We start from the raw sequence: 72,089 nt of genomic DNA, 5'->3' as shown, positions 1-72,089 counted from the left end.
ATTTTTCAGGAATTTGAGGAACAGATTTACCAATCAATGCGGAGACATTTCTGCCCATGCTAATCCATTCACTTCCTTTAAGCTTCCGCTTATTAGTGCACAGCTCCTTCAAGAATTTGGCATATCTTGGAATTTGCTTTATTGCATCCAACAGAGGTATGTTTACCTCTACTTTTCTAAACGTGTCCAAGATCTCTTTCTCTGCCTCTTCCATTTTTTTGTTGGAAACTGCTCTTGGAGGGAATGGAAGAGGGGGAATGTGCTGCTTCTGCAAATCAGAATTACCTGTGGAAGAAGATTCACCTGCACAGAAATTGTTAGGTAAATTTTTGTCATCACCTTTTTTTGGAGTAGAGTGAAGTTTGGCAGGTTCATTTGCAGATGAGGAAGGTGCTACGGGTTGAGGTCCTTGACACTGCTTTCCCGACCTCAATGAAATGGCACTGACATTTTTGGGATTTTGGACAGCTTGAGAAGGCAACTTGTCAGAATTTTGGGACTGTTGTTGATTCAATTGGGTAGCCAATTGTCCCATCTGATTGGTTAAGCTCTGAATGGAGGCTCTGGTCTCTTGCTGAAACTGCATGTTCTGCATAGTCATTTGCCTCACAAGTTCTTCGAGGGAAGGTTGTGGAGGGGCCTCAACTGTTGGCTATTTCTGGGGTTGTTGCTGTTGTTGGATTGGTGGAGGAATGTATGGTCTGCTTGGGCCTGCAGCATTTTGGAAGGAAGGAGCAGGCTGCTGTTGTTGTTGCTGAGGGCTGGACCATCTGAGGTTAGGGTGATTCCTCCATCCAGGGTTGTATCTGTTGCTGGAGAGGTCATAATTGTTCTATTGTGGTTGATTTTGCTGCTGAGGTTGAGGAGGTCTATTGTAAATATTTGCAGCATAAGCTTCAGGTTGCTCGATTGCTCCAGGTTGCTGCATAGAAGGGCAAAGGTCTGTATGGTGGTCAGCAGAGGAGCACAAACCACAAACCCTTGCAACAGGTACAGATTTCTGATTCAAGGCCAGCTGGGTTACCAAGTTAACCAATGCATCCAGTTTGCCTTCAAGCTTCTTAGTCTCAGATGATGCAGCTGAGTTTGTAGCTACCTCATGCACTCCTCTAATGACTATGGCATCATTTCTGGCGCTAAACTGTTGAGAGTTGGAAGCCATCTTCTCAATTAAATTTCTGGCTTCAGCAGGAGTCATGTCTCCAAGGGCTCCACCACTGGCAGCATCTATCATACTTCTCTCCATATTACTGAGTCCTTCATAAAAATATTGGAGAAGAAGCTGCTCCGAAATCTGATGGTGAAGGCAATTGGCACATAGTTTTTTAAATCGCTCCCAGTACTCATACAGGCTCTCTCCACTGAGTTGTCTAATACCTGAGATATCTTTCTTGATGGCTGTGGTCCTGGAAGTAGGGAAAATTTTTTCTAAGAATACTCTCTTAAGGTCATCCCAGCTCGTGATGGACCTTGGAGCAAGGTAATACAACCAGTCCTTTGCCACTCCCTCCAGAGAATGAGCAAAAGCCTTCAGAAATATGTGATCCTCTTGGACATCTGGGGGTTTCATGGTGGAGAAGACAATATGAAATTCCTTCAAATGTTTGTGCGGGTCTTCACCTGCAAGGCCATGAAACTTTGGAAGCAAATGAATTAGTCCAGTTTTAAGAACATATGGGACATCCTCATCAGGGTATTGGATGCACAAGCTTTCGTAGGTGAAATCAGGTGCAGCCATTTCCCTTAGAGTCCTCTCACGGGGTGGAGGTTGTGCCATGTTCTCAGAATGTGCAAAATCAGAATGCTCAGAATCAGAATGCTCAAAATTATAATGCTCCAAATCAGGATGTTCAAAATCACCAATAACAGAATGCACAGATTCACCAGTAATGGAATGCTCAGGATGATCAAAAGGTATAAAATGATGCCTAACTAATCTATGAAATGTCCTATCTATCTCAGGGTCAAAGGGTTGTAAGTCAGATGGATTGCCTTTAGTCATACACTACATTCAGCATGCACAACTAGTTGCCTTGTCATGTAAATAAAGGTGCAAGTTTGAACTACAGCTACCCTCAAATGATATCCAAATGACTTGAAATTTTGTGAGCAACCTTATAAAATGATGAGAAGATAGCACAAAAAATTTCAGACAAAAATTCAAAGTCTAACTATGAAAGCTAAAATTGGTGGGTTAAGAAAAATAAGTGAATAAAACTTGAAAAATAAAAAACTTTTGACAGAATCATTTTTTTTGGACGATGGAGACCTCAGTCGGCCTATGGCCAGCTACCATGGCGTAGGAAATTTTTTTCTACCCCAAATGCATATATAATAATTGCGATTCTGATAACCGGAGCAAAAGTTATGGCCGTTTGAAGTTTTGACAAACACAAAATTTGCTAGTTTTTTGGAACTTTCAAATCTGACCAAACTAAAGGCTCTAGTTATTTTTCCCACAAAATATGGATTAAAAGAAGTTACCACAAAAACATTCAGCCAAAAATAACAACCCTAGCTACTAAAACAAAAAATCACAAATAATTCAGCATGGGTGGTCGCTAAAATCCGTCTCTAACTACTACTACTCTGTTTTGCCGCAAGCAAAAGTGGTCGCTAAGTCCGTCGCAAAACACTATTCACAACAAAACACCCAAGACTGAAACAGGGGAAACGCTTAATGGGAAAACTGAAACAGAACACACACTAAACAAAATACCAGGACACTAAACAACACTAACACACATACTAACACAATACTAACAATTAAACATAAAACACGAAAGGATTAAACACACAACACTAGCTAGCTATTATGAACCTTTGGACACTGCTCCCCGGCAAAGGCGCCAAATTTGATCGAGGCCGTACCCGAATCAAATAAACATGAAAATGCAGTAACTAGGAAGTGATCCAAGGTCGTTTCCCAACGAGCAGTGACAAACCAAATGTTCATAATATACTTGCAGTAACGATTGGGGGGGGGGGTTTGTTTGTTTTGTGATTAAAGAGCAGAACAAGTAAACTGGAATACGAAACTACTAATGTTAAAAACGGGTTGTTTCCTCTGAGTCAGAAGCCATTCTCTTATCCTGGGTTATGGAGAATTCGTCCCTAACAGTCAACCACTTAATCCAACCCTATTTCAATTTACTAAGCGAAAATCAACTTAGGGTTTTCAATACGTGATTAGGCACCACATACACCAGTTATCCCTTCGTCCATTAAGCATGAACGCAAGTTAGGCTCAGAGGCAATTAATTGAACACGAAGCGTGCACTGATTAATATTCACGAATTTGGGATAACTGGTGAAGGGAAAATAGTCAGGAAACAACATTACAAGTGAAACCTCAAAGAGAGTTGGGCTTCATCCTCAAAAGGAAACAACACCAGAAAATCTAACCTTCCATGGATTCAAACAGAAAACACAAATGAAACATGAAGCAGAAACGTAAATGAGCAGAAACGTAAATGAACAGAAACGTAAATGAAAGTAGAAGAAGAAGCAAGAATGAACTCGTAATTAGAAGCAGAAAACGGAAATTTGCATTAAGAACGAAAACCGCAACAAGGGAACAGAAAAACGTGAAAACCTAAAACCAAAGCTCTGAATAGTGAAAATAGCATAACAGAATGCCCTGCACGAATCCCAAGGCAGCTATTTAAAAAGAGTCACTCAAAGTCACTGGGCCCTATTACAATACTTGGCCCAAAACGAAATAAACACTGAACAACATAAAATAAAATTGCGAAATTTCCTAATTAGAAATTAACTAAGGTAAGCGCTGCTTTATTTGCCCTCTTCAAGTCCACAACCAAAATCTAGATTAAGCCCAATGTTTCATTAATTCCTGAAATTAGATTAAAAACATCAAATTAGCTAAATGAGCCCAAATAATAAAACTGCCTAATTAATTGACAATTAAGACCAATCAATAATTAAAATGGTGCAAAAAGGGTTTAGAAAATAGAAGAAAATGATGGCACATCAATGACCATAATTTGTCTCTGCGCGTTTATCACTCGACTCGCTGCTCCTGAATGACAAAGGGCACAAAATGACCATAATTTGTCTCTGCGCGTTTATCACTCGTCAAGTCTTACAGATAGCTAAAGCGTGCGGATGACCATAATTTGTCTCCGCATGTCTTCGGGCTTGCCGCCTCTAGATGACAAAAGGCGCAGAATGACCATAATTTGTCTCTGCGTGCCATCGGACACGATTGTGTCTGAATGGTGAAAAAGGGGAGCGGAATGACCATAATTTGTCTCCGCATGTCATCGGGCTCGCTGCCTCTGGATGACAAAAGGCGCAGAATGACCATAATTTGTCTCTGCGTGCCATCGGACACGATTGTGTCTGAATGGCAAAAAAGGGGAGCGGAATGACCATAATTTGTCTCCGCATGTCATCGGGCTCGCCGCCTCTGGATGACAAAAGGCGCAGAATGACCATAATTTGTCTCTGCGTGCCATCGGACATGATTGTGTCTGAATGGCGAAAAGGTGAGCGGAATGACCATAATTTGTCTCCGCATGTCATCGGGCCCGCTGCCTCTGGATGACAAAAGGCGCAGAATGACCATAATTTGTCTCTACGTGCCATCGGACATGATTGTGTCTGAATGACGAAAAGGTGAGCGGAATGACCATAATTTGTCTCCGCATGTCACATGACCTCAGGGTCAGTATGACAGAGATTATGGGGCGGCCGACAAAAGCGAGACTCTTGCTCCTATGTATCCTCAATGAGGAACTCAGACCTATGTAGTTCTGGATAACTTGTGAGACTAAAATAGTCTCGGTGTTTTCTTCACTAAAATGCGAACATGCTTTAGTAAAGAGACAAAACTTCCAACTGACCAGAGCAACATATGCTTTTTTGGATGAAAAGCAATGTGTCTACCAGGGAAGGAGAGTATGCTGATGAAATCTTTTCATAACCATAAATGAGATTTTGGATGTTAGCATTTCGCTTCTAAATGACCATTTAGAGGAAACACTGGGTTCAACAAAAATAGAAGAAAATCACTCAAAGTGCATCGATCTCACACAGGTAAGTGTTTCATCCTAATTCCGAACCATAAATATGTCATGACTTGGTTTTGCAAATCATTTCCTATCAAATCAAGGATTACATGCGTGATCATGGATCAATAGGACTTTTTCATGGATCAATTGGCCTTTTCTGTTTTTATTTAATGCGAGGTGAACAAGCCACCGACGCATAGGATTTTGGTTGGCAATCAAAGGGAGAGGACCACTTTAGGTCGTGGTTCCCTTTCTTTTCTTGTTTACTTGGTGACAATTCTGTATTGTTCAGATATTGTCTGGTCCAAAGACCTTTATGCATATTTCTTCTGTTTTCTTCCGATCCTTGATCGAGAATTTTCTTTCTTCTGTTTGCTTTCTCCCACTCTTTGATTGGGAATTTTCCTTTTTTTCTTCTTCTTCTTCTTCCGATTCTTTGATCGGGAACTTTCTCCTTTTTGTTTTCTTTTTTAGGGTAAGGTTTATGGTGAGTTGGGACTTTGGCTCAAGGCTTGTAGAACGGATGGACATGATATATGTCAGGGTGTTGGTCTGGCCAGTGGTTCAGGGATAAAGGGGATGTCCCACATTATTTCCATGACACACATGCAACAATGATGATTAGGAAATTTTATGCAAAACTGGTCATGCATGCATCTATGGGGACACTCAAGCATCAAGTTTTTACGGTCATGTGATACTAAGGCTCAGGATTCATTTTCTCTATTTTAGTCAACCCAGTGCTTTCAAAACATGTTCATTTATCAATTCATGCATTCATCCGAGTCCATTTTGGGCGTTCGGGAAAATTTTCATAGCATTCACCCTTCAGGTATATACACATTTTCTTTCAAAAACTGGTTATGATCAGTGAATTTTTTTCAAAGAAAAGCTGGAAGTTATCTCTTCTCAAAAGCATGTTGGCTTTTCAGCTGAAAGATATACTTTTTGTTCTTGTTTGTTTTTGTTTTTGTTTTTTTTTCATGAGGTATTTTGCTACCTAAACATGTGTATATTTTTGTGAGGTATTTTTGCTATGCATATCCAAGGTATCTTGCTACCTAAACATACATACATACATACATACATATATATATATATACATATATATATATATATATATATATATATATATATATATATATATATATATATATATTGTGAGGTATCTTTTTGCTACATACATGCATATCTAAGGTATTTTCATACCTAAACACACATACATATATTTTGTGAGGTATGACTACCTTTCGAGCTTGTGCTTGTTTTATTTAAATTCCTAGGATCATGAGCAACTAGGTGCATCCTACTATAAAAAGTGATCAAATAACAAGCATAGATCCAAAAGGTACTAGGTTGCCTCCTAGTAGTGCTTCTTTAACGTCTTGAGCTGGACGCATGATGACTTGTCGGTCACGGACCTAGTACTTTGCTTACCTTTGGATTTGGACTTGGTCGGCCATGTGTCGTAGGCAATACTCTAACCTTTTTGTGGATGAGCTGAGGGGCTCTGGAGGTGGCAGTGGTGCATTTGTTGCCTGTTGCTGGCCATCCCCAGGCTGTTGTGGTGTCTCGCCCTCTGCCTGCCTGGGGGCACAATACTTCTTGATGAAAGCTCGGTTAGTAGGAGGCCTGATGACCTTGCTGGGGGTGACGGACACTCCGTAGAACTGACAGAGGCCCGTAATCAGAGCTGGAAACCCCAGGACCCTATTGGACTTCTTTGGGTCCACTGGGTGTCCTGCGGGCGCGATCCCTGCAAACAATAGATGACATAAGAAATTAGTTTGAACCATATGCATACTTACCTATGTCGCGATGGCATGACCTTGTCGGGGGTACGGGCACCTAGTAGGACCGATAGAGGCCCGTAACCAAAGCTGGAAACCCCAGGGCCCTAATGGACTTCTCCGGGTCCACTGGGTGTCTTGTGGGCGCGACCCCAACTGATACTTCCGCAGGGGGAGATCGGCATTACAGTCGCTGGGCAGAATGTTGCTAAGCAGCAATGTTATACATATCTGTGTAAGAGTGGTTATGTTGGTGCGCACGATCCGCACTTGTCTCTTTGCAGTGGCACGGGTGAAATCTTGCCCCGGTATGCATAGTAGCTGCGTGATAGCCTCCCTCTCTGGTTGTATTCGCACAGTTGGCGCCCTCCAATATCAGGGGGTGGCCCAGGAACTGAAAAAAGGAAACTACTGGCCCCTTAACCGGGAGTGCAAGTCTCGGTTAAGCATTTAAAGGCAGAGGACCTTAAATTCTCTTAAGGTGCAGATGTGGAGCCCTCTGAAAGCGAGGATGCGTAGCCCTCTAAAGGCGAGGGAGTGTGCAGCCCTCCGAAGGTGAGGACGTGTCGCCCTCTAAAGGCGAGGGCATGTAGCCCTCTGAAAAGGGGGACATGTAGTCTTATGAAGGCGAGGGTGTGTAGCCCTCTGAAGGCAAGGACGTGTAGTCCTCTCAGGGGGAGGACGTATAGTCCTCTGAAGATGAGGGTGTGTAGCCCTCTGAAGGTGAGGACGTGAAGTCCTTTGAAGGCGAGGACGCGTAGTACTTTGATGGCGAGGACGTGTAGTCCTATAAAGGATAGGGCGTGTAGCCCACTAAAGGTGAGGGTGTGTAGCCCTCCGACAGTGAGGACGTGTAGTTCTCTGAAGGTGAGGGCGTGTAGCCCTACAAAGGTGAAGGTGTGTAGCCCTTTGAAGGGGAGGATATATAGTCCTCTGAAGGCGAGGACATGTAGTCCTCTGGAGGCGAGGACGTGTATTCCTCTGAAGGTGAAGGTACAAGCCCCTCTAAAGGCGAGGACGTGTAGTCCTCTGAAGGTGAGGGCGTGTAGCCCTACAAAGGCGAGGGCGTGTAGCCCTCTGAAGGTGAGGACGTGCAGCCCTCTGAAGATGAGGACGTGAAGTCCTACAAAGGCGAGGGCGTGTAGCCCTCTGAAGGTGAGGGCGTGCAACCCTCTGAAGGTGAGGACGTGAAGTCCTCTGAAGGCGAGGACAGGAGTCCTCTGGAGGCGAGGAGGTGCAGTCCTCTAAAGGCGAGGGCGTGCACCCCTCTGAAGGTGAGGACGTGTAGCCCTCTGAAGGCGAGGAAGTGTAGTCCTCTGAAGGTGAGGACAGGAGTCCTCTGAAGGTGAGGACGCGTGGCCCTCCGAAGGTGAGGACGTGCAATCCTCTGAAGGTGAGGACGTGCAGTCCTCTAAAGGCGAGGACGTGGAGTCCTCTGATGGCGAGGACGTGTAGTCCTCTAAAGGCGAGGACACGTAGTCCTCTGGAGGCAAGGACGTGTAGTCCTCTGAAGGTGAAGGTACATGACCCTCTGAAGGCGAGGACGTGTAGTCCTCTGAAGGTGAGGGTGTGCAGCCCTCTGATGGCGAGGACGTGTAGTCCTCTGAAGGCGAGGGCGTGTAGCCCTCTGAAGGTGAGGACGTGTAGCCCTCTAAAGGCGAGGACGTGTAGTCCTCTAAAGGCGAGTACAAGAGTCCTCTGAAGGTGAGGACATGTGGCCCTCTGAAGGCGAGGACGTGTAGTCCTCTGAAGGCAAGGACATGTAGTCCTCTGGAGGCGAGGACGTGAAGTCCTCTGAAGGGGATAGGTACTAGTACCCAAGGGTCCACCCTTATGATAAAGCAAGAGATCGACTCATCGAGAGGGCCGGTCATCCTAAATTCAAAAGATTGGACATTAGATGTAGGAAATCTATGCAGTTAACATGATTTTTAGGGATGCAAATGCATGCAACCTTTGTCGTGAAATTTGGTAAATGTAGACTTCATATGAAATAAATGCAATGCAACGGAAAGTTGTACAATGTTCATGAAATTCTTTTCCTATTTTGTGATTTTGATTTTGATTTAATTTTTTTGGCAAACACAGATTGACTGTCCTTTTGAAAGAGGTGATAATTCATGCAACCTTATCCTATCTTTTACAAATCTCTCCGGGAACTCCCTCAGAGTGTATGTTCTGTTTGATTTAGTCACTTGACCATTTTGGAGTGACGACAATGGAGCTTTGACGTTTAATCAATCCATTGAAATTCCAGGGTTTGTCCCCCTCCCCCATTTTTTTGTTTAAAAAACATCGACGGGTGAGAGCTTTTGATCTGCCCCTATGTTCACTTGAGGCTCATGCACGATGCCCCTCATTGCCCCAGTGTAAGGCTTTGAGGTACCAATCGTCTTCTTTCGTCATGACCTTGTAGCAGTGAACCTATTGGGTGAGAACTTCTAATCTGCCCCTAGGTTCACTTAAGGTTTATGCATGGTGCCTTTCATTGCCCCAGTGTAGGGCTTTGAGGTATCCATTTTTGTTTTCACAACCTTGTAGCAAGGAATAATGAAAAAGGCGGTTTGATTCTTGCAAAAAGAATTTTCCAAGGATGAGAAATAGTTGAAGGATTTTTTCAATCGACGGATTAAGTCAAATGACTCCTATTCTTGATAACTCACTTCTCTCTAAAAAGGAAAAATTTCTGGAATGATAAAATGAGGTCACATGAATGTCTATATTTTTACTTGAAAACACAGTCAATCAAATGCTTTTTTTTAACTTTTCTGCTTTACTCGTTGTTTACGGCACCCCACCAACATGCAGGACGAGTAATCTCTGATTGAACGGTCTTGGAAGTCAACACTCAGGAGTGCAGGTCGCTTTGAGCAAACAAACCAATGGCTTACACTCACATTCCGGTGGAAGTTGAATAAGCAAAGAAGTGTTTGTGAGAGGATGAGAGAGACAAGGATGTCAAGTTCATCCATTTTAGCATTGTAACTGTGGTTTATAATAATGGCATAAACTTGAAAATCCCGATGAGTCATTAGAGACATCTAACAGCAACTTTCAAAATTGCCCCATGTGTGGTGTCGTTTGTCAATGTTAGGATTCACAAGCGATTCTCCTCAAATTTCAGCCAGCCCCCATCAATTAGACTTTGCACTTTATGCTTCAGGGTCATACAATGCTCAATGGAATGCCTCGGGGCTCCTCCATGATAAGCGCACATTGCGTTCGAGTTGTATCCTCGGAAAAATGGAGGTTGAGGAAACCTAGCAGGGGTTATGGATACCATTGCAGTATCAAGTAGATAATGGGGCAAGTTAGCATAGGACACCAGAATTGGGGTGAATTCTACAGGCTTTTTGCTGCAAAATTCCTTCCTTGGTTGGTGTTTTGGTTCATGCTAAGGGTGGTGTTTAGCATTGGTTGTGTGGAAGGTGGGTTTTGTGATTGATTTAGGGATGACCTTTGTGAATAACTGGGTGGTAGGTAAGGAGAAGGGTTGTTATTAGCTAAGTAATGACATTTTTGGGTTGGTGGGAAACTTGGCCGTATAGGAATGGCAGTCACAGCATGGGTTTCTCCATCATTCTCACCCTCTTCATTTGCCCCAGTTTTCTCATTCGTCCAAGCAGGATGATTAAATTTGCCTCTTTTCAGATCTGCTTCGACCCTTTCCCCGGCGAAGACCAAATCCGCAAAGCTTGAAGGTGCGTACCCCACCATTTTTCATAGTAAAACACTAGTAATGTGTCTACTATTATTATGATCATCTCTTTCTCCGTCATTGTAGGTGCCACTTGAGCGTATTCTTTGAAAGATCCGTGCCCCCTTTTTGCACATGTTCTGTAGTTGCATCCTATCCAGAGCCATATCAGAATTGTACTGACACTGTCTAACGAAGGCAACCATTAGGTCCTTCCAAGAATGAACTCGGGAAGGTTCCAAGTTAGTGTACCAGGTAACAGTTACCCCAGTAAGACTTTCTTGGAAGAAATGTATCAGCAGTTCTTCATCTTTTGTGTATGCCCCCATCTTCCGACAATACAACTTTGGATGGTTCTTGGGGCAAGTAGTCCCCTTATACTTGTCAAAGTTTGACGCCTTGAACTTGGGAGGGGTGATGATATTAGGTACTAGGAACAACTCTTCTAGGTTAGCAAAGGCATAATCTTGGCCTCCTTCAATGGCCTTGAGCCTTTCCTCTAGATGATCCAACTTTCCCATTTCTGCCATAGCATGAGGGTTTTTACCCGTTGTGGAATGCAAGAGGTGTGGTTTGTGGGTGATACCGAGGGCCCTTCAAAGTGTTTTGCAGGGGTATACCACCAACTGCTTGCCCTTCAGTGGCATATCCAAGGCAAGGCTCGAAGTCGGCTAGATTGTGGTGGGGAATTTCATGTGTCTCCCCCATGGTTTGAGAGACATGTGCCTGATCAGATTGAGGTTATTTGTTCTCAATGAGTATCGGAACGGAGTTATTGACATCCTCATTGGGAGTGTATGCCACATTAGGTGGTGTATAGTTGGGAGGCAAGCCATATGGTGGGAAGGCATGCTTGTTTTGAATTTGCGCATAATGGGGGCCGCCCGTGCTTCCCAAATCTTTGCCTACCATAGCTGAGGTTGGATGATTCATTTGGTTGAGGCCAGACGGGGGCATCGGGTTCACCTTAGCAACAACGTTGGTAGCGGCAACTGCAACCGCATTGGCTTCCATTATCTTCTTCATGCTTATCATGACCTCCATCATTGTGGCCATTTGCTCTTTCATGGCCTCCATGTCGGCCTTCATCTGCTCTTGCACCTCCTCTACTTCACCCATTACTCTAGCTCTAGCACAGGTTCGGTAAGGGCACCGTAAAAAGTGTTCTTTTCTTTTGATAACAATGATTAAGTTCATTTTTTTCAAGGAAAGAATGCAATGAGCAATGCAACCAATGAAAAGCATGGATGTATGCGAATGATGCACAGTTGAAGTATTGCGAATTTTTACGCAGGACATGGGGTTGAATCAATTTAGATTTTCAACATGGTCCATGACATCTTTGTCAAGGTGAAACTGGAAGTAACAGGGACATCAACAATCCTAAATGTGTTGGGCAGTAGACGAAGCAGTGATGTAACTCGATCCATCTTTTGTCCCAATTTTTGCAAGATGGTTACTTCCATATTTCAACTTGACTTGATGAACCTTTTCGTAAAAACATGAGCTTGGTTCAACCCTATAATCCAAGGAATGGAAATTCTGATCACCAATACTTCAACAACAGTTCATAGGGATGAATGACTCGGGCATACTTTAAGCTATGCACAGAAAATGTAATCATGAAATTGAGATCCCTGAAGAAACATCATTTCCTAGTTAACCATGCATTAGGCACCATGTTCAATCATTTTGTTTTTAAGTGAAACGGGTTTATGATCCCAACATGGTTGGCTCATGGTACCGAATATATGCAACTAAGAATGCATCATGAATTTTCATGCTTCCCTTTTTTGTTTTTGTTTTGCAGAGGAAAATGCAAGGATCATGCATGAGCGAACATGAAAAAAAAGGTATGCAGTTTGTAGAACAAAAAGTATGTTGAACGCATATGCATGATGATGCAATGACTCATGCAAATTGTGATGCTGGAATATGATAACGGACAAATGCAGCAACGATATGTTCATTATGATGCCATGAAGAGATGCTTTATGCGATGCATGATATGAATGCATGCTAGAGATAAAATGCGGGAGTGATTTGATTCGCACTGATCTTTGGAGTAAAAATGCGGGATAAACTCATTTTATTCAGAAAGTTTATAACTAGTCAAGATCTGAGTGACAATACAAACTTCCTAGCAGTTTCTAATTATATGGGCCATTAAGTCTATCATATGCTGACAATAGCTGAGAAGTCTGTGGATCTCCCTGGGGGCGGAGTAGGTGTCCGCCATTGCTTTGGCCTTGGCTAGCAATCGGGGAAGTTCTTGACTCCCGTTCAAAGTAAGAGCAAATCGGTCCATCCACATTGTTGCCTCTTGATGTAACGAGTCGATCACCCTTCCTCTAGCCTCCTTTTCCGCGTACACTTGGGCATACTCGTCCGCCACTTTATGCTCGTGGGTTGTGGCTAGTTTTAATTCTTCTTGGTACTTGCTGACGATGGCTAACATGTTGGTCTCTGTCTTGCATAAACGCTGAGACAGGCTTCTCTTGGACCTTGAGCAAGCAGCTAACTCCTTTTTTAAGACCATGCTATGCACTCGTGATTGGTCTCTCTCTCCCATTCGAAGCTCGAGCTCATTGTTGCTGCCCCACAAAGCTCCATGGAATTTATCTCGGCCATGCTCTTCCTTGCGAGCCCTCTTGGTTTCTTGTTCAAGGGCTCTTGCGGTAGCTGCATTTTCTTTTCGTAACCCGACACACTCTTTCCAGACGTCTGTAGCGACCAACTTGAATTTTTCTTTGGCAAGTCTTGCTTTTCCTAGTTCGGTTTTTAGAGCTCAGACTTCTTCATCCTCTTCAGAAGCTTCGAAGTTGTCTTCATCGATAATCTTTAACTTGGAGAGCCAATCTAACCCTCGCGTACGAACCTTCGGTCATTCATGATAACCACCGATGATGCCATTACGAATCCCCCTAAGTTCTTTATCTTTCCTTAACGGGCTTTCCCACGTCTTATGGACTCTTTGTATAATCTTGAAACTTTGCACACCGAAATCTCTCACAAGGAAAGGAGAGAGGCTTTCTTCCGTCGGTGCTCCCCTCATGGGGTACCCTAACTGTCTTATAGCAAGTGCGGGATTGTAGTTAATGCAACCCCTCGTTCCCATCAACGGAATGTTTGGGTACTCCCCACATGAGAAAAGAACTCCCTCCTTTCCTTCCTTCCATCGAGGAAACCAGTTGATTGTTCTGCCTCCTATCCCAGCCAAGTGTTGGTCCCAATCTACTCTTCTCTTTTTGACACATGAGCGATGGCTTCAGAGCGGACATGGATGCCTTATGAATAGGTGCGAAACCAACCATACACAAAGAGCGGGTAAACAACAGATGATTCGTGCGCTACTCTTCTCGCACCTTCGGTCAAATGTATCAAATAAGTCCACCAAGATCGCTACTACCGGGCCCTCTTTGCTATGGTGATATGCAAGGAAATCATCAATTGCGGCTAGGTCCACCAAACCATCCATGTTTGGAAAGAGGACAACCCCAAAGATTAGCAATGCTAATACACCCATAAACGGGAGCCACTCCTCTTGATTCGCCATATCCCTTGTCTTGCCTTCTAAGTACTTCCGTGGTAGGCCCACTATGTCGTTTCGAGTTTGCTTTACATGATCCAACTCTCTTGCCGAATCCCTGACCACAACTGTGATCTTGCTCAAGGAGGGAAGAAACCCGGAGAAAAAGATACGGTTTCCTTCCCCCAAGAGGACATCCTAGAATCTCCTCAAATTCTTCGACAGTCGGTACTAATTGGAAGTCTCCAAACGTGAAGCATCTCAAAGGCTGGTCATAGTATTGGGTGAGTGATACAACGGTTTCCATGGATATCTCTACTATGGTCAAATCTAAAATCTTTCCGTACGCCTTGTGGAAGGCATGCATTTGGAGAGGTCCCATCAACCGCCCCAACTCCTTAAGGCTGGTGATATCTAGGCCCTTAATTTTGACTTGATAGAATCTTTTTTTCAGTTTGATTTGTTCCCATGTTTTACTAAAGTGAAACAAAACCCAGTGTGAATCAAAACTCCGACATCTATCATGGGTGGAATGGATGAATGCATGAAGAAATGCATATGACACAGATGCAATTTATGAATACGGGAGCCCGGGAAATTGTCTCTTCTTAGATACAACGTCTTGGGGTAGCACGGTGCCCGACGTATGTATTTAGGAAGGTGACGCGGACCTTCCGTTGTTTTGCCAAAGAGAGGGGATCAAGATGAATCATGTGCATGATAAGGCACAACATGGGAATGTACATAATACGACACTATCCACAAACAAATATAATCATAGGGGTACATGACATTTTGACTACATGCATGGCAGTGTGAAAAAAATGGCACGCAGCGTGCTTGCTCCATGCCCCTATTTTAGGGACCTATATGGGGGAGAGCTAAAAGGTCTTTTAACAATAATTCCCAAGGTGGTCATATCTCTCTTGATGGTCTCTAGAGGTATCATCCCCTTTGAAGAACATATTGCAGCAGTAGGGACTACTAGCAACAATATGTTGTCAAAGAGAAAAACTCTAGATGAGGGTTCACTGTAATCAAGCATGTCGAAGACCTAGCATGATCACAGATTCACCTCCACTCCTTAAGTTCCCACGAACCCGGGTATAGGGCCCTTTTTCAACTCACCGTGTGTGCAAATAGTGTTGGTGTTTGTGTGCATCAAATGAATAAATATTTACCTCTTGCATACATTTTAAAACACACTAAAAGCATCAAAAGAGTTTATATACACAAGAACATAAGAAAGAAAAAAGAAAAGACAAAGAACAAGAACAAAAGGGAAGTCATAGTAAAGAAAGCACACTGATTAATTGGCCTAACTCTCTAAAAAACAGTTTTCAGTGGAGTCGCCAACTATCGCAACCTATCCTTCGGCGGGAGGGCGATGCGAGACTCACGGGTGCGTCTTCCAAGAAAGGAATACGCGCGGAGTCGCCACTAACGTTTATTTGAGGAAAACGTCGGAAAAACCAGAAAAGACGTGGTCTACGAACTTTAAGTGAAAGGTTCGGGAGTTGTATTTACGCACGGGGAAGGTATTAGCACCCCACGCGTCTGTCACAAGGGACGGCAGCCTTTAATCAAATGTGCAAACATGAATTCAATTTGTTTTATGTTCCCTTTTACGTCTTTATGTCTTTTTGTACCTTTCATATTTTTTATCTTTTTGTGGTCGACAAGGGTGTTTCCCTTGCTCCTACGTATTCCTCAATTGTGGTAAGGAAATCAGACCTACGTAGTTCTTCAAGAACTAAACGTTGGTTAAGTTGTTTTTTTTTATCTTTTTTGCAAGATATATTTTGACTGAACAAATGTCATTTAAAGCATTGGACCATTAAACGATCTTTTGTTTTTGAAAGGAGAGAAACGTTAAGGCGTTGGACCATTAACAATCTCTTAGTTTTGAAAGGAGAGAAACGTTAAGGCGTTGGACCATTAACGATCTCTTGGGGTGGTTGACAAAAGCGGTAAAGCTACATGTTGATTTTATGCTTTTGAACGATCCATGTTAACCGATAAAAGCAAAGATGACCGTTTAAGGCATTGGACCTTAAAACAGGTTTAAGTGACTTTTGCGGACAAAGCTTGATTTATGAGTTGATTTTAGCCTTAGTTTCACTTTGGTTATTAGTCAATTGATTCAAGGAAACTTCCAAAGAAAAACGTCTGATTGATTTTTTATTATTATTTTATTCAAAGATATTTTGATTATTTTATTATTAATTTTCAAGATATTTTGATTATTTTATTATTATTTTGCTTTTTTTTTTGTTTAACTGAGGTTACAGAGTGAACGATCGGTTAGATTTTGTTATAAAAGTGATTAAAAGATATTACAACACAAATGATCGGTTGAAATTCATTTTATCATTTATTAGGTGAGAAAACGGCTTAAATAAACGGTAAAAGCGCGTTAAAGACGGAAGAAAAGAAAATCGAAAATGAACGAAATAAAGATGAAAGCAAAAAAAAATAAGAAATGAATTGAAAGTTTTGGATTCGAAAACTTACCCGTTGAAGAACGAAGAACGAACGAAGAACGGATGAAGAACGGTGAAGAACGACGGAAAACCTTCACGGATTCGCTCACGGAAACATCTCGGAAGCGTTACGGAAGCACCTAGGCTTGGATTTTCTTTACGGAAACAATTTTTTCCACCAAAAACAGCTGAAATACATAGCCAGGGGGCTGAGGGATCCTTGGAATAGTCCCCTTCAGCCTATTTATAAGAAAAAGGGGGAGGAGGTTGCCGCCCAGCTCGCCAAGGCGATCTGGGTTGCTGCCTCCAGAAGCAATCTAGCTTCGAAAAATACTCTAGAAAGCCCAATTCAAAATTTCAAAATTGCTATTTGCACCCCTCATTTTGATAAGTTCACCCCCTTCTTTCCTAATTTACGGAAAAGTTACGGAAGCCTTACGAAAGGCTATAGGACTTGATTTTCTACTTTTTTTCTCTTCCTTCTGACTCATATTAAGTGAAATATTCATATTTAGGGTTATGGGAATTTTACGGAAGCATTACGGGTGTCCCGAAAGCCCCGAAAGCCCATTTTATAACAAAATGGGGGAGGTGGTGGCCGCCAAGCTCGCCCAGGCAAGCTAGGTTGCTTCCACCTTAAGCAAGAAAATGCCCAGAAACCTCTAGAAGGGCCCAGATTTGAAAATTACTATTTGCACCCCCCATTTTACTAAATACACCCCCTTTACCCCTTTTTTGCTGATTCTTTTTCCGTAACGTTACGGAACCTCACGAATTACGTAACGATACTTGTTTTCTTTCCGTAATGTCACGAAACCTTACGGATTACGCAATCATCCCTTCTTTGGCTTCCGGAATGTTACGAAACTTCATGGATTGTGCAACAATGCTTCCTTTTGACTTCCGGCATGTCACAGAACTTCATGGATTGCCTAACGATGGGTGTCAAGTACCTCAAAGTGGTCAAACGAGGGTCGCATCTCAACAAACGGATGGTCCCCAGACGAAATTAGGGTATGACACTCACTATAACAAAAAATTGGACTTGCACGTGAAACTGTTCTGTCCATGGATTAATTAATTAAGCTCCCACTTCATTTGGCCTTAAGGAGAGGGTTCTTGTTTTGGTATATATGATACCTCATGCATAGCTTCTGCAAGGTTCCAATTGAATGTTGCATCGAATTCAACTTTATATCCATTAACATACTCTACAAAAACAACAATGAAATCACTACTACAAAAAGTAGATTTAACATTGGTTTTTAACAAAACCGATGTTAAGATAAACGTTGTGGCATAATTGTAAATAATGTGTATTCCTTAACATCGTTTTTTTGAAAAACCGATGTTAATGTACTGACATTAACATCAGTTCTTGGAAAACCGATGTTAACATTAATTCGTTAACATTGATTTTTGAAGAAACGATGTTAACGTCTGTTAATTAACATCGGGTTTTCCGAAAACCGATGTTAACGTATGATAAGTTAACATCAGTTTTTGCCAGAAAATCGATGTTAAAGTTAACATCATTTGGTTAACATCGGTTTTGTATTGAAAACCGATGTTGGATTTACATTTAAAATATCAGAACGCGAGCCCTATTTTGCTCGCACTCTGTTCTTGTCCATCTAAGCTTCTTCTTCGTGACCGTATCTGTTTGTATCTGCAACCTTATCAAGACCGTGACACCTCGCCACCTTACCTAGGTACACATTTCACGACTCTTTCTTCTCTTTAACATGTTGTATTGAATACCATGGGTGAGTTTGGGGAACTCGTGCTCACTGCAAGGATTTGGTTTGTGGAAGTCGTGCTCACTGCAAAGTCTATTTGGGGTGCTCACTTTGCAGTCCGTTTGGGGTGCTCACAGGGTCTCATTTTGAATGAGGTAATTCAGATTGCTAGGTGTCCTTTGAATTCTTAATGGCTAGCTAGGTAGGTGTCTGTTGTAATGTGTATAGCACCATGGCAAATGCAACAATGTTCTGGTTTTTCTTTTATTGTTGTGTGTTTTGAGCTTTGAGGAGTCACTGTCTCACACCATTTTTTAAAAGAAGTTAATAGAAATTAGAATAGTACCCATATTATTATTTATTCATGCTGAATTATTCAGTTCTGATTTGTCATCTTCTAGTTGTTCCAATTTCAAATGGACCTCATATTTCTTAGTAGCAATCAACAAAGTAATATATCTTCCACTCACGTAATTTGAACACAAATTCATAAGTGTTTCCCTAAAGGGAATGTTGCCACACTGATCCTGTGTAGTCTCAGTTATCCATATAAAAGTTAGCTTTAGTTTAGCTACATTACTATTGAAGATAAGGTTGGTGTTTTTGTACTTGTTAATCGCTTTTAGGCATCTAGATTAAGCTCGTCCATCTTCTTGGATTGGGTGCCTTTTGGCGTGAAATGGCCTAGCAATTATGATAAGGATGTTGTTGCAATAGTTGTGTCACATTCCAATGTTTAGTGAAGCAAAATATTGGTGTGGAGTGTTACTGGCAATCTAGGGAATGATGTGGCACTTACCATATTTTATTATAGTTCTAAAGGGGCTCTGGGGTTCATGTACTAAGATAAGATGCTTGTAAACCTTGATACTATTTGACCCAGTGACTTGTAAATGCCTTAGTCAAATGCATCTCATTCTTAGTTTTGAATTTGACAATATGTTGCCTGTTGTGGTGATATTATTTCATGGGGCTGTATAATAAGTGTAACAATAACAATATTCATAAAGAATTCACTGTAAATTTGTATGCACTATGGACACTGCAATGTTGGACCAATAGTGCATATGATTGATGAAGACTATTGTTCATTTGCCCTGTTATATCCCATCTTTCATCAACTTTTCTTTTATTGAAGTAGAATTCTTGAAGTAGAATTATTGATTTCAGACTTTATTTTCATAAATCTTCTAATTTAATCATAGCCATTGGGGTATATCAACTTCTGTTATTGGTTTTAGACTTTAATTCTTCAAGCCCTTTTAAAAATTGAAACAAATGATAAAAAAGGCTTTAATAGTTAATGCATCTTGCTTAATTGTGATTGATCTGATTTCGCATATGCTTAGCTGAATGATAATATGTATTTGTGGTCATAAGTGAATGCAAGAGAGTATTTGAATTCTCCTTAACTTATAGTTCAAAGGTCATCATCAAGTTATCTAATGTGTAGTATGGTAAATTTTGCTTACAGAAAGAAACTTACAAAGAGAGAAACTTACAAACATTGTTTAGTAACAGTAGCCCCTCTCTGCAGGTACTCTCTGTAACTCTCACCCTATTTGAGTGTTTCTGTTTATTCATTTATTTATGCATGTCTTTGTGAAAGTTTAGTAAAATAGAATATGGTAATTGAATTGTGTGGTTCTGTTTTTTCAGGGAACTCAGCGAGACCCAAGCTTCAGAGACACGCATTTCGTTCTTCCTCTAAATCCAAGGAAAACAAGCGAAACACACCTAATTGCTCCATTTCTTCTAAATCTAAACGGTACCACTTTTTTTACGTTTTGTTGTTATGGGATTTGGAGGAACTTGATTTGTAATATAATTTTTGAAATATTGAAGTTCACCAAAAGTTATTAGCACAAGTGGTTTGGCACTTGAGTTCTTAACTAAGGTTACATTGAAGTTCGATCTTACTAATTCGGCTTTTCATATGGATGGAATTGTCTGCACCAACAACGATTACAGAACATGTGATTTAGTGTGTGTTTTTGCTTCTTTTGTTTAAAGTTTTCATTTGCTCCCTATATGTGAAACTTATTTAGGAAAAAGTTGTGTGTATTGCTTACATAGTCACTTTATGCATGATAAGAAAAAGTATGCAAGAAAAATAGAAATGGCCTAAGGAAAGTAAATAGGCTAGTTGTAGTAGTAATGTTCTCAGTGGTTCTTGTCCTAGGTCTTGTTCCACTACAACAACACAATTGTTTTTAGTAGATAATTAGGTACTCATGTTAAATAAAGCACAAAGTAAACAAAAGTATCAGCTCTAAAGAAAAAATAGATAGAGTTAAAAAGCATACCATGAAGTTATATGGTTGATTCTTCTTCCTTGGCTATTTCCAGTGATATTGCTCATATAGCATTGCTTTGTCATGCCAACCGTACATTAAAGGATCTTAGAATACGTAATGTAAAAATGAGTTGATGCAAAAGAAAATTCAAAAGGCTAAATCATAACTACAAAGAGAAACAGTGCAAGCATAGTGTCAACTAAACTCAAATACCATAAGCAGGATGTAGGGAACACAAATGAAGAAAACACCAAATTGACCTTAAAGCAAACAATAGCTATACTTCTATCTACCACAAGATACATGCATGAATTAAGAGCCGAATCCTTTTTTCTATTTTTCAATTTTCTGTTGAAACTATACAGCATACATTACATTCCAGCTGTCCATTTTCACCTTTTAACTCATCTTTATGTGTAAGAGATATGAATATGAAATTCTTTTTCGTAGATACATTTAAACCCGAAATAATGAATTTACTTCATACCTTTGCTGAAATTATAAGGTTTAAATTAGGTAATGTGGTTGATGATTCATGTAGGTGGGGAAGTTTGATATCAAACACAATATTAACACACAAATTAGAACAACCGATAAGGTACTCAAGTTTGAAAATTGAGAACCAAGCATAAGTATATTTTGGAGCTTTAGATGTATATCTTAATGAATAGTTAGGATTTGATATAAAGGCAATAGGAAAGGATTTTGAATAGTAGTATTGGCTAGTGTACTAGCTCCTGATTCTAAAGCTAAAAGTAATAACGCAAACAAAATGAAAGCAAGCAAATTCAAAGATGTAAGGAAAACAACAGGACTGAGTGTGATTGTGTTACCAAATAAAGGTATATGGTGCATCATGCCCCACTACCTAGGCTGGAAGTTGCAGACCACTGTTGCAAATTTCCACTTGTAGAGATCCTGCTACAAGCATCAAATTTCCACTGTTGCAAACCACTATTTGTTTTTCTGAAATGGAATAAAATACACTAAAGTTTAGAACTAAAAGCTCTTCTTCTTTGGATGAGATGTCAAGTGAGTCTTTATTCCAAATACATAGGATACCCCCTACTAAATTAATTGCTGGCTTATGTACCCAACCTAAATTTCCACTCCCAAAAAGTGTTGAGCAAAGCATTTCGTTCACATCCTGCTTTTTTGTTTCCTAAATAGCCAAAAAGTCCATCTCCTTATTGATTACTAAACTACTAATTACCCTCCATTTGGCCTTGTCACGTAGGCCTCTCACATTAAAATAAAGTATTTTTATCAAGAACCAGAGGCAGCACCTCTAGTTTTGCTAATCTTCACCTTTTGAATACATTCTTCAACTTTGAGTTCTAAGGTAGCTAGCAGCTTGATAATTTCTCTGTGGTCCCCATCATAAGTGACCTCCATCAAGAACATATTGTTTCTTCTTTTGATGTCTTCATCTTCTACATGGCCACCATTTCCAGTAATCGCTCTAGTCAACCTTTTAACTGTAGTAACTCTGTTTCCCCCTCCATTGTTAGTCCTTTGTTTTAATTCACTAGAGGAAGAGGAAGATAGCACTGGTGATTTGGTTTTAAAAGGATTTCTCTATGCCCCTTTCAAAAGAGAATCCCAAATCTTCAGAACCAATATACTCATTTGAGGTTGGAATTAGGTTTGGTAGGGGCTTAACAGGAGACGCGCCCCCTATTTCACGTGCATCAATAATAAAATACACTATTTAATATTTATGTTGAAACTTTTATGTTGGAAACATTTATGCTAAAAACATAATTTGCCTTGGCTCTGTTGCTATGTTCTATACTGTGTAATAATGTATTACTAGTCAGGTTGGATATCTTCCTATATGCTTCTAGAACATAGATATATTTGTCATTATCTCTTCATTGATTTTTATGAGATGTTTTTTAATGTGGCTATAGTTTTTCATATATATTGACACTTCTATTCATATAGTATGAGCTATATTTGAGAATAGCTGCAGTTTGTTACGCTATATGGCATATTATGTTGCAATCATTCCAGCAACCTATACGCTAGCGAGCTATTCACAATTAGAAACTTTGGTTTTGACAATGAATCTTAGAATAAACTAGTTTGGATTTGTTTATCATAATGTTTTCTAAATCATGTAAAACACTTGTATGGACTAAGTTGTTTATGATTTTTTTTTCTTATGTTTGCTAAACACTTGTATAAACTAGTTTGTTAAGCACTATAGTTTGAGAAGGTAAAGCCTGCCTTACCACTAATGACACATGTTCATGGTACTTGTACATGGTATGACAAATCCTGAAATCTGTATTGTATGGTCTTATGTGAATTTTAGTTCTTAGGATTCTAGAAGTATGACAAATCCTGAAATCTATATTATATGGCGTGGAGTGTTGATGTGACACCCTCCACCCCGACATATATATAAATAAACAAAATATATAAAAATATTGGTAACCAAATTCACACGGGTAAAAGGTTCACATTCACTTCACTATTATCAATTAAAACTTATTAAAACATATTTGGCTCAAAATAAGGCCATCAAAATTTACATAGATATTTTATTAAATCAGTGAAATAAAATAAAATAGACTAACATCATGCAACTAATATAAAAACTTATGTCCCACTGTCACATTCTATTAGAGCATTGTGTCTCGACGTCCTTCAGCATAATGTTCCTTAAAGCAATTCACCTAGTCGTCTGCTCCCCCGAACACAAAGTTCAAGATCATCACAGGATCCAAACACAAATAACACACGGGGAGTGAGTTATCACATTCCTAACTAATAGAGAAACAAGACAACTAGATATACATATCATATAAACTAAATAAAATTTACTTACACGTAATTCACGTAATTCCACCACTTTGTCATTCAAAGTTCACTTTTCATCCATCAATCACACTTTTCAATCATCAATCACATTACACAAAAATCACATTCTCTGATCAAGACATAATAATGCATCAATTTCATAATAAACAATTAGCAAGCGCATGAGACAGTTATGCTAAAACTCAAGCCTATATGCAATGTGGTACCATGTCAGTGGAAAACCACCCTGGGGCGCTTAGGAGTACATAACAAGACACACCACACAATGGGTTTGTCAGGTCACTCTCACTAAGTAAGATCATAGGGAGACCAGTCAGGGTCACGATGTTTTGCGAGAATGCTCCAACCATATAGGATCAGCATAGGCTTAAAGGAGCACTCAAACCCGGTGACCCCCAAGGCCTACACTCCGAAGAGTCCGTCAGGGCCTCTCCCTCCTGATTCAGGTTCAACCCCTAAAATCATTTTAACACACAGACACTACTAGTGAATTATACAATACCCACGACCTCACACTCGTGTCTTAAGCACGTACAACATATTGCGCTACAATTTAACACTGGTTCCTAAATAGGAACCTACACTTTCTCTTTAACACTGGTTCCTAAATAGGAAACCTACACTTTCTCTTTAACATTGCGCATTTACACTTTTCTCAAGATAACACTGGTCGGGTTATTGTACAATTCACAGCTTACAACACAAATAATGTCACATCAAGAGTTAATCACACACTTATTCACAACCAAAAATCATTCACAATTTCACATCTCATAATGTCACAATCCACCATCACATGTTTTCACATATCTCACAATTCAACACCTGTTCTACTTTACACTTTTACTCAATCTCAATAACAATATTATAATCTCAAGGCAACATATCATTCCACAATTCATCACATATTTCATTTATAAGCACTGCTCATGAATTATACAATACCACGACCTCACACTCATGTTTCAAACATGTTGAACACAATTGCGCTACAATTTAACACTGGTTCCTAACCAGGAACCTGCACTTTCTCTTTAACACTGCGCATAAACACTGGTCGGGTTATTGTATAATTCATAGTTCACGATATAATTAATGTAACATCAAATGTTAACACATCCACTTATTCACAATCGAATATCATGTCCACACTTTAACATCTCATAACATCACATCAACCATCTCATAACATTCCCAATGATATTCATAAGGTACAACATACACATGTTCATAAAATTTAACCATAATATTCTTAAACTCCAACACTTAATAATTTTTGGAATCATATTATAACACTCTACAATATTATTTACATAAATTATTAATATAAATAACTACCTCTATATATATATACTAGCATACATCATATTAAATCTCAAATTTTAAAGTAAGCTTTCAATGCACAAATTCCAAATAATTATATGAACACTTTGGTCAGTTTCAATTATGATATTAATTTTTTAAATTATATATAAAAACCTAAACAGCAAGAAAAAGAGAAAATATAAAATCAATATCTCTCTCTAAATTTCTCCTTACTTTATTTTATCAATTCATATTAATTAGAAAAGGTACTCAATTTATAGGGTTCACTCTCAACATAATAGCATATCAATTTCACAACAATTGTGTTGCAAGCTCCATTGGAGCTTGTAGGCCTAGGATCTTCTTCATCAATGGATTCCTTTGCTTCTTGGAAGATAAATGGCAGCGGAATGGAGAAGGAAGAGAGAGAGGAGATGCCACTTCAAGGAGAAGATGAGTCTAGAAGAAGCTCACCACCATAGGAGGCCATGGATAAGAGCTTGGAGGAAGAAGGAGATGAATGAAGGGAGAGGGAGAGAAGAGCACGAAATTTTGTGCTCAAAAAGAGCTCTGAAATTGACCAAAGTTGAAAAAAATGCACACACATGACCTCTATTTATAACGTAAGTGTCACACAAAATTGGAGGAAAATTCAAATGTCACTTGAATTTGAAATTGAATTTGTGGAGCCAAAATTTCACTAATTATGATTAGTGAATTTTAGTTATGGTTCAACCCACTAATCCAAGATCAATTCCAAGATTCTCCACTAAGTGTGCTTAGGTGTCATGAGGCATGAAAAGCATGAAGGATATGCACAAAGTGTGACTATATGATGTGGCAATGGGGTGTAGTAAGCAAATGCTCACCTCCCCCTCTAAAATTTAATTGGATTGGGATTCTACCAATTCAATTAAATATATTTCCAACCACACACATCAAATATCCACTTAGTGCATGTGAAATTACAAAACTACCCCTAATACAAAAACTAGTCTAGGTGCCCAAAAATACAAGGGCTGAAAAATCCTATATTTCTAGGGTACCCTACCTACAATATGGAGCCCTAAATACAAGGACCAAATATAATGACATCCTAGTCTAATATGTACAAAGATAATTGGACCCAACCTTGGCCCATGGGCTCAGAAATCTACCCTAAGATTCATGAGAACCCTAGGGCCTTCTTCAGCAGCTCTAGCCCAATCTTCTTGGAGCCTCTTGTTCATGGTTCTAGTGATTGGTCCCTTCCTAGGGAGGATTGCATCAAATTGGTCTGTCAAACATATATAATTCACTGTAATAATTATAAGGATAAAATGAAATTGCAAAAGCACCCCAAAACCCATTCCAATTGATATCTCTAAGGATCCCTACACATGTTCTCACTAGTTCCCAATTGTGAATAACTCATCCCTTACCTCTAAGCGGACTCACGTGTCTTCTGACAACGATAGCGGCATCTATAGCGGTTCCCTGAGATTCCTCAAGTTTTTCCTCCGACTGCTCCGATAGAATTCTCGAACGTTAGAGAGACGGAGAAGAGATTGAAGCCTCCGCTTGTACTGTTTTCATGTGATTCCTTTTTCTCCCACCACGAATATTATCTCGCAAATCCCAACGGTGAGAGTGTGCGAAATTGAATTTCAAGAAACATATCCAAATTTCATGAAAATCCAACGGTTAACGAAACCGGGATCGTAGTTTTACCGAGACAGTTTTGGGTTTCTGCAGGAAAATAAAAATCTACAATGCGAAGGGTTTTCCTCTACGCTCAGACATTATTTTGCAATTCCCAACGGTGAGAATGCTCGACATTGGGTTGCGAACGTGGTGTTCAAATTCCACGATGATCCAACGGTTAATGAGTCCGAGATCATTGTTTTTCTGAGACAGGTTTTGTGGGCTGTGGGAAAAAGAAAGGGTTTTGAGAGGAGAAGGGGAAAAACGAAAATGAGAGGCAGAGGAGGCTGAGGAGTCCGTTGAAAAACCTAGCATGTTGCTATTTATAGCTAGGGGCATTTACGACCTATTATTTACTCTATTTATTTATTTTTATTATTTTTACTAAAAAATTCTTAAATTTATTTATGAAAAAAATGGGATGTTACAGTTGACAACATATTTTTGTCTAAATTGTAAATATTTCACTTTGCTTGTTATTGCATTTCACTTATGGACCTAAATTTTAGGATTAAGTAAACACCAAAAACCAAAAACAAAAATTAAGAGTTTGTACTACATTCAAGTATGTGCTTCATATACCATTAGTTGACTGGAACTCAAAGATCTTTGCTGCTATATTAATTTGTGTGTGAGCTAAGAATCCTTTTAGGAAGGTTAAGTGAGGACAAGTTTAATTGTTCAAATACCTTCACAAAAAAGAGAGATGAGATCAACACACAACGACCCGAATGCCTTCCACTTTAGTTCTCTATCACCCACAACTGCCACCCTTAACTGTGTGACATGTGGGAGGAAAATGCAGCAATCCAAATATCAGTTTTTGGCTTTCCCCTTCTGGTCAGAATGACCATAGTAGAGTTGCAAGTGGCTACCATCAGTTCCATCATCCACCACAATCCATTGTTATGGCTCCTTCTAGTACTACTATTAATAATAATTATGGTTATGAATATGGTGGCCATGTGCAATACCAAGGTTACTACAGTCAACAACAAACCACCACTGCTCCATTGCTTCCTCAGAACCAATCCATGAGCGCATCTTTATGGAGGGACCTTTTTTTTATTGCTTTTCTATCCAAATGTTATTATATTACTTAGTTGAATATATTCTGCATTCTACCTCTCCATTATTTTATCAACCTTGATATCATTATTGGTAAATGCATGATTATCTAATATCTTAATATGCACAAAGCCATTAGGACTATTTCAATTGCATTAGTATGTTGTAATTAACCCACTTGGATTTATATTTTTATTTATGCTAGATTTGTTTATTATACTTCCTACTAAACACTCAAAATTCATAGTTTGTGTTATATCGAAGTTTTACTTGATATATCAAAGTTTGTGTTATATCTTACTTAGCATTGAAATACTTTTTTTGTTGGCACTATTTATCTAGTTGTTTACATCGTGATCACGACATTCGCTACTGGACACTGTACTGATCATCATCACAGGTACGAAAGTTTTTCATAAACTGTTGATGCTTAATTTTGTTATGATTGTTTTTGCATGTTGTTGTATGTCATTAATGTACTTTGCTTTAGATTCAACTTTTGTTCATAATGAGTGAACCATAGATTCCTGTTTGAGATTGAATACAATGATTCTTGCAGACAATTTGCATTAATCATTGTATTGAATCTTGAATTGTCCGTTTGGACATTTTGGGGAGACTCATATTTTTTTGGTAGCTTCATGCATTAAGGTTAACATTATTTTGTTTAATTTGATGAAATTTCGATACAATATATTTCTAGTTGTTCTCTGAGTGCATACTTGATTATCGAGGAACTAATGTCACCGATTTCATGTCGTGTACTTGGAGACCAATGCAAAATGCTGTCGAAATTTTGTCAAATTTAACAAAATAAGATTAACCTTGATGCATGAATCTACCATAAAAAAATGTCTTCCTGAATGGGATAGGGCCACACCTTAAATGAAAAAGTGAGATTTCATGCATTGAATGAGTTTTAGAGTATCACGAAGTTATTATTTAGATGGATCAAAGTCGCTTGAGTCCTGCGTATGAGGAAGGTGTGAAACAATTCCTAAAATTTGCTTCAGAAAGAAGTCGACTGGATGAAAACGGGAAATTTTTTCGTCTGTGCATAAATTGTTTGAATGAGAGACGACAAAAAGTCGACAACATACGAGAGCATTTGTTGTGTGATGGAATTAAGAAGAATTATACGATGTGGATATGACATGGTGAATTGACAGACATGCAGAGTGGGTCCTAATCTAAACCGTTTGATGTAGAAATGGGAGATTGCTTGGAGGATATGATTCATGACCTTGGACAAGAGTCTTTTCAGCAAGCACATGCCCCTATGTATGATACATTGCAAACTGATTCAAAGAAACCTTTGTATCCGGGATGAAAGAATTCCTTGACGCTGTTGTCGGGGATGTTAAGTCTGGTTAATGTGAAGGCTAGATATAGGTGGAGTGACAAAAGTTTTAGTTCACTACTTCAAGTAGTGCACGATATGCTACCAGAGGAAAACACATTGCCTAAAAGTTACTCAAAGAAGATATTGTGCCCGATGGGTATGGAGTATCAGAAGATTCATGCTTGCCCTAATGATTGCATAATGTACAGACATGAATTTCAAGAAATGCCGAGATGCCTTAGGTGTGGGGTATCACGGTACAAAGTGAAGGATGATGAGGAGTGTAGTAGTGATGAAAACTCAAAGAAGGGCCCACCAGCGAAGGTGTTGTGGTATCTTTCCATCATTCCAAGGTTTAAACATCTGTTTGCTAATGGAGACGATGCAAAAGACTTGACATGGCATGCAAATGGGAGAAACTGCGATGGAATGCTTCGTCATCCGGCTGATTCCTCACAGTGGAAGAAGATTGATCGTTTGTATCTAGATTTCAGCAAAGAGGCAAGAAATCTTAGGCTAGGACTAGCCATTGATGGAATGAATCCATATGGTAGTTTAAGCACTCAACACAGTTCATGGCCAATTTTGCTAGTAGTTTACAATTTGCCTCCTTGGTCATGCATGAAGCGAAAATACATAATGTTCTCTATGATGATATCGGGCCCAAGACAACCTAGAAATGACATCAATGTTTATCTCAGTCCCTTAATTGAAGATTTGTCAAAGTTGTAGGACGATTTTAGTGTTTGATGGGTTTCGAAATGAGACTTTTCTTTTGCGTGCAATGCTTTTTTGTACTATTAATGACTTTCCAGCATATGGGAATTTGAGCGGTTACAGTGTTAAGGGTCATCATGCATGCCCCATCTATGAAGAAGACACAAGCTACATACAACTGAAACACGGTAGAAAAATAGTCTACACTAGGCATCGACATTTTCTAAAACCTCATTAGCCTTATCGGCGATTGAAAAAAGCATTTAATGGAAGTCAAGAGCATGAAAATGCACTGATACCATTGACTGGTGACCAGGTCTTCCAGCGGGTTCAACACCTAAATACTATATTTGGAATGACCCAAAAGAAGGGAAAAAATAAGACTTGGATATGGAAGAAAAGGTCGATTTTGTTTGATCTTTTGTATTGGGTTGATCTAGATGTTAGACATTGTATTGATGTTATGCATGTGGAGAAAAATGTATGTGATAGTGTCATTGGGACGCTCCTTAACATTCAAGGCAAGATGAAAGATAGTTTGAATACTTGTCAAGATCTCACTAAGATGGTATACGAGCGTCATTACATCCAAGGTTTAATGGTAAAAAAATATACTTGTCTCCAGCTTGTCATACTTTGTCTAGAAAGGAGAAGATAATTTTTTATCAGTGTTTGCGCCGGGTCAAAGTTCCACAAGGATACTTTTTAAATATTAAGAGCCTTGTGCAGTTGAAGGATCTTAAGTTGGTAGGCTTAAAGTCTCACGATTGTCATGTCTTGATGCAACAATTGTTATCCGTGGCCATACAAGACATTTTGCCTAACAAAGTCAGGCTTGCCATAACTTGGTTGTGTTTTTTCTTCAATGTCATGTGTAGCAAAGTCCTTGATCCTTTGAAGTTAGATGAGCTGGAAAACGAGGCTGCTATTATATTGTGTCAGTTGGAGATGTATTCTCCTACTGCTTTCTTTGACATCATGGTTCACTTAATTGTTCATCTGGTCAGAGAAATCAAATGTTGTGGTCCTGTTGATTTGCAGTGGATGTACCCGGTTGAGCGATACATGAAGATCTTAAAAGGGTATACCAAGAATCTACACCGTCCAGAAGCATTTATTGTTGAAAGGTACATTACAAAAGAAGCAATTGAATTTTGTTCAGAGTACATTGAAAAAGCTAAACCTGTTGGGCTTCCCGAGTCTCGGCATGACGAAAGAGTGAGAGGTAAGGGTTCAAGAGGACTGCATGTTATCACTCCAACTGTAGAAGATTTGCAACAAGCTCATTTGTATGAGTTGAATAATAGTGATGAAGTTTTGCCATACATACTTTGCCATGAAGGTTTAGTGAAGGAAAGTAATCCAAAAATGTCAAAGAACAGGGTCTTGAAAGAGCATAACAAGATTTTCCTAGATTGGTTTAAAGATACAATCTTTGCTAATGATAATGCTTCTGAAACATTAAGAAAGCACAAAGGAGAATTAATTAACATCGTCTAATGTCGTCAGAGAAGAAGAAGTTGACGATGTTTATGCTAATCGTAATGATCATGATGAAGGAGAATTAATTAACATCGTCTAATGTAATTTTTTTTTGTTTTATACTTAATTTCAGTCCATTAAATTACATTGATACTTAATTTTTGTTGATAACATCCTAAGTTTCAGTCCATTGAATTACATTGATACTTATTTTTTTTGTTTACAGGCAAATGGCTACGCCGCCCAGCTCTCCTCCTCCTCCTACTGGTGCAGCATTGCATTCGCCGTCTACTTTGAAGCAGACAAGAAAGGCCACATGTCTAAGATCATTGGTGACTAGACCAGTTGGGGCAGAGAGACCCCTGGTCCATGTGTATCCTGCTTCTGGGAAAGCGAACGATCCCCACAGAAAGAAGTTAAGAACAATTTGGGGATCATCGCTCGTGATAAGATGGATGTGACATACGAGAATTGGAAGCAAGTCTTTGCTGCTCAAAAGGATTTGATATGGAAGGATATTCAAGTATTTTAGTTTTGATGTTGCATATTGTTTATTAACTAAAAATTTGAATTTAGTAACAATAAACCTAATTTTTCGTTTGTCAGGCTGAATTTGATATCCGTGAAGCATCTGATGTAAGGACAAAAAAGAAAATACTTCAGACTATGGGGGAGTGGTGGAGACAGTTTAAGTCTGATTTGACATCCAAATGGGCACTTGCAGCCGTCAAGGACAGTGTCAATGACACTGTATGCGAAAAGTACGACATTAGCAAGGAGAAATGGGCCCAATTTTGTCAGAGCTGCAGAGACCCTTCGTGGGAGGTAACTTTGTGATTTTCATTGTTTTCAACTTTAAATTCACTTATTATTATACATTGCAATGATAAGTTTCAATAATGTTGAATTTTTGCAGGATGTGTGAAAAAGGCACAGGCCATCCAGAAACAAAACACTACCCCTCACGTGTTGTCTCGTGGGGGTTATGAATTTCTAGAAAACAAGATGATGGAGGAGAAGAAAAAGAAAAAACTGGAGGAAGCTGCTCAATCCGGAAGCACTGACACCGTGATTGATCCTCCATCTCTCATCAGACGACACGTGAAATGGAAGATGGCTTGCACAAAGAAAACTGACCAAATGACGTCTAAGGCAGCAAAGGAAATTGCTGACAAGATTGTAAGTCACTTTCAATTGTTAATTGTAATTATTTATGTTTATTGTGTGGTTGAGTAAACCAATAAATGTGTTCCTTACAGGATTCATTGGAGGAGCAAGCCTCACAGGGTTCCTTTGTCGCTCATGGACATCAGGATGTACTGACTGTTGCCATTGGGCGACCAGAACACCTTGGTCGTGTGCATGCTACTGGAGTCGGTGTCACGATCAAGCAATACTTTGGACCGGCTCCAAGGACCTCCCGCACGTCTTCCTCCATGGCTCCCAAAGACCTGGAGCAGCTGACGCAACAAATTAGGGACCAGCTGGAGGAGTCGATCACAATAAAAGTGACTCGACAACTAATGTTATCCTTTAGCCAGATGTAGTCCCAGTTTCAATTGCAAATGCAATCACAGGGACTCGCACTTCCTTCTGAGCCTGAGGTTGGTCCTTCAACTGCTCGTGTCAGCACAAAGGAGAGTTGTGTTGATCCCTTAGGGAACGATTAAGACACGGGTGACTCAGAAAAATACTGGTTGTACGTTGAAGAAAATCCTCCCTACCTGGTTGCCCTAGGAAGACTTTATGAGGGGTCCACAACCATTCACAATATTCCTTTGCTCCTTGACCAAGTCAAGGTTGGTGTTGAGGAGTTAGAGATGCAGATGCTCCGGTTCCTATGCCCATTGAAGAGGTTAAGTTAGTGGAGCAGACACATAACACCTTCTTTGCTTGGCCGAGACATCTTGTCAAGCGTTTATCAGGATAGGTATTTCAGTTGGATTAAATTTTTTTTTTCAATTAAAGTGTTCACTGTAATTAAATTATGTTACTTAACTATGTTGGATAAATATGGAGATGTGGGACCGGCAAAACCTACAGATAAGCTGGATCATGATGTTGATGATCCCCTATATCTGAAACCGGCGAAACCTACCGTGTTTGGGGTGTATAATGACAACTTCCCCTTGTACATAAAGCATGAAGATCTATCTGAAATAGCACACGGTGGTCAATGTCTCAACATCTCTGTTATACAATTGTGGATTCTGTAAGTCAGTTTACATTATTGTTTACTACTTAACTTATTGTTTTAAATTCATACATAATTTACTCTATTTTAACAACAATAGGCGTATGACCGAGACAAGTATGCGAGCAGGGAATGCCGATGTGTATGGATTCCTCGAGCTACAGTCCATACAAAAATCTGGGCAATCACAATTTGAATCAGAAAGTTATATTAAGAACTGGATGCAGAATTCAAGGAGGGATGTGTACCTAGGAGCCTACCTGAATGAGTAAATTAAAATGAACAAATGAATTTAATTAATGTATGATAGTATAATAACTTATATTGTTTTCCACTGCAGTGCACATTGGCAAATGGTTGTCATTTTGCCTAAGGCAAATGTTGTCATCTGATTTTGTTTGTTGCATAATAGATCAGACAACTATCTCAAAGGAATAATTAGCAGGTCAGTGTTGTTTTTCAATACATTTGCATTAGCATTAGTCGGGAACATCAATATTTTAATTGTATAATACACATCCATGTTTGTATAGTGCTTTGAAAGGACTTGATGATACTCCACAAAGTAAATCCAAGGCTGCTGCTAGGTGGATTGTTGTTAAAGTAAGTTATTTAAATAATTCTAGTTATATTTTAATACTATGTACACTAATTTGTACTTAACATTGAATATTTACATTTCATAATGTATTTAGTGTAATAAACAAAAAGGAAGCACTAAGTGTGGGTATTATGTCATGCACTGTATGTCAACTATAATTTTAGGAAGTTTCAAGAATAATTGGGAAATATTAATTGTTTAATTCCAACCAATTTCATTTTGTTATAATTTGTATTATATATTATTGACTTATGTTTTATCATGCAGTATTTCAATGATGTTAGACCATTCGAACTAGAAAGATTGAAGGCACTTCGCATCCAGTGGGCAAAATTTTATTTGAAAGTTAAAAATGAAACAGTTAGTTAGTGTTTAGGCAATTTTCGATTTGTACTTTAGTTACTTTGCATTTTTTACAATTCATGTATCATTAACATTAAATATTCTTTTAATTCATGGTAATTAATAAATTAACCATGGAATTTCTGATAAAAGTTGTTTCAAAACAAAATGAAAATGATATGTTGTGATATGCTTTTTAAAATTTGCAGGTTAATTTTTGGGTTATTAAAAAACCAGACACCATATTAAAAAAAAAACCTAAAAAACAACATCGGTTTTTTACCAAAACCGATGTTTTTGATGAATCTTAACATCAAGTTTTGGAAAAATCGATGTTAAAATGACATACAACGTCGGTTTTGTACCAAAATCGATGTTAGTATACACATACAACATCGGTTTTTACTAAAAATCGATGTTGTCTGCATATATTAACATCAATTTTAGAATATGAAGATATAATACCTTTTTTTTTATAAGTCTTGTTATATAACATCGACTATTTAAATAATCGATGTTGTAATTTTATATTAACATCGGTTTCGAAAAATCAATGTTAACGATAATATTTTCAACGTCAGTACTTTCAACATCGGTTAGTAACCGATGTTGAAAGTCCTAAATAACCGATGTTGAAACCCTATTTTTTAATAGTGCATTAACAAAAACCTTAAAACCTGAAACAACAAAAAAAAAACAAAAACAAAAGAGTAAAATATTGAAAACATTGAACCTGATAATCATCTTCGTATTTATCGACAAGGCGACTAATATGAATCCGTTGCATTGTAATTACTACAAGAAAAATGACCTATGCCTACAAACACTTTTGCCTACATGTTTAATTTAGTGTAGGTAAAACCTAGGAAAAACATTTACCTACAAATACTTATGGTAGGTAAAATCAAAGACTTGTACCTATAGTTGTTTGGTGTAAGAAAAACTCAATAAAAAAAAATCAACCTACAAATAGTGAGTGTATGTAAAATCTCCTTGCACCTGTAGTCACTTGGTGTGGGTAAAATTCCAAAAAAAACATATACCTACAATCAATTAGTGTAAGTAAAATCATAAAGACTTCTACATACAAATGATGAGTGTAGGTAAAATTTCAAAAAACTTATACCTACAACTACTTGGTGTAGGTAAAACAATTCTTATTATATAAAAAAATTATTTTTTATAAAAAAATTATATGATAATATTTTTCTTGACACATTAAATGTCTTTTGACACATTACAATACAACCACAACCATATTTTTTTGTAATATAAAAGTTTTTTGACTCACCAAAACTGCAATTTAAAACCATGACATGAATAAAAAGATTAACTTCTATAGACCTAAACAGAAAAAGAAAAAACTAAATAAAAAACAAAGAAACTCACTCCCTCACTCAATACCTGGTTTGAAAAAAACGGAGAGTCCAATGTCAATGAACAAAATTCTCCTTCTTATTTGTAAAGAGAAAATTCTTGGGCTTAAGGTCTCCATGCATAACACCATTGGCGTGACATGCTCATTTTTTTCTTTTCTTTTTCTTTCGCTTTCTCGGGAACCAAACATGTTTGTGATTGGAACAATGCATGGAAGGGCACGAGAGAAGCGTGGTTTGGATTTGGCTTTTTCCGAAGAAGGTTAGCTTGATCGGAAATGACCTACGTTGGCTAGGTAAATGAATGTTAATTGCATTTTCTTCTACTGCTTTTGGATTGTTTTGTTCCTCCGCCGTTGCTAGGTTGCGGTTTCATTGCTTTTATTGATATTGCAGAAAATTGTCGATAAACCTTGAAAAACCTTGCCATTCTGGCTAAAATTGCAATAACAGACTTTTTTTTAAGACCTTGAGGTTTAGTTTAGAATGTTTGCATGAAAATTGATAGGCAAGTAGTGTGTTTGTGTGAAAATTGATAGGCAAGTAGTGTGTTTGTGTGAAAATTGATGGAGAAGAAGAATTCAATTGTCACCTTATCTAATTTTAATTGCTAGCTTGATTGTTTTTAAAAGGAAAAAAAATCAGGGAAATGTGTGGATTTTGTGTGAGTATGAAATTTGTGAATAAAAATGGTTGTAACAAGCCAAGTGTGAAAGAACACGAATTCAACTTAGTTTGTCATTCATTTGATTAATAGGAATAAGTCTCCATATATTTTTCTGTAACTTCCTTTCATGAAACTTATATATATTTTGTTTGTGCAAATCTTTTGCATCCATGAACGCCATCACATACATAATAATACATACAAATGTGTTCCCTATTCATTGTTGTAACTGAAAAGACATAGAAATAGCTTTATCACCATAGTGGATTTCAAATTTCTATATAAACATGGAATAAATACTGTGAGGATACCAATTGGGTGGTGGATTGCTTATAATCCTGATCCTCCAAGTCCATTTATTGGAGGAAGTCTTGAAGCTCTAGATAATGCATTTTCATGGGCACAATAGTTTTTGATTTTGCAGCATTATCTTCAAGGTTTATAGCACAATTGGAACTTTGTTTTTCCTTCTGACAAAAAATATGCCTAATTATCATGTTGCAGGGAATATGATATTAAATGCATAATTGACTTTCATGCTGCTCTTGGTTCCCAAAATGGGATGGAGCATAGTGCAAGCATAGATGGATTTACAGGTTAGCCAACTTCTCCTAATTACATTTCCGATTCATTATATGTTATTGAATTTTTAGTTTCTAGGTATGTTTGAAATGCCCAAACATATTCTAAGATTGTTCGTATCATCTAATATCTAATAACCAATTCTTCTAAATGCGCACACATCTTAAGCTATGGTTTTTCCTTCTACAATGCAACCTATTCAAACTATTGAAATATAATTCTTTTGATATAAAGGTGGATGAATTGGACAAATCAATTTTTATAGCCTCTAAAGATCCTTCTTTGTATGGCATTGATGAAGTGGAGGTTAAAAACCAGAGGAAGTGGACCAGTGATACTCGCACCCAGGTATCTATAACATGTAGAACTTGATTAAGAGTTAGGAGAATACAGTCAAATTTTTTCTCAAACTAATGCATAATTGTTTATTCAACATTTTTTATTGCTAGCATCTATTAGATTCCCTTCTCTCTCTCTCTCTCTCTCTCTCTCTCTCTCTTTCTCTCTCTCTCTATTTTTTTGTCTGTATGGTGCTTGTGAATAATTGTAATACATTATTAGGTGAGCACAACAAAGAAAGCAGTGCAAGCTGGAAAAGGCTTAAACAATGCTAGTCTAAATGGGATGCACAAGGAATTAATGAGGCTTCCTAGAATGATTGATATAAAAAAGTGTTGTAGAATGATTGAGCTTACTCAAGGCTGTTACGACATGACATGCTGGTAAGATATCAAAAAGTGTTGACTATTTTTCTATTTCTTTTATTAAATGGTCAACTATGAATTCTATTATGTAGTCAAACTATTGTATTGAAAGTGGAACAAAATATTATAGAAATTTACATGTTAAGAAGCGAGGGAGGGATCTGCCTATTTAAAACGATGTTGCATTCTGTTTTCTTCCTTGTTTGTTCATGGTTTCTCGTTTCATTTTATGATTATGTGTGAAGAACTTCTATACTCTAAAAAGGTAAAATGAAATTGTCTATACTCTGTAGGCCTTAATTAAATTTCAGGTTGAGTGTTAGATCATTTGAAATTTAAATGTATTTTTACCTTCAACTAGATAAAGTCCCTGACAAATGTCTAAGTGATAATATTAAACTCAAGAGAGAGAGAGAGAGAGATTGGCTGGTGATATGATCCCACTAAATGATAATGTCAAAGCTCAGGGGAGATAAAGTAAACAGAATAACTTGGCTGGAACATAATTATATTAATAACCTATGTGTGTCTGTGTAATTTAGACCTCAATATTAGTTTCAGATTGCTCTATAATCTATTTCGTGTAATCTTATGATATGATGCTGAAGATTCAAACTGACTTGTTTCTCTAGGTGACTAGAAGGTACTGGATGCTAAAATGGTATATATTGGGATACAGTTTTGTCATCCAAAATTGGAAAGAAGATCAATCAATATAGCAGCTCGATGTTACTTTGTATGAAGATGCATGGGATCTTTGGTTTTTTTTTTGTGATAACATAACAGGACTATATCCCTTATGGAAGTTTTTATTATTCTAATTTGATCTTTCATAACAAACTTATTCTTTTCTTTAATTTTTGAACCACTGGGTGAATTTTTTTGCAAAATTTGAGTTCATTTTAAGTACATGGTGAAAGTATATTTGTATGTAAATAGTAACGTGTGAAGGTTCAAGAACCCTAGTCCTTCGCTCAGTTGACCCTCTCAATCTCACGCTCTCATACTCTCTCATGGAGTTGCAATCTTGCATGAACTCTCCTATTGACAATTTGACATGTCATAACATTTTGGTTCTCTTGTAATTGAATTTGCAGGTAAACAACAACAAGTCGGTAAAAACCCTTAAATTTGATGGAAAAGAAATCCATTGGGAAATTGGGGAGAATCTGCTTCTGAAATTGGAATCAGTGGAAATTGTTAAGCAAGTCTTTCCTTTGCATAGTGTTTTTACTCACATGTGCCATCAATTTTTCTCTAGATTAGTGTGACTTGAAGGCTGAACTAATGTTGCTTTTGGTTGATAGATGAAAAGAAGAGAAAGAAACTTCTTAGAAGTTGGGCACTTCAATGGTGGGACTTCACTAGTCAGCCAATTGATGAGATTTATTCATATTATGGGGCAAAGGTTTGTTTGACCATGACTCTGAGCTTTATAACATTATATGAAAATGATTATTCCATTCTCCTTATCCAATAAAGGAATGAATAATCTGCAGATTGCAATTTATTTTGCTTTTCTTGGAATGTTCAATTGAGTATAATTTTCATGGCTGTGAATTTTCTTGTTTAAAACTGCAGAAGTTTGTAGTTTAGAAGTGAAGTTGAAAGTAACTACTCGTTGTTTTTTTGTACACAAGGAATCATTGTAGAGTCGCAAGATGGCTTTCATTCACATGGGGGCTGGGAAATCTATTTAATGAAGGAATACTATAGAGAATGAATGTTCCCTGAGTAAATAAATGTAGTTCTTTGTCTTCATCAGCCTGTTATTCCTAGTTTTGCCAATATGCACAAATCGTTTTCTTGCAAATGATGATGGTTTTGGGCTGTACAATTTATTCATTAATGCATCTTGAGGTATTTAAACACAAGGGAGTGTGCAATGCATATGATTAAAGATATCTAACTGGTGTAGCTTCATGGCAGAAATTTATCCTGGGGATGCTCACAAACTTTGGTAGCATGGCATTAGATCGAATTCACAATACTCTCAAGGTAAGAATGGCTTGTCTTGTACCCCCTTAATTTTTTTTACACCTAATCACCTATATAAATGTTTGGACACAGATAGACCAATCAGTTAGATTGATTACATGATTGTATTGTTGCATATGTTTTGCATTGCCGATTCCCCATATGACAAGTCACTCCAACAACTACAAAGCTTTTTGTTTGGTCTAGTTTTTGAGGAGAAGTTAGAACTTCGGGATGGAATGTACTTTGGAGTTGAAATGGAATCAATTTGGTCATGAGTTCTGAGCAAAAAGGTGAGATTTTTAAATGTTTTTCGGAACCCAAATTTCATGAAAGTTTTGTATTTTTTAAAAAAATTAACTTAGTCATCATCAGTTATCACAAATTTGTTTTGTTGCTTCAATCTTAACTATCCATGTGTTTTACTGATGTGTTTGTTCATTAGTCATTAGTCTTTTGTTGCGCATTCCCACTTGCATTTGCTTTTGCTGCTGTGGTATAAATGCTTTTATCTACCTCCCTTTTTTGCACTTGCTTTTGCTTGCCTTCACTATTGCTATAAATGCTCTTTAATTCATTTTGGGCTTTTATAAAATATTACATCGTTGACAACTTACTTGATCAGAACAACCTTATGGAGATCAGGACAGATGCATTGAAGCTACTAGTAATTTTGAGGCGGCCTGTTCCTCGTGTCGTTGCAAGAGTAGGAGTCTGGCTTAACATATTTCAGGTATTTATTTATATATACAGACTTTGGAAGGTGCTTGTCAATTATTTTTGATAATCCACTTCATATTAATTATAAATTGGAAAACATGTTCACCAAATAACCAACTATATGGAAGATATCTACACCATGAATTATACACTTGATTTGTCTACAACTCTAATTCGAGAACATTTTTCATTTTGTAGTTTCTTATACTGATGTCTATATGCACCAACTGTGCTATTTTAGCATGGCTATATGATGAGGAGGGAAAATGGAAAATAGAGCCTGGACTTGCAGCAATTTTAATCATGGAGCATGTCCTCTTGTTGACTAAGTTCGGTTTCTCTCGCTTCTTTCCTAAGGTGATTGTTTTGCTTCCCAAAAGTAAGTGTATGTTTGAAAATACTTTTAAAACTCTATTGGTTGTAAGGCTGTTTCCATATTCATATTCATTTTTATATAATATAGGTACCAAACATTCTCCATAAGCGAGTCTAGTGCGTAGTTTGTAGTTTGTTAAATGAAAGTGCCTGACTTGTTCTAAATTTTTTTACATTCAATTTTTTTAATAAAATAACTATTATTTAATCACAAATCATAACTTATATAATTTTTTATGATAATTAGAACTATTTTATATTAATATTCAATCACAATTCATCAATTATATTTTTTTTCTAAAATTATACTATAGGTTATGCAATTTATACCTAGTAATTAATTGAAATCATAGACAATATGAATATTTTTTTTTTATTTGACAATAATATGAATAAAATTTTATACATGTAATATAACAATTTCCAGCACAAAATATTGAATCGTGTAATATAAAATTTTAATCATGTAATATAACAGATATCACAGTATAAGAATCATTGTTTATTCATGTGTGTTCCCTTTATAATACTATTATTTAAGAAACTAGATCAACAGCTCACCATTGATTTGCATGGTTAGGAGTGGACAAACTAGATCAACAGCTCACCAACTAGATTTATTCAGCCTCTATTAGCTTATTTATTTATTTGTTATATAACTAAAATTTATGATATTTATATAACTTAATAATTATAAATTAATATAACATAACAGTTTTATACATACTATAATAAATTTACTATTAGCTTATTTATTTGTAATGTGTGAATTTTTTTGTTTTGTTAATTAATATAAATTGATTTTCAGGTGTACCATATAACTACTATTGAGCAAACTAAGACAATGTTACACTTTTGCTTAATTTTAATAAAAAAAATGTTAATTAAATAAAATAAATATATTTTAATATTTAATATTAGGACCATGGTTGTAGCATTTATTGGTCAACAGGATTTATATAATTATGATGGTTTTATGATATTTTTAGAGATCTAAAGCCAATTTTTTTATTAGTGTCTGGGCCACAAGAGCAAAATTTGCATTCTCAAGGTGGAAGCGGCAATATGGTAATTGTTGTCCTTTGCAGACATGGAATTTTGTTTGAGCATATCATAATTGTCCTTACCCAGGTGATGAGAGGCTTGCAAATTTGGGAAGAAAAAAATACTATAAAATTCATCTAGTTTGAAGCGAAAGTTTCCATGCCCCTCTGATACCTAAATTAATTTCCTGTAATTTCATATCTTGCAGATTTTCAAGAGTGGACCACTTTTCATATCTTCCAAAGGTGTGTTTTCTTCCACTAGTTTACATATTTTCTTCCAAGAAACCAAACATTTATGTAATTTGTAGCAGCCAGTAAGAGCAAATCTGATGTGTCTTTTCTTCTGTGTTATACATGATAGTCCTAACTCCTACCTAAATGTTTAAAGCCAAAGGCAGAGGAGAAATGGATGTTGTAGACTGATAGTTTTCTTTCCCTTTTACAGAATAAATCACTCTCTTTTGCATCTTTGCAAACCTCTCCTCCATTATGAAAACCTATAGAAATCATATAGAATTTATAAAATACACTAACTCCACAATGCAATTCCTCTTTACAGGTACCTTTCTTCTTGAACTTAACTCTTCATACCTTCAAAGTTTCATGTTTTTGTTCATTTTTTTTTCACTCTTTTCCTTGAGATGAATTAGTTGGTATTATGAGAACTATATCTTTTTTTCTAGTTTGTGAATTTTAATTAATTAAAGTGTATAATCACAAATTAGGCTAACAAAAATTTAATTGTATGTAGCAAGTTGTTGTAACTTTTCAAAGGCCATGTTGCAGCAGATCTCTAACTTTGTGCAGCATAATAATAAGTTCATGTATATTTAATTAAAAATTATAATCAACAAAGAGTGTAATTAGGAACTAGTTTTATTATAATTATATAACATTTACCTAAAGAAGACCGTAGGTACAAGTAAACTGACTTTTACCTACAGTTAGAGATTATAGGTATAAATTAATATTTTTTACCTACACATTTGAAATAGTAGGTGTTACCTATAGTGATAGTTAAATTTGACTGTAGGTAAAAATATATCCATAGGTAAAGCCTATAGTGACAGACTATTAGTTGTCACTGTATACCCCTCAAAGTTGACGCAAAAAACGTCTGTAGGACAAAGTCCTTTATACATCTACCTACAGATTTTGAACTTCTAGTGATAGATTTTGACTATAGGTAAAAGCCATTTTCCTTGTAGTGAATCAGAGGCTGAGGCAGCACGTTTCTCCCATTCCTTCGCTTCTTTCCTAGGGCTGATTTCAAGTCTACAACATCCAAATAGAATACTACATTATTCATATTTCAAAATAATAACAATAACTTCAAATTAATTACGCTATAATAAACTGTTCGATTCGATGAATGAAGGAAAAGATGTAGTCTTCTTCGAGATAGTGGCCAGAATTGAAGGTTTGAGGATTGGGAGAAGGCTCAGTGAGGGAGTTAGGGTCGAAGAGAACGCCGAAGGAGGAGTAGTTGTTGTTAACCGTGCCTTGGTTGTCCCATTGAGGCTCTTCAGTTAGGGTTCGCAAGAGATTGGGTGGAACAAAGAAAGAGGGTTTGAAAAGCCTAGGGTTCTTCTTAGGGAGTCCCACACAGACCTTGGTTCTCAATTGCTTGTATTTTCTTTGCGAGCTTCCCATTCTAATTACTCTGCCTCTGAGTTTGTCACAACCGCTACCACCAACGAGGGGTTTAGGTTTTCTTAGGTTATTATTAGGGCATAAAGTGTCTCATTATTTCAACACGAGTCATGGTTGCAGGTGGCAAGGTTCTAGCAATGATCGTCTTTGGGGACTCATCGGTTGATGTTGGGAACAACAATAACATAGCAATGGTTGCTCGGAGCCATTTCTAGCCATATGGGCGTGACTTTGTGGGTGGGAAGCAAACTGGGAGATTCAGTAATGGCCGAATAGCAACATATTTATTATCCGAAGCCTTTGGAATCAAAGCATATGTGCCCCCGTACTTGGATCCTAATCACAATATTTCACACTTTGCCACTCGGGTCTCTTTTGCTTCTGCTGCTACTGGCTATGACAATGCTACTTCAGATGTGTTTGTGAGTAACCGATGCCTTGTTAATTTTTTTTATCCATACAAATTGACTAGGAAGAAATTATTAGGTGGTTTTCTTGAAAGTTTATAACACACCCACGTACTATTATGTTTAACTAATTAAATTGTAGTTCCTTATAATAGCTTCTTAATTTGAATACGTACTATCTGGACTAAAGTTCTCTTATTATTTTTTCAGTCTGGTGTTTTTATTTTTAGAGCTTAATAGACATGTTTCATAAATCATTTTTTGTTTGAATTTAAATAAAAATGATACATACTTTATAGAGAATGACATTTATTCTCTCAGTAACTTGATAATATGGATTAGTTGAAAAGGAAAGAGAGGATCCATTCCCACAAATAATATGTTTTTGGGTAAAGTTTTGTATAACTGATTATATAACTAATATATATTATAACTGGTTATAAAAGTGATTATGAATATATAATTGATTTTAAAAATAAAAAATGTTTTTTATATTTATTATATTTTATTACTGATTTAATGCATTAATAATTATGTCATTTTAATTAAAATTAATTTAAAGGTTAAAACATTTTTTAAGGATGAAAATAAATTATTAATTAAAAATTTATAACTAGTTAAAAAATGAGAGTTTTATTCATAACTGATTATATAACCGATTTTGGAGCAATAAGTTCTTGATTGGAGTAGAACTGAGTTGAAACTCCTTAAATAATGATGAATGAAAAAACGAAGTTGGGAGTAAGATCCCCTAGTGGTGTGTAGCCAAGTTTTATAATATATACTAGTCATCAAATAGATATGGATTGGTTATAATAATCACTTGTCATATATGAATAATTTTTATAGCTATTTTTAATTAGTTGGTTATAATGTTATATTATAACCAAATAATTATGGTTATAATTAAATTTTTTATAATCGGTATTATGAGCACCTAGATTTTGAGGAGTTTCTGAAATCTAACTCACCTAAACTTTTATATATAAAAGTAATAGTTGATTTGTCCAACATTCTTAGAAAGAGTAGCTAGAGTAACTATTTTTGGAAGATTTTGAATTAATGAAAAAGGAAAATGAAGAAAGTAAAAAGAGGTATTTACTCTTCTTTAAATCATTAAAAAAATAATTCATAAAAAAATCTATCCTTGTATTGAATTGAAAGGAATAAGCATGTCTTTAACCATTCGATTGCTATATATAGTTTGGGTTTAGAGTAAAAATAGAGAGAATCGAAGAAGTGAAAATTCAATTAGTGAGTCTCATACCTTCTACAAATTACTTTAATTTAAATATGTTTCTTTTATTTTTATTTATTTTATTTTTATCATCTTTATCAAATAGAGCATAAGAAAAATAAAATAAAAAGAAAGATCCTTCAACCTATCATAACTCTCCAATAATTTTGAAAACCAATATATAATTGGATACCACGGAACCCTCCAGCTCTTTTGGTTTTTGTGCCTAATGATGATATTAGTCGTAGGTAATTGTTTTTAATTTTGTGGCTGAATGTTAAAAAATATTGGTACCAATTACTATAAGAATGAAAAAGGGGAAGAAAAATAAGTGTAAAAATTTATGGACGATAAAAAGAAAAGGAAAGTTTCTTGGCGAAGCCACCAATCCACCACAATTTAATGGAGTATTGCTATTGAAACGAGACGATATAATTTAAGTTATTTTCTAATATTCTAGTTGTATAATATTATGTGCATATTATTCTTTTCCTTTTGCACTACTAAAAAAAATACTTTAAATATCGTTATTTTAACATCGGTTTTTTTATAAAACTCATGTTAACGAACGAACGGTGACATTTTTGTAAATAAATTGATTTTGTTAACATCGGTATTTTAAAAAAACCGATGTTAACGTGATGATATTAACATCGGTTATTAAAAAACCGATGTTAACATGACAATATTAACATCAGTTATTAAAAAAACCAACGTTAACATAACGATGTTAACATCGGTTTTTGAAAAACCGATGTTAACATCGTCACGTTAACATTGATTTTACAAAAACCGATGTTGAGTTTTAATTTTCCTTTTATTGAAGCTTTCTCGTTCTCAACAACAACTCTTCTGACCCCCTTAAGCTCTCCCCCTTCGAAGCCCGCAAGCTCATCTAGCGCTTCACCCCCGACCAGTTCCTTGACATCCTTTAGGACGCGGTGGTGTGCCACCTCGATGTCCTTGCTGCTGTGCGCACCATCGTGGACCATGATGTCTCCCAGCACAAGCTCTTCCTCCGCGGCCATGGCTGGGGCACCACCACTGCGCACCATCGTGGACCACGATGTCTCCCAGCACAAGCTCTTCCTCCGCGGCCATGGCTGGGACACCACCATCGATGGCCTCCGCTCTCTCTTCTCCATCTTCGGCGACCTCGAGGAGGCCTTTGTACGTCATCCTCAACTGTGCGCTTCTCACCCTCCCCAAGCCCATCAAGCACATCAACGTTTGTGTGACGGTGACGCAACTCGTTGCTGTTGGGAACTCCCCGTAGACCATCGGACCTCCCCGCGGATAAGCTTCTTGCGCACTTCTCCTTGTACAGCAAAATTGAAGAAGGATCATTAGGGTTTGATAAACAAATAGGAAAGTCAAAAGGGTTTGCTCTATTTGACCCTTTGCCTCTCTTTCAATCTCTTTTCGCGGTAAACTCTCTCTATATTAACTCTTTCATTTAACAAAAAGAAATAATCTCAGGTTCAATTTCTAACTCTCAGAGTTGAACTGTGTTGCAGATACTCGAGTTTACTGCACCAAAATGCTCTCCCACCGCTCACTTTCCTCATCGGAATTTGGTTCCAACTTGAGCATCATTCATTGATGGTTCCCCATAGTGTAAGACTTCTAGTTCCTGTGTTGTGGTTACTCCATATCATATTTGAAAATTTCATTCAATTATGCCAGCTTCAATGCATTCCATTTACAATAATTACTACCTTTAACTTCAAAATTGAATGCTTAGATAATTTAGCGATCTTGGGTTCTTCTTAATTTCTCTAATATGCTAATTAAAAGAAAAAGAAAAAAATCGCATGTTAGTTAGGATTCGAAATAAAGTAGAACTCGTGAACTGGAACTTTTTGTAGAGTAGACTATCTTAGAATTTTGAAGCTGGAGATTACTATAGGCCATAACTTCCTTTGTTAATGTTTAGTACATCTTTTAGATCCCATTGGGAGACCTTGCCATCAGAACAACCCTTTTATTTATCTGGAAGTATATAGGTAACCCCAATTTCTTTAATTCTCAGTGAAACACTTTTATAAAAATGTTTAAGGAAGTGGTTACTTATGTCTTGAAGTGCCATGATAATTGTATTTTCTCTCTCCATGTGTATTTTCAGGTTGCTTCCTTTACCGGGGAAAAGCAAGCAGTATCTAGTTTAAACAAATTTCTTGTAGATGCTTACAAATCAGGAATTCATGAAGGTTCTATATATAGTTGGAGTGGGTCTAGGTTTGGGTTATTTTGTTATTTTTAGTAGTAATGCTTTCATTGTATGGTTTGGTGCAAAGATGATAATGGAAAAAGGACCCAGTGGGCTGATTAGTGTGATTATTAATGTGCAATTGTTTCAATGTCAGTAGCATTTTTATTTTAATGTATTTCCTCTACTAATGAAGTTTGATAGTTCATTTTTTTTATCAAAACAAATACAAACACAACCAGTCATGACTCTAGAGATAAAGAGATCCATAATTCAAGTTGTTGACATATTTTTTTTTTTCATATCTTAGGTCTCTTGACAGGCATCCCCTAGCAGTAAGTTCTACTGCAGCTTACAAAATGTTGTAGGTCAGTACTTTGCTTCAATATTTGAGACCATATTTTAGTCTTTTTTGAACCATTTTCATTGCTCAAAAGATAATGAACTTAATATAACTTGACTAGGACCACATATTCAAAGAGGTTTGATCAAAGATAATAAATTCCAATCAATGTACCTTTTTCTTTTTGTTGTTAGGTGGAAAAAGGTTTGACCAAAGATGATAAGGCACATAAATTAGCACTAAGGCTTGAACTTGTAAGCTCATACGTCAACATCTTGACTTATATATAAGTTATAAATTCATTTTTTAAAGATAATAGTACTTCTTTTGTTTGGTCATATGCTCTTGGAAGCCAATTAGTTGAGGCTAAGGTTTCCTTATACTTTATGGATTGATCCCCGTCATCGGTATGGGCACAATCTTCATTTCTACTATGAAGACCGGTTTTGTAGCCATAGTGGGCCTTTTTTCTAGGTGTGTTAATATCACTTTGTCTCTCTCAAATGCATATTTTGTTTCTTCATTTTTGTGTGCTTTTTTAAAATGCAAACACTCTTTAATCTTTGTTAAAAAAATTAATTTAAAACTATAAAATCAGAAGTGAGACTTGCTAAATAAAAAATGAGATATACAAAATCATGATTTCTAATAAATTTCAGTTGATACTTGTACATTGTTTGGTCTTCTTTGCAAACTTTTAATCCTAAGCAGAAATCTCCTATACCATTTTCCTGGATCCAGATCCTCTAATTGGATATTATATACCTTATTTGATTCCATTCAATGCTTTTAGTGTTAGGATATTATATACTTTATTCGATTCCATTCCCTCTGTTACTGTGCATTTATCTATCATTTTCTTGTAGGTTTTCTTATATATTACGTTAAAGTAAAATATATTCACATAAAAAATGCTTAATTTATATTTCTCACATTCAAAATATGCATGTCCTTCCATTAAAAAATAAATGCGTTACAATTGAGTTTTTCTTTTAATTTTAATATAAAAAATCTTTTTTTTAGTTGTTTTTTTCTGGTTTAATTCTTACTATAATTAATAGCTAATTTTAAACGTTTAATATCAATTTTGTAACTATATCAAAAAAATAAAATTTTATATGAAAGTACAAAGTTAATAATAGAGATATTTAAAATATTATTCTACTTTCTAAAATAATATGTTTGCTTAAGTTACTTCAAATACACAATCATAATCATGTCAAAATTGATTTTAGACATAAAGAGATAAAAAAAATGCTTATATTGTTTTAAAACGTTTGATTTGATTTATATTGTTTAAGATGTTCAAAAATAGAAAAATTATTAGATTTTTTTATAAAATAAAAATTATTAGATTTGAAATAGTGATTTCATCACTTTAAATATACAAATTCTAACATAAAGTTTTGTAACAGATGAATTGATTTTAAATTAAATTTAATTATATAAATTGATTATTTAATCCTTAAAACCTGCCTAATATAGTGTAATTAAACCAAATTCATTATTTTAAATCACCTAGTTGTAGTATATCTTATATAAGCCAATTCTTTGGTCCTCCTTTAGCATTATCACAAGCAATGTGAGTGCTTGTGCTCAATATTTATTATCACTTCTATTTGTGCATATGTAGGAAAAGCTGCCACTTACTGATTCTAGGTTAAGACCAGATCAAAGGCATTTGGAAAAGTTGCGTCTAGAATAGCGACAGCATCAGGTAAATATTTAATTTTACTTTGTGTGTTTCCTTTGTTGGTTTCACTTTTAGGCTAGCATTATGTTTGCATGGGACACTACACGATATGAAGTTTTGTTATAGGTTTGATTTAAAACTAGAGCAACATAGGACATGAGATTAAAACATAGTGTTGATGTTATTCTTGATTGTATAGGAGCATCCTACTATCAAAGAAATGTTGATAACCTGAATTCTACTTTTGTTCTAAACTGATACATTATTAGGGAGCTAATATATCATATGATAATGCACTATATCTTGTCTCCTCTTTTCTGTATCTTGACAAAGAGAAAAAGTTTTTTGTTTTTCAAATGCAAAAAATCTAGTTTTTTACTTTGTGGTAGGATATATATGTGAGTAAGTTGAGAATAAGTAATATTTATACCTTACAGTTTCATAACTATCATTTAAATTTGTTTCTAGATTAATATTATGACATTGTAAGTAATGTGATATTGTAATGAAAACAATATTTTAATTTAAAATTAATATATTTTTTATAAATTGATTCTGGTTGGTTCATTGTAAAAATAGACAAAATATTCAATTTTTTTGCAAAAAATAACATCGGTTAGTCTAAAACTGATGTAAAAGGCATTTTCTACATCAGTTTTTACTAAAACCGATATCATAAGCACATTTAACATCAATTTTTCCAAAAATCGATGTTGTAAAGGTACTTTCTACATCGGTTTGTTCATAACCGATGTAGTAAGCGCTTCAGAATACGCAATTCAACATCGATTTTGACTAAAACCGATGTTGTTTTTGTAGTTTTTGTTTTTTTTACATTTTGTACTATACGACATCGGTTTTTTCTTAAAAACCGATGTCGTGTAGTGTATATTAACATCGGTTTTTTGAAAACCAATGTTAGCATTGATAATGTTAACGTCGGTGGTTTCAACATCGGTTAAAAATCGATGTTGAAAATCGAAAACAACCGATGTTAAAAAACTATTTTCTAGTAGTGTTGTAATATGGATTAGTTGAATGCAAGCTTGCAAAAACTAACATGGCATATTATTAATTTTGAGTTTTGGTTGCAATGTGTCATACCCTTATGGAGGAGTCAGTGCTATGAAACCCAGTTCGGTCTGATCGACTAGATCGGTTCAATAGAGACTTAATGGCCTAACCGAGTCGGTTTCACTATTGGATCGATCATGCAATCGACTGGGGATGACCTAACCAAACCAGGTCGATTAGGTCATCGGATTCTGATTGGACTAGTAAATGGATCACCTCTACGATGCCATTTTGATGTCTTATTATTATCAATTGTTATTTTGGAGTTTAGAGTATGGATGAACTTTTCTTAATCAAATAATATTAGTTATATAATTATATATAATAGATACATATATAATTTTGAAGTTTTAATATATATCATGTTAAATTGGGCCGATTACTGGTCCACCGATTGAATTACTGACCCATTACCTCGACTAAATCAACACTACTAAAAATAATTATTTTACGATGCATTCTAAGACGGTTATGCAGAACCATTTTAGAATGTGACGCGGTGACATTTTTGTAATTAGTGGAGTGAATTTTTTTTTTATGACACACATTCTAAAACAGTTATAAGGAATCATCTTAGAATGTACCATGGTGGCAATTTTGTAGTTAAAGGGAAAAAATAATGACAGTTTTCTACGATAACCGTCATCGTTTTAATTTCCTTTAATTACGAAATTACCATCATGTCCTATTTGAAATCCCTCTCTAGCTAGCTCATTCATCCCTTACCTCGTTCATGCCCTCCGTCACCTAGTCTCGCCCTCCGTCAGCCTCTCTCAACCGTCTACTCCACAGTAACTGTCATTCGTGCCCTTTATCACCATCGCGCTGTCATCATATAGGTAAAGTACCTTTATTTGTAGCACTTATGAACTCCCTATATATTCTTTGAATTTCATTCTTGTTCTATATACTTGAGCTGCTAGCTTGGGGCTAGTGCCTAGGAGGGAAATTATTGTGCGCAATTTATGTTTGTTTATTCATAATGGAATCTCCTCAGTCAATGTGGTAGAATATGAGGACCAAATTTTTGTTTGTTTCTTTTCCTTTTTTTTTGGGTTTGGTGTTATGGGTTTTGTGATTCTATGGGAGTCTAGTAATTTTGTTAGTTAGTTAAGTTTGTTCATTAGTATGTTTCATTTCTGGAAACAAAGAATAGAAAGGGCGGAAATTAAATGAAATGATTCAATGAATGTTGAATAGGCATGGCATGGCATTGCTAGATACTCATATGGCCATGGCTATGATTGAATGCGACTAGCAAAGCTTGGCTGATGTTGTTGTTGCAACCCAGTCCCATTATTATCGATTGCCCATTCTCGTGTCCTTCAAAACCTACCAAGGACCCTTCTTACACAAAAAAACAAAATAACTAAAATACGACTACCGCAATTATTACACTTATCAAGGATAGGGTCTCAAATGCAATTAATGTCCATCCTTTAAAAAATGGAATTTGTTCTTGTGGGGATTACTGGTGAATCAATTGATACCTTCGTTTATTCAATCATGATTCCTTCTAAAAAAGGTCCTACATTAGAGTAACTTGAGTACCTCAGTGGAAGAACTAGTTGAAATTTGTTACCCTAGAAGAATGGCATTATTTGGATCTTCTTTGTCCACCACTCTTGCTGGTAAGAACTAGTTGAAATTTCTTAGTTTTTCTTTTATTTCAAGGAGGAAACATTCCCAAGGTAGAGGAATTAGGTATATATTAGATTAAATTATAAAACTTCCCTCATTTATAGGTTGTTAATGATTTTCCCCTGTAAATGATGCAACAATTGACATCGTGGAAAGAAACAATGGTCAATATCATGTTCTTGTGATTACTGCTGATAGATAGGTTTTTTCCATTTTCCCCCCATTATTTTATTTTCATGCAATGACTGAATTGAGTTACCCTACTTCTGTTTTTGTTTTTTCAGGTAACCAGAAATCCAAATGAACCGCGTTGAAAGCTAAGTTCACAAGAATGAGCAACCATTAATTATATTGTTGCTGCCTGGTAGAGTAATTTGTATTGTAACCTTTTTTTGTGATATTTTGTAACCTTTTGTGTAGTGTATGTATCTGTCTTAAATGTTGACCTATTCTGATTATCAGTCATTATCCTCTCTCGATTATTTTGGTTGGCGTTGGAGATGGACGATGGGATGAGATGAAGTACTACTGAGTGCTATTTGACAACTTTCAGGTACTTGATAGCATTTGAAAATTCAATGTTGTCTATTTTTATGGTGTTTGGCATGATATTGAAAAACTTGATAGTACTTAAGCTAATTCTGAAACCAATATTAGATGTCTGTAATAAATTGGATATTAGAGAACCAAATGTGTAAGTTGATGTTCTATTTGTTGAGATCGACAGGAAATAATTTTGAAATACATCTGTACAAAAATCAAATAAGGAAATGAATATCACATGCTAGAACATTAAGATTAGGAACCAATCTATCTGCGAGAAAATTTAGAAGCAAATATTAACTAATAAGATTACCAAACAAAAATCACCAAAAATAATTTCATGGTGTGAGAAGACCAATGAAAGCTCTAGTAAGAAAAGCACATCAATTTAAACATTATTCTAATTAAAATTATTAGAGACAAACCTAACAAAATAGTATGGAAAAAAACATAAAAAACGACCAAGCTCTAAATGGTTTTACTAAAAATTTGTGTTTTTGAAACTTTCTAGAGTTTAGTTCAGAGGCACTAATTCATGTAGCTAAATCCACCATTTGAGATAAGCCAGGGTGTTGCCTTACAACATACTCAGGAGATAATATTATACCATGAATTGGCGACACATATGTAAAAGAAGGAGATAATATTACCATCGTTGCTCCATTGGTCATATCATGCACCTTCCAAATCCCAATTGTTACCTCCATTATTAGCAACTGGTGATAGTTAAAGATAATGTTCCCATATGGTGATAGCAACGGGTCCTACATCCATATTATCACAATTGAATAATGTATGATAATTAGATGTAATAAAAAGGGGTGTAAATTGGCCAGGTTGGTGGAATCAGTTGAGGCTGCCCTCATTTTGTCTTTAGCGTTGGGTGGTTTCTCTATCTTTGTATTTGGTTGAAAAACAATGACATATGGACAGACCAAATGGAAGGCAAGGACCACATATATGCATCTTTTTTAAATAGTTTTTCTTATTAGTGGATAGAGTCACATGATTTTGCTTTTGTGTGTTTTAGCTCAATAATCAGTTTAATATGTTCAATTGATTAAGGTAGTTGTGACTTGTATGTGGTGGTTGTGAATAAAAACACTTCATATTAGGGTTGCTCCCTTTACCAAACGTATTAGGGTTTTCTTCTTTTATTTTTCTTTCTTTTGGTCCCACTTGTTCGTTTGATAGTTCAATGAACTCCTTTATACATAGATAGGTTTTTTTAATTAAGATCCCTTTTGTTTTCCATGCCTTCGATTTTACAGTTAGTTTGTCCTAGCCTCTTCCTAAATTAGGGTAAGTGTTAATTACTTTTTAGAGAAAATCACATTTATCATGGCTAACTTGTGTTTCACCTGCTCCATTTCACTTCAACCACACGAAGACACTCGACTACCTAGATCATTAGAAAACCAAAATGGGACAAGGTTTTAATCAAAAGTATGTTTGTACATTAACTATCACCTTCCAAATGGAATAAGGTTTTGATCTAAAGTATGTTTGTTCATTAAAAAGTAAATTATTGGGGGTTAGGTAATATTTGCTAGCCCAATAGCATGAAAAAGTATTACTAATGCAATACATAGTTGAAAGCTTGATGTCCACGTCTGGTGAAACCAAAATGGGAATTCTCCAATTCTATAACAATCCACAGTCACATAATCAATTACCGAACCACCAGAGTGATGCAATGTAGCTGAACTCGATGACCTCAATACTTTTTTATAAATGGCTGCTGTAAGTACTGACCTAACTTTTATCCTAACTAGCCTAGTGCGGAAATACCACTGCCTTTGTTATAGGGAGATAATTATACTTTATAATGAAAAGTGATACCAGCAATACATAACCCTCATATTTGAGACTTCCATTACCCTCAGAAACTAATATAAAAGCATTCAGAAGTACAAGACCAATAGATAAGGTCACTAGCTTGAGTAATGCAAACAATCCTGACATCAAAATGTCTGTCTTGTGGCACAAAATTAAAGTCCACAAAACTGACCACTAATCATCCTCAATCCAAGAGAATCCTGTCTTGTTGTACCGTTAACATATATCAACACCCTTTTTGCTACTCCCATGAGATGATGAGAACATTGCTTGGTGAACTCAAGAATCTTGAAAGTAAAATAGTTGGAAACATCAAGTACAATAAACTTTAAGCTTCTATATGCAGAGGGTTCTTCAAGTTTCTCAGCATCATTCATAGAATTTTTCTCACTTTATGCTAGCAAAGTTGGTACTTCTTTGCATGATTCTAACTTACACTTGAGATTGTTAACAAATAACAACATATTTTATTTGTAAATAAATATAATCGAGGCACATTGGAATACTTTCATTCCAACAAAGTAATTCATGATGCCAAAGATCAATTGCCTCAAACATGTCTTCCATTTCCATTTTGAACTTGGTCAGCAAAGGTAAATTACTTCCTATCACAAGCATGTCATCAACATAAAGTGACACTACAAGTTACAAACCACAATCATTTATATCAAATATAGACTTGTTTGATTTTCACTCCTGAATCCAAGTTGGATTAATTAAGAGTCAATTATGCTATACTAGGCCCTTGGTGTTAGCTTTAAATCGTAGAAATCCTTGGTAGTTTGTAAACTATGTTCTTGGCCAGCAACCTCAGCCTCCATATGTGATAGTTTTACCTTTAAACACTGGAATTATAGATGAATTACTAGAAGTGGACATATTTTGACTTAGATACCTGAAAATAAATTTGTCAACCTCACTAGTGTTTGCACTCAACTCTTTGCCCCCAAACACAAAGGAAGCCAACTCTTTATACCAGTTAAATATCAGATTTGAAAAAGAAACAAAATACTGGAACTAGAAGAGATTAAAATTGAAGAAAGAATAAAATATTTCATAAATGAGAATGCTTATTTGCAAGCTTACAACCAATTTGAAACTCGCTAAAAAAATCTAAACTGTTGTTTGATTTTATTGGGATTGCAATAGGTAACTAAAACAGAAAAATAAATAGCAGGTGTAACAATTGCAAAGACTAAACTATCCAAGATTTATTTAAAATTCAAAGGCAAGAAAACAAACTTTTAGTGATTTGTAAGAAAATTTGTTTTTCTCAATAATCCTATGCTTATTTGATTAATTGAAAAATATCATTCATAACAAAAGGCAAGATCCCAAATTTCCTCTAATTTCCATCACATCTAATTACAATAATGAAGTTCTTTACAATGCTTAAATCTTCACACATGCTTATTGTAAATATTGCTAGTTTATATTAATAACATACTTCTAATAACTGCTAGGAGTGCAATAATTTTAAATGATACTTCAACCATTTTCAAGCTATAAAGGTGTCTAAACTATTAAGTCATTTGTATTTAACTTTTATAGTTAAGATTAATATTACTAGGAAGGATCATGGAGCATTAAGAGAACCAAACATGAAACCTGCAATCACATAGAATCTAAAACCATATAGTATTATGCACAAGAAAAATTGATGTATTAGCTTTCTGCATCTCATAATTTACAACAATTCCTTTGGCCAGATAGCATTCCATGTCTTGAATCATTTATTATAAAAACTAACCATACAGAACCTACATTGATCAACAAGAAAGCTTTCACCTTGTAAATTTTGATTTCTTCTATTTTGGGATGAAGTAGTAAAAGAAATAGTGAAGCTGCTAGAGTGATGAATTGATATAACCTACTCTGTTGAAGAAGTATCACTATAGGAAATATATGCTAAATGAAAGCTACTCTTCATAGAAATTAGAAAGCAACATATGTTGAAATTATATTTTTTTTATAACAAAAGAGAAGCAGCAGAGGAAAACTAATAGGAGACATATATCTCAGGTAGTTAAAGATTATCCACATGTTTGAATGTGAAGATATTATTACCCCCTAAAATAATTTCATATTTGATCAAATTCCAATCAATTTTTCATGTTTTGTTGGGCCATGGTGAACTATGTTGTTGTTGATTCACTGTCACTACATAACTCTATACCTTGTCTAGAGAATTTTAGGTCTTGTGGAGTTTCAATCTAAATTTAGACCTAATCCTTATACGATTGCTATGAAGTCAGCTTTAGCGCTCCTCCTTCCCACAACTGATTGTATTTTGCTTCTCCATGTAACAAAGTTTCCCCATGCCTTTATCCATACCTAATCATGGACTTACTAACTTTGGTTTATGTAGCCCAATTAGAATTTGCAAACCCTTTAATGTCTCTTGTCCTGCATTTCTTGATGTAGCTCCATGTGGAGCCAGTAGGCCTTGGATCTTTTTCATCAATGGAGTCCTTTGTTTCTTGAAGATGAATGGCAGTGGAATGGAGAAGGAAGAAAGATGATTGGATATGCCACTTCAAGGAGAAGATGAGTCAAGAAGAAGCTCACCACCATAGGAAGCCATGGATAAGAGTTTGAAGGTAGGAGAAGATGAGTGGAGGAAGAGGGAGAGAAGGAGCACGAAATTTTGTGCCTCAAATGAGGTCTGAACTTTGAAGTGTAATTCTCAAATGATCAAAGTTCAAAAAATGCACACACATAGCCTCTATTTATAGCTTAAGTGTCACACAAAATTGGAGGGAAATTTGAATATTTCTATTCAAATTTCACTTGAATTTGAAATTGAATTTATGGAGCCAAATTTTGGAGCCAAAATTTCACTAATTATGATTAGTGAATTTTAGATATGGTTAAGCCCACTAATCCAAGATCAAGTCCAAGATTCTCCACTAAGTGTGCTTAGGTGTCATGTGGTATGTAAAGCATGAAGAACATGTACAAAGTGTGACTATATGATGTGGCAATGGGGTGTAGCAAGCAAATGATCACCTCTCCCTCTAAAATTTAATTGGATTGGGCTTCTTCCAATTCAATTAAATTTATTTCCCAACACACACATTAAATATTCACTTAATACTAATGAAATTACAAAACTACCCCTAATACAAAAACTAGTCTAGGTGCCCTAAAATACAAGGGCTGAAAAATCCTACATTTCTAGGGTACCCTACCTATATTATGGAGCCCTAAATACAAGGCCCAAAAATAATGAAATCCTAATCTAATATGTACAAAGATAAGTGGGCTCATACTGAGCTCATGGGCCCAAAATCTACCCTAATGCCCATGAGAACCCTAGGGCCTTCTCCTGCATATCTGGCCCAATCTTTTTGGAGTCTTCTATCCAATGCCCTTGGGGTGTAGGATTGCATCATTTCCTAATTGGAATTCCTTTGGCTAGAGCACCCTTGAGATATTTCAATACACAGTTGGCTGCCTCTAAATGCCTTTTAGTAGGACATTACATAAACTAACTTATTATGCTATAGAGAATGTTAGGCCTTGAAAGTGACTAATATATGAATTTCCCTACCAACCTTTGGCCCTATCCCTTATCTACTAGACATTCATTGTTGTTGGATTTTTGCTTCCACTTTCTCTCCAGTCTCTAAACATGAGACTGGCCTAAGAGTTTATGAAGCCTGGATTGAGATTATGAATAAAACATTTAGGACCAAAGACTTAAGGAGGAAAGAGGTCGAGTAATCTGTAAGGAAATAAAACAGACTAAGGTATTTTTTGTGAATAAGAGAATAAAGCATCTGGTTGAAAATATTGCAAGGAGTTGGCACATCACGTCACCCGAAAATGGTGAAGAACTTTAGGTTAGTGTTATGTTAATAGTTGTATGATTTGTTATCTTAGCTATGCAAGTTCCTTCTCTAATTCATTGCTCTGATACGATGTTGAGAGGAGAGAAAAAGGGGATGTGATGGAATCCATGTTTTTCAAATACCCAGAAAAGACTTATATGCAAAGAGTAATGAAAATAAGGATTTACAATTATCCTAAATACCATAATTACATAATAATATACATCATGCAATTAGCTCATAATAATAAAATTAATTTTTAATAGTATAATTTTTATAATGCAAAGCACACTTACTCCATGAAACCTTTCCAATAAGTCTCAGTTGTTTCTTCATCCATGAAATCACCCCACATTCAAAGGAGGTGGAACAATCCTTCGAGTTTACCACAATGTTTTCTGCTTCCTTGACTGGGGAACATTCAGGTGAGGCAGAAATCAGATTTGGAAGTGAATTTGATAGTGAAGGGTCCGCAATATTATTTATGGAACCAAATTGCTTTTGTTATTCTTTACAACTAGTATTTCTGCCACCATTCAAGTGTTGTGTTGGTTGTTAAGGGGCCTCTAAGTTTTGGAAATTGGGCTCGATTTGAGAAAGCAAATTACCACCATAAAGTTTTTGAAGATTAGACTGAAGATTGAACCTCAAAAGATCATTTAGCAAAGAATAAGAATCTGGCAGTGAGTTTAATTTTCGAAAAGGATTTATCAGAGGGTTTCAGTTTAAGGAAGGCCTAGGAGACATGTTTTGCAATAGTTGGAGTGTGGCATCTAACTGAAGCCAGCTTAGAGCATGTCAACATTGTAGTTGTCTCAGTCTATACACAGTGCAAAGGATAGACATCAAGAATGTCAACATTACATTGAAACATGGGTGAAGGAATCACAACGAGAAATGTACTTAGGAGCTTACTTGAATCAGTAAGTAAAATTTATCTAGTACATTCAAAAAATATTTGCATTATAAGTACCTAATTATAGTTGTGGACTTCAAGGCATATTGGCAGCTTGTTGTTCTGTGTCCATGGGACAATATTGTTGTTTGGTTTTGTTCTTTGCGTAAGAAGCCTGATATTAACATCAAAGTTGCAATTAATAGGTTCTGTTTCAAATTATAATTCATTTATTGTATAACAATTGTAGGATGCGAAAAAATAATTTTGATATTATATACATTTATGTTGTTTTTGTAATCAGTGCAATGAAGATATTAACCACTAGTTTGGAAGGTAAGTCCGATCAACCTGTACCTCCTTGGATTGAAGCAAAGGTAAATCATTATTTAATCAATTGATTTCTTCGAATTAGTGACATTTGTAACTTTGTAAGTAGAACATGTTAAATATATTTCATTTTTAATTTAGAGTCATGTTCAAACTGGAGGCTATGAGTGTGGATATTACGTCATGCATAGGATGGGGTGCATAATCAGCAATGATTTGAAGAATGAATGGAATAAGTTATATTTACTATAACAAGTTTTAATTGTTAGTTTGGTATCAATTTGTAATTCAAAGTTTGATGTACATGACTAATTTGATCATTTTAAATTTTGTAGTGGTCTTTTGATGGAACACCATTAGACATCGAGGCCATGACAACACTTCGCAATAAATAATTGAAATGACATCTAGAAAGACTTAGATGATATAGGATGATATTTTTTCCAACGTAACATAAAAAATTGACATTTATTTAAGCAGTAATATATATTTGTTTATTACTATTTGTCTGCATCAAAGTCCTTGCACGATGCTTTTTATTTGCAATGTGTACTTGCGTCGATAGGATATGTGTTATTTGTGCTGGCAAACTTGGCATCTTGCAGCTCATTGTCAACCTTAGAATTTTGGTAGTCTTGTTTACAACGCTAATCACAACAACAAAAATCAAGTTGAAGAAGTACATTCAATCATTTTGTGTAAATATAATCGTTATATTTTTTCTTGAAATGTTTAACTAATTAATTCTTCTTATTTTTCTTACAATGTGGTTGGTGCATCAAAATTTCAAATTTCAACAGGAGTGTGGACCAATCTTGCATCTTAACTATCATTTACATTGTATTGCTATAACAGCTTTTCCTAATTGTGGTTGGTAATTTTCTACTGTTTCCTATTTTTTTATTATGTTCATTTAATTTTCTTAAACTTGAAGTATATTATGATAACATAATTCACATGAAGAACTTAAGGAACATTATGATATTATTATGTTTTCTTTGACATTCGTGAGATCTACTTAAATTTTGTCTTACAATTCTTCAATACAAAGCACATTGGAATAACCATGCTGGGGGGGTTCTTTTTGCCTAATCTGGAAGAAACTTCATTACTTAGTCTAGAAGTATGTGATTACTTTTTGTTATTAATCTGTGCCTAATTACTTCTCTTTGTTCCTGAAATGCTATTATGAACTTAAAATGCAAGTTTAGTTAGAAAATCATATCAGTCTTGTTTATTAGTTTGCTATGTATGAAATTTGAATTATATTTTGTCTTGTCATGGGTTGTTCTATGATTCTAATGACTCGTAGAATATTTGGTGAATATGAAAATCCATTTATTATTGAAAAAAAAACCATCTTATTTAACATCATTATGTCTTCATCCTAATGTTTAGCTGTTTTAGTTTGTCATATCTTTACGGTCCAAAGGATGACATTGAGTTTACTATAGTGAGAAACACCATAAGAAGTAAATTATAGCTAAGTTTATTCATGTTAGTTTCTCTAATTAAAACATTGAAGCTAAGTTATCTTCCATATGAACAAAGCAATATAGATTGGAAGTCTAAACTGTATGATGTCACACCCAAATGTGTTGTTTCATTTTGCATATTACTTTTGCATTTCCATATATTCAGTAGAATAACTTTATCTTGAGGATGGACCTTTTATCTCATGTTTCATTTTGACAGCTTGTACATGTACTTCTCGTATCTCCACATCATAAAGCTAGATCTCTTCAACAACCAACATACATAGAATTTACAAGATCGATTTTTGCTCCTTATGTTATGCTTGTGTAAAAATTTTATTTATTCTACCTTCCCACAACATTGCCACCTACCATTTGCTGTAGTTTTTCCTTTTCAAATCTTGGGATGGTTGAAACTTTTAAGCTTTTCTTCATTCAATTGCATGTCTGGTCTTGAATGAATACTTCTAAGAAAAGGGTACCTTTAAACTTTTTGAACGCTTCTTCTTCTTCTTCTTTTTCATGTATGTATATCTGCACTTGATCAACAGCTATTGCCTCATGTCATTGGATATCTGAATATCTGAACTAATTTCACATAGGTAATGCATTATTTTGTTGCTTCCTCCTTTTGAATCCGAGACCTGGTGGCGGTTTAGACTTGGAATTCCTAATTCAGGTCAGTTTTACTGAAACATGAAACAAGTCATATGCCTCGGCTTTATTTTTTTAGCTGAAATTGTCTCTAACCTAAGATTTCTAAATCATTTATTATTCATTTATTCCTTTGGTATGCTATCTATTAAATATGTTTCCACTTACACAAGATTCTACCAAACAAGTTGTGTCATGGCAATCCTTTATCCAGAATAGTTTGATACTATTGTTATACATAGATGGACAAAACTAAGAACCTCATTTTACATTTAATTTTTGCATAGATGAAATCTTCCAGTCCCAATTTATTTCCCTTTCACAAATTCAGATTTTGTTTTATTTGGAACCTAACCAATAAAAACAACAAAGTTTCATACCCTAATTTCATCTGGGGAGTATCATTCATTGATCTTTTGATCCTTGCTAGTCGACTTACGGTGTTAAACGCCAGTTATAGTGCGAAATAAATGATCATTCAGTGTTTTGATCAAGAATGCGAAAAATACCAAAAATGGGGGGGAGGGTCTTTTTATTGAGTTTCCTGGACCCTAGCTCGCCCAGGCTAGCCTGGGCCACCAAAAGACTTCCATGTTAAGTAACCAGCTCGCCTAGGCGAGCCAGTTACTTCATGGCTAAGTCTCAGCTCGCCTGGGCAAGCTGCAAGTCCCCTAAATGCCTTTTTGCAATAAATAGGCATGAAGAGGGCTGAGAAAGAGGTTTCAAGGTTCAACATAGAGAGATTTTGAGAGAAAGAAGTGAGAAGAAGAAGAAAGAAGAGAAAATGAAGCTTAGGCACTGCCGAATCACGACTGTAATCAACCTCTACATTGTTCTTCATTCGTCATCTGATTAGTGTTTGTTTTGAAGGATTTGAACATGGTTTATGCACCCTTAGGGGTCCCATTTGTTGTTTGATGCACATTTATCTCTTTTTTCTATCATCGGTAATCCTTTTTCTTTTGTAAAGTAAATTTTAACCAATCATCCAGTGTCGTAAGTCATCTTTTGAAGAGATTGAAAGCTAATAAACAAAACCAAGATAAAACCAACTCATAACTATTTTCTTTTTATCAAATATCACTTGAGATCGTTTCAAGGTCCAACGCCTTAACGATTCTCTCTGCTTTTCAAATTTAAAAGATCGTTTCAAGGTCCAACGCCTTAACGATTCTCTCCGCTTTTCAAAATTTAAAACATTATTTCAAGGTCCAACACCTTAAACGACTTTTTGTTCGCAATTAAATGAATCTTTCAAAAACATAAAATCAATTAAACACACAAACATTCAAACTTAAAGAACTACATAGTTCTAAATTCCTCATCGCACCTGAGGATACGTAGGAGCAAGGGCAACACCCTTGTCGACCCCAAAAAAATAAAGAAACATAAAAAGGGAAAATACATAATTTTGAAGTCATGTTACACACTCGATTAAAGGCTGTTGTCCCTTATGACGGGCGCGTGGGGTGCTAATACCTTCCCCATGCGTAAACAACTCCCGAACCCTTGTTTTCAATATTTGCAGAGCTCTTTTTGGTTTTTCTAATGTTTTCCTCGAATAAACGTCGGTGGCGACTCCCGCGCGTTTTCCTTTTTTGGAAGACGCACATTTGGCTTTTCTCCCGCCCTCTCGTCGAAGGGTAGGATGCGACACAAAGCAAGACAAAAATATTAGTGTTCCAATCTATTATTACTAGGAACTATCTTAGCATAATTATGTTAACCTAATTCTCTTGGAACACATACATTATGAGGATTAGTTAGAGATTTTGCATGCATAAAATAAGGGGTTTGCACTGCTTGTTACCTATTAGGATTATTTATTTACATGTTTTTAGTATTTCAACTATCCATCTTTTGGTTGTTTTAGAAGAAGGAATTCAACAATCTCTGAAATAATAATGAAAATATTAGACTTTGAATTAATAATAATGAGTCTTCTTCAGCTTCATTTGAAACGTTAGACTCTAAAATAACACTAGAAACCACTAATTTCTTTGTCAGTGATGCCAAAGGTAATCCAAATTGTCCCTCTAAAGGCTACTCTTCCATTGAACAAGCGCTTAATGCATTACGCCAAGGCAAGGTTGGTTGGTTTTGTGATATTTCTCGGCCATTTTGTCTAACAAATATGTTAGTGTAAGCATTCTTTATTAGTGGTTTCGAATTCAAATCTTCAATACAACTACTAATAATATAGTGATCCTACTTAACTCTAACAAAATTATCTTAAATGAAATGTACTTGTGGTTCATACCAAAAAGTGGAGATAATAAAATAAAATGAAATCTTATCCTACAAGGTAAAAGCTCCATCATCCAAAGTCCAAACATGTTTAGATTGTATAGATTATTTTTGGGAGTAATTGTTTTCTTTTCTCAATAGCTATGTAATAGGGTTTGGTTCTCCAACATAAGCTAATGTATGAGTGAAGTACACAAATATAATTTGATTGGTTGTTGTTCGCTTCCAGCAAGTGCACCGGATCGCACAAGTAGTATAAAACGGTAAGAACCGAGTATCAAACTCTCGGGGAACTTGTGTTACTTGGTAAAGCTATTTCAGTGAGTAGGTGTCTAGTGCGAAAAGAGATGTTTTTACTATGAACAGGTGTGTAAACTAACTGTTAAAAGGGAAAATCACTTGAGAAATGATGCGTAATGACAAGTAGGTAACATGTTGGTCTTCCTAATAGGTGCCTAATGTTAAAAGGATATTCTCTACTTAACAATGCCCATGTGTTCTATGGTGTCTCCTGAAATGCTAAACCCTGATTCCTCATGATAGTCTAGCCTAATTTTGATCAAGCATCATCCGCAGATTCCTCTTGTTGGACTAAACTCGGCCAGGACTGCATTAAGACAAACATACAACAACTAGGTTATCGTACCCTGATTCCTCGTGAAAATATGACGAACTAGCCCCATCCTATCAAGTTCTAAGAATCAAACCAGTTTCCACTATTGAATGATCCTAAAAACACATGCATCTACGTGATTAAGGCAAAAACATGGTAGAATGAAGTTCTGATAGCACAGTGAACACACAAAACATCATTAAATGGATATGCAAGTATTTACATCAAGTACCTACAAGGAAGAACCAATAGAGGATTTAGCTCTCCATAATTGGAAAGCTTCCTTTACAACAAAGAGAAGAGAAAGATGAAAGATTGAAGAAATACAAGTGGTGGGGATGTCTCCTCCACCGCTAGGACCTCACAATCACTCACAAACTCATCTCAAGCTCTCAAGACGGCTTCCTTTTCCAGCTCTAGTCTCTACAGATCTTCACACAACAAAATCTCTCAAACTCTCTAGAACTTGGACCTTTCTCTCTCTAGAACTCTCTAGACATGCAGAAGCTTCAAGAAAAGGCCAAACTCCTCTCAAAAATCTGATTTCAGGCTTAAATAGGTGGCTTTGTTCATGCTCGTGTGCTTAGCGCAATCTGAACCACTTAGCGCGCATTAGTGAATTTCGGCTTAGCGTGGCTTTTCTCGCTCAGCGGATGGCTCGAAGCGGTGCGCTTAGCGGGATGGCCCTTTGATCAACGAACAAGCACAGTTCATCCTTCTTCCAGATTCTTTCTCGCGCTTAGCCGAGGATTGTTGCGCTCAGTGAATGGCTCGCTAAGCCAACAAATTGGCTTAGCAGGAGGGTGAAAATCAACACTTCAAAACTTGCCTAATTATCCTGAAATTGAGAGAAAATGATTATTAAATACACAAAATGGAAGTACTACGTATTTATTACCTATCTTTAACAAAAAGTAATTACAACACTACAAAATAACCAGAAATTGGAGGAGTTTGATACAATTTACACAGGTTTTATACACTAAAGTTAGTCGTATTCATCGACTAACAGTTGTGTGTAAGGCTTATGTGTTAGGTTCGTGCCTATTCAAGTCTTTCATCCAAATGTAAATAAATACTCTTATTTACGTGTACATTTGATGAATAACCTAACAGCTGGTGCAATTTTCTTTCTATAGTTTATGATTATCATTGATGATGAAAACGAGGATGTTGAAGAAAATATTATAATGGCAGCATCTCTTACTAGTCCAAAGGACATCGCTTTTATGATTAAGCACAAATTAGGGATCGTTTCTATTGGCATGAAAGACAAGGATCTTCAAAGACTGAACCTCCCTCTTATGTCACCAGAGACTGAAAGATAAGGATTCTTTTGCAGCCACCTTCACTATCATGGTGGTAAGTATCACCATGTTCAAAGTTTTAAAGCCTATCAATAACAAGTTACTTAGATTGGTGCATAAATTTGAAGTTGAAGAAACTCTGTTGTTTTACCTCAGGATGTAAAATCTGGAACTTCCACTGGTGTATCAGCTTTTGATAAAGCGATAACTATTCTTGCTCTATCATCTTTTGAGTCCAAATCAGAAGATTTCTAATGTAGCTCCATGTAGAGCTTGTAGGCCTTGGATCTTCTTCATCAACGGAGTCCTTTGTTTATTGAAGATTAATGTCAGTGGAATGGAGAAGGAGGAAAGGTGATTGGAGATGCCTCTTCAAAGAGAAGATGAATCAAGAACAAGCTAACCACCATAGGAAGCCATGAATAAGAGCTTGAAGGTAGGAGAAGATGAGTGGAGGGAGAGGGAGAGGGAGAGAGGGGAATGGAATTTTGAGAGAGAAGAGGGAGAATGAGGTCTGAACTTTGAAGTCTAATTTCTCAAATCATCAAAGTTGCAAAATGCATACACAAAGTCTCTATTTATAACCTAAGTGTCACACAAAATTGGAGGGAGATTTGAATTTCTATTCAAATTTCACTTGAATTTGAATTTGAATTTATGGAGCCAACTTTGGAGCCAAAATTTCACTAATTATGATTAGTGAATTTCAGCTATGGTTCAACCCACTAATTCAAGATCAATCCAAGATTCTTCACTAAGTGTGCTTAGGTGTCATGAGCCATGTTAAGCATGAAGGACATGCACAATGTGTGACTATATGATGTGACAATGAGGTGTAGCAAACGAATGCTCACCTCCCCCTTAGGCTGGTTAGAAATTTAATTGGATTGAGCTTCTCCCAATTCAATTAAATTTTTCTCCCAACACAAACATCAAATAGTGCACTTAATGCATGTGAAATTACAAAACTACCCCTAATACAAAAACTAGTCTAGGTGCCTTAAAATACAAGGAATGAAAAATCCTACATTACTAGGGTACCCTAAACTTGTGGGGTATCCTCCCTACACTATGGAACCCTAAATACAAGGCCCAAGAATTAATGAAATCTTAATCTAATATGTACAAAGATAAGTGGGTTCATACTTAGCCCATGGGCCCAAAATCTACCCTAAGGCTCATGAGAATCTTAGGGTCTTCTCCTGCATTCCTGGCCCAATCTTCCTAGAGTCTCCTAACCATGGCTCTGGTGATGGATCCCCTCCTTGGAAGGATTGCTTTAATTTCATAAAATTGAGTCATGTGTTTCCTCTTAAGTACCAGACTGAGGTATTTCTTAGAAGGGCATGTCACACTGAGGCTTCAGTGGATTCAGTTGCATTTGCTGTCTTGGCCATAGTATTTGTTCATTCGGTTGTTGTTGATGAAAATGATGGCTCTATGCAACCTTAGCTTTGCCCAATTTAAGAGAGTTAGCATTGGAACACACCTTACTAATTGTCTCAATAACTAATTTGATAAGGCAAGTGAGTAACAGTAATTAATCACCTTAATTTACATAGTATCCCTATAGAATTCAATCCATATAAAAGAATAAAATCAATCAAGTCAATCATCTCACTTATATTCTCTGTCCTTTCTCTTTACATTTACATAGACTTCTCTTTACACTACTACCCATTTATGCATGAGTTAAGATATGTATCTAAAACCCTATGAAAGAGTTCAAACCAATTCACTTTAAATATTACACTAGACTGTTTAAAAATAGAATAACTTTCACACAAATTTCAACCAGGCTACAAAAATAAATCTTCGTAAAGGTATATGCAATGATAGATTTATTATTTGAATTTTTTTTGTGATTTTTTTTATCAAAATACTAAATTTAGATAACCTTTTTGTTTTTTGGGTAAATGATTTATGTTGTGTTACCACTTGAGATGAATTTTCCCCCAAATTTCAGTTTTAGTCCTCCTGGTTTTCCAAATCCACAATTTTGATCCCAGTAATTTTTAATTATAACATTTGGTTTTCCTAGTTTTAAAAATTAACAATTTTGGTTCATATGTTAGATAATTAACTAATAATTGTGATTAATAGAGTTAATAGGTTAATTATAAGCCTTAAAAAATAGATTATTTATAAACTATTTTTTTTACCAAACTTAATTATAAATGAATTAAAAATCATTAACTATTAAAAACTTAATTTATAATTAACTCGACAATCACAAATTTATAAAAGTAGAGATCAAATGTTACAATTAAAAACGAAAAAGACCAAAATCATGAATTTAAAAAAGACTTAAATATATTTTTTATTTCTGAAAAATACTCAAATTTTGCAATTGCTCCCTACAATTGGTTATAATATACTCAAATGGTTGTTGATATGTGAGGAATAGCCATTCTAACTTCATTTGCTTTGATTCAATTTTTAATTGCTTTCCCCAAAAAGAGGAAATACTTGTGTGTCCGTTGAAAGGACATGTCACATGTCCACGTGCAAATGATGGAAGGAATTTTTACATTGGTTTTATTATAATCGATGTAGAAAACATTATTATTTTACGTTGGTCATATTACTTGTGTGTATCATTCTACATCGGTTATAATATAACCGATGTAGAAAATATTATTATTTTACATTGGGTGAGTATGAATGATGGAAGGAATTTTTACATTGGTTATATTATAACCAATTTAAAAAGTTGAAATTTTTATGCATTTTACATCAGCATACACGTGGGCAAGGTAACATGTACCTATAAATAATACATCAACAACATGGTATCAATGATGAGTCATGATGGTGGCAACAAGTCGAGACGGTGGTGACGATGATGACGAGCCGTGACAGTCACTATTAAAAAGACTCCTTTTTACAACGCAATCTCAACGACAGTTGTCAAAAAACCGTCTTTGTTTGTGTAGTAGTGGCAATTTTGTAAATACTGCTAACATTTCAAAGATGGTTTTCATGAACCCGTCTTTGAATGTGAGCAATTTTAATTTCATCCCTTGCGCCTGTTCCTCTTCACATACCTCGCGGTGCCCGTTCCTTTCCTCTTCCCAATGCCCACTTTCCACCTTCTCCCCGACGCAACTACTGCCCCCAACTCCACATTCCTCCTCCACCTCTATTTCCCTCTCTTGCCCTCCAAAACCCTAACCCCCAAAAACCCAAACCCCCCACTACCCTCCTCCAATGAAACTGCTAGGTCAAAGAGCCATGAACCACGTAGGAACAACGAGGTTGATGTCAAGCTCACTCATGTAGAGGAATCCCCTGTCGTTGCACAAAAGAACGTGGGTGAAGGCGAAGGCGAGGGTGTAGCTTGCGGCAGAGGCGTGGCCGATGACGGCGGCTATGGTCGGCTTTGGGAGCATGAGGAGATTGGAGAATAACAGAGTGCAGGAGGGAGTCCATGAGGATCATGCGTTCTTTGACCTCATCGGATGATTGGGCCCAGGCAATGTCGTAGGCGTTGGAGAAGAATTTGTCGTGCACGGTGGTGACGAGGGCGGAGGAGGCAGTGGCTTCTTGGGGGACGCGATGGAGGCAGGATTGGATGGAATCAAGGAGTGTCGGGTTGAGACGGTGCTCACCCTCCCCGGTGAGTGTTAGGATGAAGATGTTGCCTCTCTTCTTCAAAGTGCACATCTTTGCTTTGAATCGGATGGTACTTTCTCCATTTTGATTTTGTTTTCATATATAAATAAATTTTAAAAAAACTATTTAATGTTGCATCCCACTGATTAAAAGAGTCTAGCTTAGGAAATAAGAGGAATACTAGCAGTGTTTTAAGTTTTGTTTATTATTTACTTATTATTAGGATACTAACATAATTTTCTTTTGTGTTTGTTTACATAACGTGCTTGTTCTATTTAGTTTCTTCCTTTGCTCCAATAGCAAATCCAATAAATTCTCCTTAGGGATAGAAGGCATTCACAAATTATCTTGGAGACAATAAGTCTAAGTGGGAGGTAAATTGAAGGGGAGACTACATGTTCGATTTACTAAATAGATCTTAATATTGCATAGGTGAAAAGAAATTGAAAAACTGCAGGATTATGGTGCCACTTGTTTGGTAATGAAGTTTCCCAATGTTTGTTCCACCATTTTGATTGATCGGGTAAAAAAATTGTGGTTTCCATTCATTCTTTTAAAAATAGTTGTGAATTATTGATTTAAAGAGTGGGTTCAAACCCTACGTAAATTGGGATTTTTCTCCCACATCGATCCATGGTAAACTCTTGTGATCAATCCATTTGAAATGTGAATTTTTTCATTGATGATGATTATAATTCCTCACTTCTATATAATTTTCACACAAGTTTGTAGAAAGGTGTCTTGTTTTTTAGTCAGAATCAGTAAAAGGCAATGTAGAAACAATTTTTTTTTGGATATGTTGCTTTATTTATTCTTATATTTTCACCATTTTTTCTCAAGGGCTGGTAATGGATTGCCATTATTCTATTAAGATCATTCAAACAAATTTCCTGGTGATGTCTTTGTAGATGTGTCATGAGATGCTTCAATTTTCCAATGGCTAAGTATAGGAGAATCCAAACTGAAAGTGCCAACATTTGAAGATTATCCTGCAATGGTTATTCCAATTCATTTACAAGCCTTAGGGGCTGACTGTTCACATTTGAGTTTTGTTACATTAATGGCACTAGTACTACATCTTTTGTCCTTCTTAATTCTAATCATTTTTCAAAAGTGACATGGAAGAGAAGTCTGCAATTGTAGATGATTCTTCGGCTCAGTTCTTGGATGCGAGGCATTTTTTTATTTCTTTTTCATTTCAAACTTCTGATATAGTATGTTTTTTATTATTGCATAACTCATTTTATTATTATTTTTTCTATCCATTAGTTATGTTTACCAGAGTGATAAGCAGCATGGGTTTGATGTTCTTAGAGGAGCGGCAGGTGATAAAAATAGTGGCATCCTTTTATCTGATAAGCAATGGTTTGTGAAGCATGTTGTTCATGAGGAAACTCTTGAGAATGAACAAAACATCAAGGCATTTGTATCAGATCCTAGATTGCAAAAATCCAAAGTGAAAATGAACTTTCAAACTTAAGTTCTATAGCTTGGTTTTCTTATTGATATTGATGGGCTTCCTACTTGAAATGAATCTATGCCCATGACCTATGATCTCGCTCTTTAATAGCTAATTACCTATTCATGCTTTCTTTTAAACTTTCAAGTGGTATATGGTGTACATTTTGAGATTTGCTTGTATTTACCTTGACACGGTATGCTGACTCAAATTCTATACCTGGTGATGTGTTGGTGTTGCTCATGTCACAGTCACAACCCACAAGTCTCAATAATGCAGTTTCATCCATAAGCAATCCTACCATCTCAATGTCTAAGGTATCTAGCCGTCTATATTTTGTACCCTGTTGCTTATTAATTATTTGGTAGGAATAGTCAACTAATGATGTTTATATCACTAACAAATTGTTGGTAGAAAAGTATTGTATACAATCAATCTCCAGCAGACATGAAGTACAACCTTTTACAAAATAGAAATGAATTCCTTACAAATAGATTGCCTCCTATCACTGCCATAGATGCATTTGGCTATGGAAATCTTGGCTCTTCCATTTATAGTTATTGATGCTTTCTGTCTAATCCATCTCTTGGTCATATGATGCCTTCAAGTAACTTTAATGAGATTTTACCTTCTCAGTGTAATGGTGGATGTAACATAAGCTCTACTCAACTGGTAAGTTGTATTTTTTCCATGAAAGAACTATCTTTTCTATACATGGAATCTCTTGTGTAAATTAATAAGAAAAATTCTTATATAGATTGCATAATGAAATTTTGTATAAGATTAATTAAAATGATATAGTATTTAGATGCAAAATATTGCATGTCACCAATTGATTATTCTACACAAAAATCTGAGACACGAGTTTTGGAAGAACATCAGGAACAAGGTAATTTTCAAGATTTTCCATCCAGGCAGTTGCATCCATTTTGGTCGCACAAAAACTAATACTATACATCCTGCTTGTTTTTTCCTCCCTTTTAATTTTGTATATTGAATTGTTTTAGTAGGTTTAGGTGAATTATGGTGTTATTTTCATTCAATGCTTGAGCGTTAATTCAATTGTACATCTTTTTGAGAACTTGTCTTCTGTAGTCCTGATTTTGCATTAGTTTCATTTTCTTAAGGTAGGTGTATTTTCAAAGAACTGTTTGTTTATATGGCAGCAGAATTTTTATTTTTTTTTTAAAAAAAAGACAATCTAAGATGTTTCTTTGAAAAATCATTTTAGAATATTTACATTTTAAGACGGTTTTCAAGAAAATCATCTTAGAATTCTCAATTTTTAATTTTTTTTAAATAAAGACATTCTATAATAGTTCTTTAAAAAACTGTCTCAAAACCGTCTTAGAGTGTCATGTTTCCAAGACGGTTTTTTGACTGAAAACAATCTCAGAAAGCAACATACGAAGACGGTTCAAAACTATTGTTGAATGTGTCAAAT

The 72,089-nt window shown here is 36.1% G+C and overlaps 1 protein-coding gene, 1 long non-coding RNA gene, 1 other non-coding gene and 2 pseudogenes across 3 annotated transcripts; 3 read left to right on the top strand and 2 right to left on the bottom strand.

Annotated features, from left to right (window-relative positions):
• Window positions 1–1,292: 1,292 nt before the first annotated feature.
• LOC114403950 lies at window positions 1,293–1,399 on the top strand. Its single transcript, XR_003664717.1, has one exon. It is a non-coding gene; the product is annotated as a small nucleolar RNA R71 (small nucleolar RNA).
• A 16,206-nt stretch (window positions 1,400–17,605) lies between these two features.
• LOC114401264 lies at window positions 17,606–43,231 on the bottom strand. Its single transcript, XM_028363740.1, has 4 exons — window positions 42,968–43,231; window positions 42,794–42,854; window positions 34,865–34,926; window positions 17,606–17,743 (listed from the first exon to the last, which is right to left on the bottom strand). The coding sequence occupies exons 1-4, from the start codon at window positions 43,229–43,231 to the stop codon at window positions 17,627–17,629; spliced, it is 504 nt and encodes a 167-aa protein (XP_028219541.1). The 3' UTR covers window positions 17,606–17,626.
• On the top strand, window positions 41,576–42,154 carry LOC114401265. Its single transcript, XR_003664243.1, has 3 exons — window positions 41,576–41,663; window positions 41,785–41,821; window positions 42,024–42,154. It is a non-coding gene; the product is annotated as an uncharacterized LOC114401265 (long non-coding RNA).
• Window positions 43,232–45,941: 2,710 nt separating the features above from the next.
• Window positions 45,942–65,826, top strand: LOC114401902 (annotated as a pseudogene).
• A 2,969-nt stretch (window positions 65,827–68,795) lies between these two features.
• Window positions 68,796–69,237, bottom strand: LOC114403232 (annotated as a pseudogene).
• Between the last annotated feature and the right edge of the window lie 2,852 nt (window positions 69,238–72,089).

This window comes from Glycine soja, chromosome 20 (assembly GCF_004193775.1).
Source record: "Glycine soja cultivar W05 chromosome 20, ASM419377v2, whole genome shotgun sequence".
Lineage (NCBI taxonomy): Eukaryota > Viridiplantae > Streptophyta > Magnoliopsida > Fabales > Fabaceae > Glycine > Glycine soja.
The sequence above is the reverse complement of the archived record's forward strand: the minus strand, read 5'-3'. Positions and strand labels throughout refer to the sequence as shown.

Excerpts from the sequence above, each read along its gene's own strand:
- LOC114401264 (XM_028363740.1), bottom strand. The coding sequence starts at position 43,231 with ATGGGAAGCTCGCAAAGAAAATACAAGCAATTGAGAACCAAGGTCTGT. Across the intron at positions 34,927-42,793 it reads AAACGTGCTGCCTCAGCCTC|TAATTACAATGCAACGGATT; the intron begins TGATTCACTACA and ends TTTTTCTTGTAG. Across the intron at positions 17,744-34,864 it reads AATACGAAGATGATTATCAG|AGTATGTTAATGGATATAAA; the intron begins GTTCAATGTTTT and ends TTGTTTTTGTAG.